Source organism: Eulemur rufifrons, chromosome 30 (genome assembly GCF_041146395.1).
Source record: "Eulemur rufifrons isolate Redbay chromosome 30, OSU_ERuf_1, whole genome shotgun sequence".
Lineage (NCBI taxonomy): Eukaryota > Metazoa > Chordata > Mammalia > Primates > Lemuridae > Eulemur > Eulemur rufifrons.
The window spans coordinates 15779942-15852030 of NC_091012.1; the positions used below are offsets into that span (position 1 = coordinate 15779942).

Genomic DNA, 72089 nt, shown 5'->3' on the forward strand with positions numbered 1-72089 from the left:
GCTAAGCCTACGACTAACTCTCTGCCAAAGATCTACCGTCAGTACTTATTTTCCAGTAATCAGGAATGAACTGAATCATTCATTCTACAAATAATTTGGAAATATAGTTTATCATGTATATTGATGAAATTATAAGACAGCTCACAAGCCAAGCACACTGTCATGAACAAATTGAGCAACGGTATCAAAACTCACCTGTTCATATGAAATATCCACACAGAGGAGTCAAAAATTGACTCTGACACTTAAGACTATGTCCTTTAACACAGTTAAGGTAACTGATATCAGACATGTTCATTTAAAACTTGCCATTGACTCTGATCATACATCACTCCATTGCTAGCCACGTTGTGTTTCGTTCTCCACTACTGGGGTTATTAAGGCGAATATAACGATAAGCAGGTATTTTCGGGGTCTCGTCCGGCACTCCTGCCACCCAAGGAAAAGAAATTGGGAAGTTATGGGAAATAACCGACATGGGAAAATGAAACATTGACGTTATAACTAGATCTATGACTCGCTACATGGCACAATGTGGAGAGATTATTTCATCAGTTTCTTCCAATATTCCACAGTGCATCAAATAAAAGCATCACCTCTCATTAGTAATGGTGCCATTGTCAGTGGCATTCTCTTCACATCAACAATTCAAAGGGGCAAGTAATCTATGGAGCTGAATCACACTCAAGACTTAGGTAACATCCTGTATCTGAGAACAAGGCAGTAAACAACAGGAGTGCCACTCACTGTCTGACAGTTCCTGCTGTAAAACTTATATGGTTTATGAAAAGTGTCTTCACCTACAAATATCTCCTAAAACATACCTTCAAATCTCTCCAGCATATTCTGGAACTCATTCCTGTGAAGACATTGCATTTACTTTTACATTGTGGGTCAGTGAAATACCATGTGTGCATTAGAAGAAATGCCTTCTGCCAAGCGCTTTACATACAACAAGTGCCACATGAGTGGAAGCTGATTTTCCTTAATTACTTTACTACCAGGCAAAAATGACTCTGAACACATTACCACATATCTTGCTCAAGAGTGACTGAAAAGGGGCTGTTTTCTCAACCGTCACCAATTGCTGGATAGTTTGCTGCATAGAAAGCAAAAAAGACAAAGATGTTTAAAGGAAGGACGTGGGAGGCATGTCGTATTGGTGGAATTCCTGGGCTCTTGGACACCAAGAGCTGCAAAGAAGACCTACAGGTGGAACCGTTTAGGTGCAGGTCGCGTGAAATGAGACCAGGGTCTGAGACCATTTCACCGAGGCACTTCTGCAAACCTTTGGGCATTACAGTCACGGCAAACCATGTACTGCCTATCAGACACGTTGGAAGCAAGGGCTGTACCCGTCCAGAAGAGCTGGGCTAAGAGCTTCTGTAACTCTGCTGGGGGAGGGAGCATGAACCTGCTTTAGAAAAAAACCTGGGGCTCTGGTGCGTTTGCATGGTGGAATCCAAAGCAATCACGGGGCCCTGGGCCGCCCACATGCTTGGCCTGCCAAGAGACGAGACAGACTGTGCCCTCGGAGGGGAACAGGCTTCGGGGAGCCCCTTGACCAGCCCGCTGCCCCTCTGTGCACTTTTACGATCCATGCTGAATGTCATAGGCTGCCATAAGCTGAGCCTCCACTGGGGCCTTGGCAGCGCTCCTCCTAACGCGCTTCCTTCCCGGAGGCGCCATGGCTGGCTGTCTTCAGAAGCTAGAGATGACTCCTGACCCTTGTGAGTGCAAAGACATACTACAGAAATGGGGACAGGTTCAGTGAGAGCCCGCGGGTGAGGGCGAGGGTCTCCAGGTTCAACAAGGGTGGGGCTGGCTCACCCTCCTGCCTCTTGTCACAGCAGGAGGGGACGAGGAAAATTATGCTAGCGCCCGGTCCCATCTTGTCCCGGGCTGTGGCTAAAGAGCACGCCCCTGTCCCTCACACTCCAACTTCAGTCCCCTCTGCCCGCCCCTCACGGTGCCCTTGGAACAAAGTGGGACCCTGGCCCTTGGGGTCACAGGGACGCAGTGTCTGCTGGTCGGTCAGGGGGCACTGACCATGCGGAGTGACTGCGTATCCTTCGTCCTCTGGATGGGAAATGAACTGATCTGCACTTGTTTGGGACACTCAGGGGCGGGCCCTGCCCACTAGCCATGGTGAATTCCAGAGGGACCCCAGGTGACCCGGGTGTCCGGTTCTGACCCTAGTCGGGCACGAAGGACAGCTCCAGGCTGGGCCCACCACGTACCTTACATCCACAACAGACACACGCAGAGCACTGCAATGAGCCTCAGAGGACCTGGGGACCCTCAGGCCCGCCCTCCGGACAGCTCTCAGGGACCTCGCGGAGACCCCGGCCTCAGGTGACGCTGGGGACATTTCCTTAGAGTCAGCCCAGGCCTTGCTGGGCTCCACACCCTCGTCCCCTGGGGCCACCGGGCCATGCCTCCCCTGCCTCCCCACCCAGTAACGCCTCACCTGACTGACCCGGAGGGCTGCCCCTCAGAGGACGAGGGCGACCGGGGCACCAGGAGGACGACGCTCCTCTGAGGGCCTGTGTCCACGTGATAGCAGCCGGCTTCGCTGATTGGCCGGCGTGGCTTGCGTTTGGGATGCGAAGCAGCGAGGAGCCACACCCCCTGCAGGGAGGCGGTCCACTGGTGGGACCGCTCAGGGTAGCTGGGCCCTGAACAGGGGCTCCCCAGGTCCTGGTCCTGGGCAGCAATGACAAGGGGCCGCTCCCCAGTGCCTCGCCTCTGGGCTCCTTCTAGCTGGCCCTTGCCCTGCGCGAGGAGCAGCCATCACCCTGAAGGTGGAGGCTCAGTCACCCCCACCCGTGGCCGTGTGCATTCTGCACACATGCCTGTACCGTTACCCGCCGTGGTTTGGTGTCCCACGGGTCGGACATTGCTGGAGATGGTCTCCTGTTCTAGGTATGATTCCGCCACTTGCTGGCTGACTCCACAGTGTGTCCCCCACAGAGCCTGCTTTCCTTCCCCTGCCCCAGCGTGGACCACCCTGGGGCTCCTCCAGCCGGCATGTGGCGGTTCCTGGCCCGCTGACCTCTGGGCAGGGCTCTTGCAGAGCAGGCGCCGCTCTCGTTGAGAGCAAATGTTAGTTTCCAAGCATGTTCACCAGAAGAAGGAGGAGGGCATTGTCGCTTTACATTGAATGAAATAGAACAGCCTTATGATTCAGCTTAGAGTTAATAACTAAATTGTTACACGAAGGTAGACATTGTAACATTTTACATGGCATTCTATAATGAATAATAGCATTCAACCCTTTTAAGTAATTACAATCTTTTCTAAGGTAAGATTTGTTAAATATTGACTCATATGTATCTCTTTCCGATTCATGTGAATACAAAATGTTTGTAGACTCTATGGTTTTATTTCCACATGTAAGGATTCTGGAACTTCCTACTGCATCCTAAGAACAAAATGAAAATGTGAACAGACAAAATCAAGGACATTTATTTGACCCATAAGAGATAGCATTACACAGGGCAAACCACTACCTCCACGATTGCATAGGCAGACACATACACCGAGTTATGTCTTACCTGAGCAGGGACTCATGAGTGGAAACTGCCAAAGGAACCAATGCCAGGATAGGAAATCCTGGCCTGTAATTGGCTAATTGCTGGAGGCTTTGTGTGGGCAACTCTAATTGTTCAAACCTCCAGGGAGCCCAGTCATGAAGAACCCCTCACAATAGTGCCAGATTTACCTCCATGAGCTCAGCCAGGTACCCACAGCAGGTATGCCAGGAAAATCCGCTCATACTTCCAGCCAGGGTCGGGTGGGGAAGGAACAGTTTTTAAATATGCTAAGGCACTTTGTTCTCCTTAACAAGGCCTACCCTCAGGAGGAAATAGTTAACAAGGATCCCACCTGTTGGGGTATTTTCAGAGCCAAACCAAAGAGGAGGAGGAAGATACCCAACTACAGTCAACACTAGCCTTCCAGGAGAAGGGAAATACAGAACTCCAGCTTGCTCTACCCATCCTGTTTCACCTATGAGGGAAGAAAACACCAGGAAACTTCTGTGAAGTTTCCAGTACAGGGGCACCGGCTCAGTAACCACTGACACGTAATCACAGCACGCTAGAACAATTCCCTTCCCCCACACTGTACCATCACATGACTAAAGGCCTATTTGAATTAGTCACTCTTATCTGGTACATCATGCCTGGCTATCTTACAAGGTGTACTAGAAGGCAGAACACATGGTTTGAAGAGACAGAGCAAGCATCCGATCAGACATGGCAGGGATGGTGTAACTATAAGGCTGGGAATTTAAAACAACTATGATTAAAATGCTGAGGGTGCTACTAGATAAAACATAAAGTGTCCAAAAGAAGATGGCCATTGTACACTGAGAGCTGGAAATCCTAAGAAAAAAACAAAAGGAAATGCTAGAGATCAAAGCCCTATAACACAAATGAAGAATGCCTTTGATGGCCTTGTTAGGAGATGCACATGGCTGAGGAAAGAAGCTCTGAGCTTGAAGTTAGATCAATGGAAACATCAAAACTGAAAAGCAAATAGAACAAAGACTCAAGAAAATAACAGAAGAGAATAACTATAGACTGTGGGGCATACAAAACATGTAACTGTGCATAATGGAAATATAAGGAGAAGAAAGGGGAAAATGATTAGGAAAAAATGAAAAAATAATGACTTAAAACTTTCCAGAATTAATATCAACCACCAAATTACACATCCAGTAAGCTCATAGAACACCAGGCAGGATAAATTCTAAGCAAACAAAAATATGCTACACCTAGGCATATCGTCAAACAGCAGAAAATCAAAGACAAAGAGAAAATCCCAAAAGAAGACAGACGGTGACAAACCATGTGATGTACAGAGGAACAAAGATAGGAATCACGGCAGAGGTCTCAGAAACCGTGCAAGCAAGAAGGGAATGGACTGAAATATTTACAGTGTTGAGAAGAAAAAGGACCCAACATACAATTCTTTGCCCTGTGAAATAAAGAATTCCTCAGATAAACAAAAATTAAGGGAATTTGATGGCTGTGGAAGACATGGGGGAAAATTTCTTTAGAGAGAAGAAATATGATATAGGTCACAAACTGAGGTCTGCATTAAGATACTAAGAGCATCAAAGGAGATATATGTTAAAGTAAAATAAAAACTTATGTTTTTCTTATTCTTAATTTAAATCACATCTAACAGCTTGCCCACAAGCGTACCAAATGTATTCCATTACATATGCTACTGTTTATATCATATTTCCTCATTTATAAGTGAAGTGGATTACAGCAATTCCATATGCAATGCTTCAGTGAAGGAATTACACTCGTGTATAAGTGAAATGAATGACAGCAATGATACAAGTGACAGGTAGGAGGAATTAGGATTCTTTTATTGCAGGGTACTCACACAACCCATGAGGTGGTGCAGACTTATTTGAAAGTAAACTTAGATTGTTTGTGAACATATATTGCAAATTCTAGGGCAACCACTGAAAAAGGTAACAAAAGAAGTATAACTGATATGCTAAGAAAGGAGAGAAAATGTAATCATACAAAATGCTCCACTTAAAACCACAAAAGACAGATGAAGAGTGGAAGACAAAAATAGGAACAAAGAACAAAGGCAAAAATGGAAAACTGTAACATATGTGGTAGCTGTTTATCCAAGTATATCAATAATCACTTGGAATATCAATGGACTGAATATATCAATTAAAAACAGACATTGTCCCAGGTGATAAAAAAACAGACCCCACTATATTTTGTCTACAGGAAATCCACTTTAAATATAAATACACCTATATGTTAGAAGTAAATAAAGTATACAATGTTAACACTAATAAATAAAAGCAGAAATAGCTGGGTTAATTTCAGATAGACCGGGCCTCAAAGCAAGGAAAGTTATCAGAGATAAAGAAGGCCAGTACGTAATGGCAAAGGGACCAATTCTCCAAGAAGATATAACAATCATTGAAGTGTAAGTGCCTAACAACTATATAGTGTATATACTTTGCCCTGGTGACTAGTTAACTAGAGAGATAACTAGTTGAAGCCAGGGACTAAAAAAACACATTCTTTGCAAATCAAAACCACAATGAGATATCACTTAACCCCAGTGAGAATGGCCTTTATCAAAAATCCCAAAACAACACATGTTGGCGTGGGTGTGGAGAGACAGGAACACTAATACACTGCTGGTGGGACTGCAAACTAGTGCAACCCCTGTGGAAAGCATTGTGGAGGTATCTTAAACAGATTCAAGTAGACCTGCCATTTGACCCAGCAATCCCATTACTGGGCATATACCCAAAGGAAAAAAGGTCATTCTGTAACAAAGGCACATGTACCCAAATGTTTATAGCAGCACAATTCACAATAGCAAAGATGTGGAAACAACCCAAATGCCCATCAATACATGATTGGATTAGTAAACTGTGGTATATGTATACCATGGAATATTACTCAGCTATAAGGAATGATGAAGATACGACATCTCTATGGTTCTCCTGGAGAGAGTTGGAACCCATTATATTAAGTGAATGGAAAAACAAGCATCACATGTACTCACCAGAAAATTGGTTTCCCTGATCATCACCTAAATACAAATCTGGGAACGACACCAATTGGACATCAGACTGAGGTGGGGGGTGGGGGAGGGGATGGGGGTATGCCTACACAATGAGTGCATTGCGCACCGTTTGGGGAGTGGTAACACTTGAAGGTGCTGACTCTGGAAGGGGGGGTGGGGAAAAAATATGAAACTATTGTTTTTAACTTGCAAAAAAAAAAAAAGAAAATATATGGTATATATAAAAAAAAACACATTCTTTTCAAAACTACTTTTTTAATTTCTTGTTCAGATAATGTGCTAACAGCCTAGATAGTCAAACTGCATGAGGCAAAGCCTGATAGAACTACAAGGAGAAATAGGTGGATCCACTATATCATGGTTGGAGACTTCAACGTCCTCTGTCAGAAATAGCCAGACCCAGCAGGTGGAAAGTCCAGAAGGACACAGTTGAACCCAACCACACCATCCATCAATTGGACCGAATTGACATCTACAGAGGACGTCATCCAACAGTAGCAGCATACACATTCTTCTCACGGTCACGTGGAATAGTAGAATCTGCTCAACTAGAGGTCCTTATTTCATTTTCAATAATGCGATAGGGGTATAAGTGTATATCTAGTAGTGCCTAGGCAATTACTAGAGATACTGAAAATAACTAGAAAAATGATTTAAAGAGAGGAATTTGAAATCAATTTCCTCTCAAACTTTTGTTTTTCTTGTTGAAATAAGGAACAATTCCTATAGATATGTACCATTGCCTAAGCAAACAGGCAAGTAGAGATAACTGGAACAATAGGTGAAAGGCAGGAAGAGGATAACTTGTTCCTGTCAAATATTAGTTCATTTCTGTCAACTTAAGTAATCTGTTCAGTATATTGGGTGTACCTAGTTATGTGGAAACACCTGAGGTATCTGCAGTAACCTGTTGAGCCTGGAAGCACAAATTCACATTCTTCTTGACTCCGAAAGAATGAGAGCACAGAACTCTAGATAGATGAGTGTTACCCAGGGGAACAATTGACAAGGAATAACTGGTGATAACACAAGGGTTATGTGATGGCGGGAAAAGGAAATCCCATCCTTTTCAGTCCATTTTTCTTCTTTTAGGAATAATGAATTATTACCACAGATATGTCATCATAAATATGGAAATAGCAACCTGGAAAACTAGAAATACAAGGATTATCTAGATAAATAGTTGATTCCAGGAAACTGAATAGTCATCTTTTTTTTTTGTATGTGGTTGACTAGTCTTTTTTCTTTTTCAGCTTTATTGAGATATAATTATAAGTAAAATATTATATTTATTTAAAGTGTACAATGTAATGTTTTGATGTACATATTCATTTTGAAATGATCACAGCAACCAAGCTGTTTAACATACTCATCCTCTCATGTATTTACCATTTTCTTTCCTTTCCCTTTTTTTGTAGTGAGAACACCTAAGGTCTACCGTCTTAGTGACATTTAAGTGCACAATATGGTGTTTTTAATTATAACCAAGGGGCAAAAGTTGCAGGTATTTACGTTTGGGGGATCTAATGTAAAGCATGGGGATTAGAGTTTATAATTACCATTTCTTCTTCACTCAAAATTCTTATATCCCGTTAGAAATGTTACTTCAAATATTATATAGTGTATATAATTTGCCTTGGTGAATAGTTAACTATAGAGATAACTATAATAGTTGAATCCAGGGACTAGAAAAACACATTCTTTTCAAAACTACTTTTTATGTCTTGTTCAAATAATGTGCTAACGCTCTAGATAGTTAGTGGTGCCTAAGTAACTATTTGAATACTACCTAAACATAAATGGAGATAAACAGAATGAATAGTATAAGTAAGGAAACTGAAAAACATTTTCTTCTAAAATCATACTTTTATTCTTTCTAACAAAAGTCAGTACTAGAGATACCAAGTGGTAGTAGCTAACATGATTACTAGAGCCAAGTAGAAATAATGAGGACAATAGGTTAAATAAGATTTTGAAAGTACTTTCCTTAATTCTTAATTTTTATATCATTGAAATACAGTGCTATTATTCTATATATTAATAATTAGGGGTACCTCAATCACTAGTTAGCTAAAGCTAACTAGTTCAAGGGAGGTAGTAGAAAGCACTTTAGTCTCAACTCTAGCTTCCCATATCAGCATGAAATAATATATTGGTGACAAACAGAATTAGCCATACTTAGTGAAACTAATTTATTGGATATAAGGCATTCATACCTTATATAAAAATTAACTCAAAATGGATTAACATTAAATGTAATACCAGAAACTGTATAACGTCTAGAATAAAGCATAGGGAACAATCTCTTTGACATTAGCCCTAGTAATGATTTTTTTTGTTATATCACACCAAAATAGTACAGGCAATAAAAGCAAAACCAAAACAAGTAAGACTACATCAGGCTAAGATGTTTCTGCACAGTAAAAGAGAAACAAAACAAAACAAAACAAACAAACATAAAAGAGCAACCCAAGGATTGGGAGAAAATATATTTGATGAATGTAATGTTTAAAATATATGAGGATCTCTACTCAGTAACACACCAAAAAAAGGGTAAATGTGACTTAAAATATGCAAAGACCTAAGTAGGTATTTCTCCACTGAGGACAGAAAAATGGCAAATAAGTTTATGAGAAGATGCTCAACATCATTATTCATCAGGTAAATGCAAGTGAAACCACAATGAGATATCACCTCACACCTGTTATGACTATTATCAAAAAGTCAAGAGATAATAAATGTTGCCAAAGGTGAGGACAAAAGGAAACTCTTGTACAATGCCAGAGGAAATGTAAATTGATCCAGCCATTATCAAAAGCAGTATGGAGGCTCCTCAAATATTAAAAACAGAAGTACCATACAATCCTTCCATCTCACTTCTGGGTGCATGTCCAAAAGAAATGAAATCAGTAATACAAAGACATATCTGTTCTCCTACATTTGCAGCAGATTATTCATGATATATAGTAGAATATTGTTTAGCCATAAGAAAAAAGGTAACCCTGACATTTATGACAACATGGATGGATGAACCAGATGGAAATTATGGTAAGTGAAATAAAATGGAGAAATACACTTACTATATGATATGAGCTATTTGTAGAATCTAAAAAAGTAGAGATCATAGAAGTAGAGAGTAGAATGGTGGGTGCCAACAGTGTCAGGGTGTGGTAAAAATTGGGAGATGTTTGTCAAAGAGTACAAACTTTCAGTTATAAGAGATGAATAAACTCTGGGGATATAATGTACAGCATTGTGAATATGGTTAATAGTGCTGTATTGTACACTTGAGATTAAGTAATACTCTCTTAAATAGGTTAAGAGAATAGACCTTAAGTGTTCTCACTCCCCAAAATTTGGCAACTATGTGATATTATCGATGTGCTAGGTTCATTGTGTTAATCATTACACAATATATACATATGTCAAGTCATCAAGATGTACATGTCCGAAACATAAAATTTATATTAGGATTTATTAAAAATTCCACATGTCAGGAAGAAAGAAATGAATGAATAAACAAAGGAACATAGAGGACACATTCTCGGTAAGTTGCATACTTAAATAAACAAAATTGTAATTTTATAATTATTAAGATATAAGGTAAGAGTCAAAATGTTACTATATACTGGAGAATATTCTAAGCTTCCCATAGACCATTTTTAGTTAAGAACTCTATATGGAAAGTAGCACATTAAACTATTTTATACATGTGGAAATTGTACACACACAGTTTAAATTTCCAATCTTAGTTCAAGCTAGGAAAAAGGAACTGTTAATGTAAAATGTATGATTAGATTTTTAAAATGAATATTTAAAAATCAAATATCTAATAATTTTATGTGCAATTTAATATTTAATTAAAGGATGATGCTTTGTACTCTGATGAAATTACAGAGTCTCCATTTCTGTAGAATCACCTTTGAAACCTCCATAGGATTGGAAATTAATAAAACAGAAAATATTTGATGTCTGTCTACAGTATTTTGGGGACTTCTGAACCAAATCTCACTATGTCCACCACTATGTGCACACACTTCTGACAAGAGGCAAAAACACAACTTAAAAAATGGTTTAACATAGAGGTAGTCAGAAAAATGCACAGATTTCCCCAGCTACCCCAAGGGAATGGATGAGTGGATCATGTAGGCCCTCACAGGCCAAGGGGAGGACTTTGGCTCTCACTGTGAATAGATGAAGGAAGGATCACTGAAGGGCAAAGGCAATCCTCAGATAATACTTTTCACAATCTTAAGGAGAACTAATACTCAGATAATTTAAGAGTATGGGGATGGGGGTATAACTACATGATGAGTGCAATGCACACTGTCTGGGGAATGGACATGCCCGAAGTTCTGACTTGCGGGGATGGGCAGGACATGGGCAATATATATAACCTGAACTTTTGTACCCCCATAATAAGCTGAAATTAAAAAAAAAAGTATGAGAAAGAAGATGTCCTTCTATAAGAACAAGAGAAATAAACCTAGGCTTCTCAAAAATGTGTTTCATTACACCAGAGCTTCTTAATCCACACTTTAAGGTCTGGCTTCCTCCTTGACATTTGGACCTATCACTTATGTCATCTACTTCCTTCATTCACTCCCACTTACTTGGGTGCTTGGATACTGTTTCCTCTCTCTTCACATTGCAGGGCTCTTTCATTTGTGTCAAAAAGGTGACTAGGTCCAGCTTAGAGACAGCAAGTTCTATTTTATTAAAAAAATGACACATGAATTTTGCTTGGGGTTCTTCAATTTTCAACTTAGTATTCTAATCATTAGAGAAGAGAGAATATTCTACAAAATTATTTTCCTAAATGCCATTTCCTGACAGCTCCTGTGAGATATCTAGGAAGGCCAATCTCACTGGAGTTAAGTGATATCTCATTGTGGTTTTGATTTGCATTTCCCTGATGATTAGAGATGTTGAACATTTTTTCATATGTTTGTTAGCTATTTTTATCTCTTCTTTTGAAAAATTTCTATTCATGTCCTTTGCCCACTTTTTGATAGGGTTGTTCGATTTTTTCTTGCTGATTTTCCTGAGTTCTAAATAGATTCTTGTTATCAGTCCTTTATCTGATGTGTAGTATGTGAAAATTTTTTCCCATTCTGTAGGTTGTCTGTTTACTTTCATGACTATTTCTTTGGCTGTGCAGAAGCTTTTTAATTTGATCAGGTCCCATTTATTTATTTTTGTTGTTGCTGTGATTGCCTTAGGGGTCTTCCTCATAAATTCTTTGCCTAGGCCAATGTCTCCAAGAGTCTTTCCTACATTTTCTTCTAGAATTCTAATAGTTTCCCACCTAAGGTTTAAGTCTATTATCCACCGTGACCTGATTTTTGTGAGAGGTGAAAGCTGTGTATCCTGTTTCAGTCTTCTACATATGGCTATCCAGTTTTCCCAGCACCATTTATTGAATAAGGAATCTTTTCCCCAGAGTATGTTTTTGTCTGCTTTGTCAAAGCTTAGATGGCTATATGAGGATGGTTTTATATTTGGATTTTCTGTCCTATTCCACTGGTCTGTGTCCCCGCACTTGTGCCAATACTAAGCAGTTTTAATAATCACAGCCTTGTAGTATAGCTTGAAGTCTGGCAAATTAATACCTCCCATTTTGTTTTTGTTGCTTAAAATTGCTTTTGCTAAACGGGGTCTTCTCTGGTTCCATACGAAGTGTAAAATTATTTTTTCTATATCTGTCAAAAATGATGTTGGTAATTTAATAGGGATTGCATTGAATCTGTAGATAACTTTGGGGACTGTAAACTAGTGCAACCCCCATGGAAAACAATATGGAGATACCTTAAACAGATTCAAATAGACCTACCATTCGATCCAGCAATCCCATTATTGGGCATCTACCCGGAAGAACAAAAGTCATTCTATAAAAAAAACACCTGCACCTGAATGTTTATAGCAGCACAATTTACAATTGCAAAGATGTGGAAACAACCCAAATGCCCATCAGTTCATGAATGGATTAGCAAAATGTGGTATATGTATACCATGGAATATTACTCAGCTATAAGAAATAACAGTGATATCGCATTCTTTGGTTCTCCTGGAGAGAGTTGGAACCCATTCTATTAAGTGAAGTATCCCAAGAATGGAAAAATAAGCACCACGTGTACTCACCAGCAAACTGGTTTCCCTGAGTGCACGTTTGGGAATAACACCACTTGGGTATCAGACAGGTGGGGGATGGGGGGAAGGGATGGGTGTATACCTACTTGATGAGTGCGATGCACACTGTCTGGGGAATGGACACACTTGAAGTTCTGACTAGGGGGATGGGGGTGGGGGAAGGGGATGGGTGTATACCTACGTGATGAGTGTGATGTGCACTGTCTAGGGAATGGACACGCTTGAAGCTCAGACTTGGGGGGATGGGGGGGCATGGGCAATATATATAACCTCAAATTTTGTACCCCCATAATGAGCTGAAATTAAAAAAAAAATAGATATCTAGGAAGCATTTTAAATTTGTGGATTCTGTGCTTTACTTTCAAGTATGACTGAATCAAAAATAAAGAGGAGGAACTGGATTTTAAGGTGTAGACTATATTTGATATCACTGGATTTCTAGAATCACCACTAGAGTTTTACAACTTGCAAATTATCTCAAAAAAGAAGGTAAATACTGAGGTCCAACAAAGTCTTTTTTTGTATATTAAAAAAAAACCCATATTTTTTTTTCTGAAAGGAATTATCTGAAACTCATTCATACAAAGCACAAGCTCCCAAGACACATTCTGCAAAGGAAAGAAAGGAAACCCTTGAGGTATGTGAGATATTCTGGATGTATGATATTCTCACCCCCAGAGACCAGGTTTCTGTAGTTCTCTAACATCACATCCCTATACAGATTCTGCTGAGCAGTGTCCAGGCATTTCCACTCCTTGGAGAAAATTCTATGACCACATCCCTGAATGTCAATACTTTCTGAAATAAAAATAAATAAATAACACATTGACCGTGTGGCCATGGGCAGAGTTTTTGGAGTCCAGGTATTTCCACACCTCCAGAGAGAATTCTATGGCCACATAAATAAATGTCAACAGTCTCTGAAAAAAAAATCAAAAATAAGTAAATAAATGACCATGTGTCCATCGGCAGAGTTCTTAATTTGACCCAACATAAAATGAAGGAGTTAAGAATACTGGCTCTGACATATATTAGTGACCCGAATTACACAAGAAGATATGTTTTAACACACTAATATTCCTTAAGGCATTCTCTACCTCTGTGGAAACAGAATGACATAAGATCCACAAAATTAGTGTAAACGCTATGCTTATATAGAATACAACATATAAAACTAAAGCATCAACACAGGAATATACATTTTTGAGTGCTATATTTTCGTCATACAGAAACAGTTATGTCTATTCCTCACACGGAAAAGTCATGTTGAATTACAAGCACATTTTTCAAATTTTATTGGGTTCAACAATGAACTGGAGATCTTGTTATAAGGCAGATTCTGCTTCAGGAGATCTGGGTGACGCCTGACACTTGGCATTTCTAACAAGCTCACTGGAGATGCCAAGGCCTCAGGTCTAAAAGCCACAGTTTTGATCAGCAGAGGTAGAACACTGAGGGAAGAATTCATGGATGGCATGGAATTGAGAGTCTTCTGAAATATACAGATAACATTATAGCAAGAATAGCAGCAATACTTATGAACGTTTACTATATACTAGATGTCATTCTAACAGTTTTTCACATGTTAATGCTTAAATCCACAAAATAATCTATGAGAAAAATAACAGTATTTTTCTTTTATGAGAATATTTTGCCCATTATTCAGTAAAGAATAGATCTTGGGTTTTACCCTAGTTTGTTTGACTTAGAATTTATCTCAAATGGACATAGAGTCCAACATACAGAGACAACCACAACAGAATGTTCAGAGCACATTTGATAGGTAAGAAGAGTAATGAAAACAAGGCAGCAGCACAAAATTGATCAAATAATGGTTACATTTAAGTCCACAAATACTTACAAATATTAAGTATATAAATATCAAAAGTGATAGAGTAGAACATTTTTGTACAAAAAATAAACATATTTAATTGTAAAAAAAATTATAAGTCTCTGTCAATGATTTTTTAAACATACCATGGAGACCACCACAAACAATGATATAAATTAAAATAAGAGATATTGTTCCTGGGCCTTGTATTTTTTTCCATGTTTTGTTTCATTTATTCTATGTGTCCTGTTGTATTTTAAAGTTTTAAGATGCTTGAATATATTACTTATATGTTCATTCTTGTTCCTTTTCTGTGAAAATACAGAGAAGTAATAACAAAACACGCTTGTGACAGAGGGGAGAATGAGAGAAATTCCTACAGGACTAAAGCATGACTGTTTTAAGTCTACCAATTTCGAAAGCAGTATTTCCAGTCAACAAATGAGATACTTTATTCTCCAAAGGAAGCTATGAAGAAATGGAAACTAAAAAGTAAGGGGGGGGTTTTACATTAAATGTGATGGTTTATACACACCACTCAGTAAATTCCCCCAAGATAGCATTAATGACAAAGAGAAAAATAATAAACTTTATAGTGAACTTTATAGTGAAGGAATCTTGCAGAGAGCTCCTTAACCAAGTGAATGAAGTTACTATCACCTGTAATGGGACAAATTGGTATCAGGTGTCAATGAACACAGATGGAGCATAATCACCACTGTGCTATGAATAGAAAGCATTAAATCATAATCTGAATCTAATCATAGAAAACAGAATCTGTGAGGGAGGACAGTCGTGATGGCACATCTTCAAATTGGCCGTGTGATCCTAACTGGAAGCCGGGGCTGAGAACCACTTAGCTGAGTCCTGTCTCTCAAGCTTCTATGTGCACATGAATCGTTTGGGATTCCATGCCTCACTCTAAGTAATATGGTTCTGCAGGTTTGCAAGGGGACTATGAATTGGCTTCTATAACAAATCCCTGTAATGCAGATGATGCTCTCCCTAGACCCATTACCAGTAGCATGCAGCTGGAGACAGCAGAAACAGCACACAGTCCCTTACACCCAACACTCTTATCACAATACAAATACTGTCCTGAAAGATCACATTCTTTGTTGGCCATTTAAAGTTTACAGAAGGCTGGAGAAGGCAGCAATGTCTGAGTGAGTCTACATTTGTAAAAGAACATGCACACATGTGTTAATGAAGTGTTTCCCAAGCAGGTGCCACGTGCTCACAAGCATGTTACAGAGCTCTGTGCTGGGGACATCACAGTGTGTGAGTTAATCTTCATAATAGCCAGGGAGTCAGGTACTAAGTATCCCCAAATTCCAGGCAGCATTCAGATGAAATACCCAGTCTTCGTACTTATCTTCTGTTTCCCTAACACTTATTTTAAGAAGGAAATATATAAAATAAAAGCTAAATATAGACAGATAGAAGCAATACAGAAAAGAAGAGTGGAGTGTAGTTCAGACAGATGTTTTATTGTTGAGTACATATTTACCTTATTATAACTTGTGAAGCAACTACCGGATCTGCAGGAATGAAGAACAGGTTGCTAGGTGGGATGTCTCTAGAAACACAGGTTTTAATGAGAAAAGAAATAAGGCCCCAAAATATAGTCCTTTGTTCCTATTTACCTGCTTTTGTGTTTTAAAAACTTGTGAGCACTAGCTTTGGAGACAGCAAGAGCAGCACCCAAAATATAATCTCTTCGAGTCAGTTCTGTGAGGGGAGATTCCAGTGTGGGGCCAACCTGGACGAGGCTCAGAAGAGGGTGGATCTGGGCAGGGTTGGGGCAGGGAGCAGGTCCAAGGCTTCTGATCTCTATACTGCTGGTTTGTTTCCAGTTCTGTCCTTCCTAATCCTGACCCAGAGAAATTTTACTCACAGAGTTTGTTTGATTTTCACTTTTTAAATTTTAGCCGTAACTATTTTATAAAATACAATAGCAAACTATTTAAACCAAACACCAAATTTTTCTAGGAAAATTACATAGAAGCTAAATATTTATCCTTAATGCAAAAGCTATAGAAATAATAATCATAATGATAAAGACAACACTTCTCTTCATGAATTGTCCTTCAGTGTTGACATCAGCACTCACAACAACATAAGGGAAGTGGTGCAAATGAAGCCCGAGTCCCCTGTACACCTCCCTTCTTGGCACTGAACACAAGATGCTAAGTGCAACCACTTACACATGTTTTCTAGACTGAAAGTTTCAGGACATTAAAGACCACGACTGCTTCATCTGGTTTTCTCATGGCCAGATAAAATGAAGGCAAGTGATTTATCTATCAGTTTGCATCTCCAGACCTCCTCCTTGTTCCTCACCCAAGGACCAAGACACTGGAGCAACTCCCATCTGGGCACCAACCAAGAAGATTCCTTCTGTGAGGGGAGAAAAAAACCCTAGTTTACTCCTTTCTCTCCCTCTGAGATGGAAAGAATTAAACCCTGTCATCAGCCTGAGCCCAGCCTGCATATGACGTCCCCAATATGTTAGTCTCTCAGGTCCTGGTATGAGAATCTCTAGTGACATGAGCCTGATGCCCCCATGGTGATCCAAGCAGGGGACACTCAGCTGACTCTGTGGGTCAGAAGAGAGAATAAACCTGCCCTGGTTAAGCAGCTGTCCCTGCATCATCTGTGTGCTACTACCTATCCATGACCAGCTAAGTCTGGGGCAGAAGGAAGAACAAGAATACCCTAATACCCAGTAACACAGTGGTTATGGCAGTGGATGTTTTATGGCCCTCCTCTCTGGCTGCTGAGGTGCTTGTTTACACATACAGATTCTGCCACCAGATTCTGTTTACACCAGGAAGCCTTCACAGTACTACAGCAGCTCACTGGACAAGATCTGGAAAACTCAGAGGGTGCACTCCAAAATGGGGCTTTAAGATACCTATGTTGCTCTCTCTCAGTGCAGAAAATGTCTCCCCTAGGTTTTCTGAGTATCCTCAACTCAAAGTCTGGCCCTGTCTTATGAATCCCAGGTTGGGGCTAGATCTTTTAGGCAGTTTTAAATGGGGTCAACCGGGCTTTGTATTCTTGGGTGTGTCAGTGAGGGGAGGGAAGCTGGAGGAGAGATTCCTCATGGAAAGGCTCTAACATATCCTGAAGAATCCCAGGACGTGGATTTAAATTTTAGAGCTATAGATTTGGGTCTTGGAGAGGTTGGGAATTTGCAGGTGCCTTCTGTATATTCATGAACATTTGTGCAAGAGAAGGGGAAAGTTGAGAGTCTAAGCCTACTGAAAGCACATGTGCAAGCCTGGTTGAGTTTTGGGGCCCCATGGACTCTGACTCAGTTTCAAGTTCTGAGAATGCCAAGTGCATTTAAAGAAAGATTGGGATGACTGACTGCTGCCCTGTGAAGTTATTTTTTGTAGAAATCTGCCCTAACTGCTCTAGAAGAGACTGTAGATCCCAAATAGGCAGAGAAATGAATCTTCCTACAGATTTGGGGCAGTGTACAATTAGCTGCACAATTGTGGGGTTGTGACTGGAAGCCCCAGAGGAAAAGACCCCTCCACAGTGAAATGTTATGGGCACCTGATTATATTTGTATCATCTCTGAAAACTCTGGACAGCATTTCAGTAATATAATTAAGAATACCATCTCAAGCCCCAGAAAAATGATTCACAATGGTAGAACAGAAAGAAAACTATTTTATTACATAATTAAACCAGAATGTGATATGTATGACAGGCAGTCTGCTAAGAGATTGCAAAAATAAAGAAAAATTGCCAGCATTACTCTTCAAGTAGAAGACTTAACAGCACCATTTGTCATATATAGTACATCCTAAATTCACCTGGAAATTGGAGAAATATCTCTGTTTTGGTTATATTCAAAGGAAATTTGAATTGGTTATGTTCAAAGGAAAAATATACTTCTGTTGTTTTCATGACAAGATACAGATTTGCAACTTGAAGCCAGGTGCCTCCTGAAGATAGGCTCCTAATTTTCTACAAAAAGTGTTGCATAGGGCTCTATCTTCCAGGCTATTTAAATTTCAAAGCAATTGTTCCCAGGTCCTAGAGAAAGATATTCTTGAGTCAAAAAGAATGGCAAAGGCCCTAGTTAGCTGTTAAATAATTTACATATATTTCAAAGAGGCATAAAAAAGTTGCACTATAAAAGTTTTCTAAATTAAACACTTCAAGAAAAATGAGGGGACCAAAATCTCTTCCCTCATTTTCAATTTTGAGAATTAAGTCTTGGATTCCTAATCTGCATTTGCTCTTGCCCTAGCTACATCTAGGGCTACAGTCTTCCACTTATGGACATCTGAATTCCAGGAGGTGCTATATCTAGGCACCAGAGGGGTGGCCTTGGGCATATGGAGTGGACAAAAAAGAGGATTTGTAGGAAAAAATAGGCAGAACAGAGAAAGTCCTATCAAGGACCTATGGCTGTGGAACACTGCAGTGTTTTTGTTTGTTTGTTTGTTTGTTTGTTGTTTGTTTTTTGTTTTGTTTGCTATAGATAAAATCACAGGTAGGGCTATGTCTTATTCCTGTGTCCATGTAGATAAGATTGTGATTGGGTGGTCCAGAGCCTAGCCTGGTGTAGGGAACAGGTTCCTGCTACAGATGCAGTATTGGGGCAATGAATAATCCAGGAGTCATCTAGGTATTTGTGTGGGTTTTTGGTGGGAAAATCTAGGTGCAAATGTGCTGTGGGTGCAATTCATGAGCTTGGATCCTTGTTCTGAAAGGGGCATGGCCATGTCATTACCAAGTGCACATGTGTGTGATTGGACAGTTATCACATGTGGCAGCAACGTGTGAGGAGAGGTCTGCCCTCAGAACACATTTCCTCAGTGTCCTGAGAAAAGAAAAATACCTCAGAGCTTTCTGAGCTATATGAGGTATGCAGAATTGATCAGGTCCAGAGACACATGAGTTATGTGACATATGTCAACCCCCTAAACCATGCCTGGGCAATTGTTTCAAGACATTTTGTTCTGGGCTAGCTGCCACACCCATATCTTCCAGTTTATGAAATTTGTGGTACAAAAAAACAAAGTATAACCAATCAATACCTTTTGTAATTTTAACGGAAATTCTTGATCAACAACTTAGAAACTGCCTCTCCTCTTTTTCCCTTAAAAACCAACTTGTAACTGCTACTAATAAGAGGATACAGTCAGGGAAACTTAAATCTATGCTCCTGGGTGGCCATCCTGAACCTTTGCACATGAATACTCTCTTTAAATTAGATGACCTTTTTGATTATTTTAGGTTGACCGTCATCATTTCCAGCTGGAAAAAGACACAGAATCACATGACAATTTGTGGCATAATAGCCAATGTGCAGGAGGACAGAGCCTCCCTTCCCTGAAACACCCAGTGTCTTCTTCTAGCCCAGGCCCAGCCTGACTGACATGGGTTGAGATTCACAGGCATCCATATGTCTTAGGTCCCTCAAATGTTCTTCACTGGAGATACTTGACTTAATTGTGGGAAAACTGAGCACAAAAAACCCAGTCCCTTTGTTTTGGGCATATCTCAGGGCATACCATCAGGAATTATTACAGCATGAGCATGAAGGTGTTTTCATACCAGCTTTGTTTGAAAAAAAAAACGTGCAATGATGAAGCCTGGTTCAATAATGTGTGGTAAAAATGGATGGAAGTCCTTAACACTGATGCCATGATGCACATGTGATGATATGCAAAGGATGTCATGATCCATGTAATGTAATAAAACAGATTAGAGCAGCATTAAAAAATCTGATTCTGTTGTTTATCTTAGTTTGTGTGTTTCTTGTGAATTGTGGTAAAATATACTCTCTTTTAATTATTTATATTTTCTTAATTTAAAAGTGTATTGCTTAAGGTAAATTGAAAAAAATCCATTTTTCAAATATACTTGAGTACGGAATCTTTTAAAATGGTATCTAAAGTGTTTCTTGTCAACACAAACTAATTTAATATTTATGTAATAAACATTTTTCACTTGTTGACTATGTTTCAAAATTTTTTATCTAAGATATATTTCAGAAATGATTAGTCCAATAGTATATGCACAATATAGTAAACATATGGGACTTTCCAAATAAGGAAATAACAAAATTTGTAGATTTCAGGTTATATATTAGCTGAGAAAGAAGGTATATGTATGGTGACAAATACATGTTGTGTATATACATAAATGCTTCCTGTGATGTAGATACTCATCTAGGAAGGATTAGAAAAGAAGCCACTTGGTTAGAAAAAGTCTCTAAAGAACATGGAACCATCCTCATATAGCCATCTAATCTTTGACAAAGCAGACAAAAACACACTGGGGAAAAGAATCCTTATTCAATAAATGGTGCTGGGAAAACTGGATTGCCACATGTTGAAGACTGAAACAGGATCCACACCTTTCACCTCTCACTAAAATCAACTCACAGTGGATAACAGACTTAAACCTAAGGTGTGAAACTATAAGAATTCTAGAAGAAAATTTTGGAAAAACCCTTATAGACATTGGCCTAGGCAAAGAATTTATGAAGAAGACCCCAAAGGCAATCACAGCAATACAAAAATAAATATATGGGACCTGATCAAATTAAAAAGCTTCTACACAGCCCAGAAAACTATCATGAGAGCAAATAGACAACCTACAGAATGGGAGAAAATATTCGCTTCTTACAGATCTGATAAAGGGCTGATAACTAGAATCTATATAGAATTCAGAAAAATCTGCAAGAAAAAATCAAACAACCCTATCAAAAAATGGGCAAAGGACATGAACAGAAACTTTTCAAAAGAAATAAACTAATGGCTAACAAACATATGAAAAAATGCTCAACATCTCTAATCATCAGAGAAATGCAAATCAAAACCACAATGAGATATCAGTTATCTCCGGTGAGAATGATCTGCATCAAAAAGTTCCAAAACAATAAATGCTGGTGTGGATGTGGAGAAATAGGAACAATCATACACTGCTGGTGAGACTGCAAACTAGTACAACCTCTGTGGAAAGCAATATGGAGATACCTTAAACAGACACAAGCAGAAGTACCATTTGATCCAGCAATCCCATTACTAGGCATCTACCCAAAAGAACAAAAAACATTCTATAAAAAAGAAATCTGCACTCAAATGTTTATAGCAGCACAATTCACAATTGCAAAGATGTGAAAACAACCCAAATGCCCATCAATCCATGAATGGATTAATAAAATGTGGTATATGTATACCATGGAGTACTACTCAGCTATAAGAAACAATGGTGATATAGCACTTCTTGTATTTTCCTGGAAAGTGTTGGAACCCATTGTACTAAGTGAAGTATCCCAAGAAAGGAAAAATAAGCACCACATGTACTCACCAGCAAATTGGTTTCACTGATCATCACCTAAAAGCACATGCAGGAATAAAATCAATCGGGTGTCGGGCAGATGTGAGTGGGGGAGGGGATGGGTGTATACATACATAATGAGTGCGATGCGCACTGTCTAGGGGATGGACACCTTTGAAGCTCTGACTCGTGGGGCTGGGGGGGCCAAGGGCAATATACGTAACCTAAACTTTTGTACCCTCACAGTATGCTGAAATAAGAATTAAAAAAAAAAAATTAAAAAAAAATATGCTGAGACAGTAAGTGTTCTTCACCACAAAGGTGATAACTATGAGAAGTAAAGCATTTGTTAATTAGCCAGAATAAGCATTAGACAATGGGTGTGTATGTGTGTGTGTATATATATATATATATATATCAAATCATCACATTTTACATGATAAATACACATAATATTATCAGTCAATTATAAAAATCAATAAATATATTTGAAGTATAGCATTGTTCTGAATGCTGACCCTGGATCTTAGTCATGAGCTTAGCTGAACAGTATCAAAAATATATAGTTTTAGTGCTGTTTTTGTCATTCTATTTGTCAGTCATAAGCAAGGGAACTCTGATATTTACCAGCAGATTCAGAATCCAGGACAGAACATGAAAGGGGCTTTAATGCTTTTATTTGAAGCTTAGGAGACCTGGACTTCTTGGTGCTGATGATTATGGTATGGAAGACACTAAAGAGGTATGTGGTGCTCACTGTCCCACCTCTGGCCACTGTCAGCACAGAAAAGAAGATTGCATGTCAAATCACTGATGAAATTTTCAATCAAAAAGCTGCCATGATCCGAGATTCCTCTAGAGAGAATGACCAAATTGTTGGCCACAGTTAGATGACTAAAAATGGAAACTGTGTACTGTGCACTGTACGAACTGAAATAAAGTCATGTAAAATAAATTCCCTAAGATTGAAATATCAGGTAAAGAAAGATTATTCCAAATTTTAAATCCACAGAAATCATTCTATTACATTCTAACACAGAAAATACATAGTCATAAGTAGATTCTAGATGGATGTGTATGTTGTACTATAAGTAATTCATAGAAAATTAAATTCAAACTTCTTCCTTTACCTAAACTCTCTATTAAGAGATGGCCAAATGCTGATGTTTCTTTATATAGTGCTTACCATACACATCACACAATTATTAATGCTTTACTTATTTTAATTATTTTCATATTTATGACATTATATGTTAGGATCTAATAACATCTTGCTTTTACAAAGCAAACAATATTGAGTTCTTGATTTAATCCTCTGGCGTTCAGAATTGTTTATCTTTCTTTGTGCTTTAAGGCTCTTACTTTTAGCTTAGGACACTGAATCTCTCTAATCTTAAGTAATCAGAATGCTCCATGTATAACCTATAAATGGCCTCAAACTCTCTAGATAAATTTTTCTTTCACCAAATTAAAGAATACTGAACTTCTCATCAGAACTTTTAAAGTACTGTGTGAACTGGCAGGGGGTGAGTACCACAGTGAGAAAGTTGTAGCCCAAGTACAGGCAAAAAGAAGAATGGCTTAGATACATTTGTAGAAGGGAATGAAGATAAAAAGCATAAAACGCTGGAGACAATTAGGAAATCAAAGAAGCAGAGTTTCCACTTATAAATTCCAAGTGTTGGTTGTTCTGTAGGTCTCCTCTCTCCATATGCAAAATCAGTGCCATTTTTTCACCCTGGACATTTTCAATCTCTTACCCAGAGCCACAAACTCACTCCCACAGAAGTATTTACAGCTGGCCGGGCACGGTGGCTCACGCCTGTAATCCTAGCACTCTGGGAGGCCGAGGCGGGTGGATCGCTCGAGGTCAGGAGTTCGAGACCAGCCTGAGCAAGAGCGAGACCCCGTCTCTACTAAAAATAGAAAGAAATTATATGGACAACTAAAATATATATATACAAAAAAAAAAAAAATTAGCCGGGCATGGTGGCGCATGCCTGTAGTCCCAGCTACTCGGGAGGCTGAGGCAGGAGGATCGCTTAAGCCCAGGAGTTTGAGGTTGCTGTGAGCTAGACTGATGCCATGGCACTCACTCTAGCCCGGGCAACAGAGCGAGACTCTGTCTCAAAAAAAAAAAAAGAAATATTTACAACTAATTATAAAGCATTTACTACATACATAACACTGTCCTGTACTTGTTCCTTCTATTTAAATATCAAAACAACCTCATAATTTATAAATCCTTCTTAGTGTTTACCTGAACAAATTAGCCTGACACAGTCAATAAATCAATTAGGTCAATGACCAAAATTAAAAGAAACAGTAACCAAAATTGCTTTCAATACGCTCCCCAAAGTAGAAGGAAAATATAGAATGTACTAAGTAAATAAAATGAAATTAATACACTGTGGAATTACTCATACCTTCAGATTATTTCATGAGCACCATTAAATTTTATAAAAATCATTCTTATAATTGAAGAGCATGTCATATAAAGAATACTTAATGAACTTTGAAATAATAAAATTATACATTAGGCCTAGCATGAGTAATAAGCATGTAAGAACAGAGGATTCATGTGGGCAGGTTCTGAACCAGAAGCTTTAGGGTTTTAAACAAATTAATTCAACATAAAGCAAAAAAAAAATTGCTTTCAGAATCTTTGAAGTTTCTAGTTTCCTAGTAAATTCTCAACACTTTTGAAATTACCTATTTTTTTCCAATATTTCTTCTTTTCATTTCAAAATAGGTATACAACCACATTCACACAAACATTATTACTTACTCTGTAAATCTATTACAACTAAAGTTCATCTTAACCATGATGTATTTGTATGTTGGATTCCATGTAAATAAAAAATGTGTTTATTTGTGCTTCACTGGCTAGAGCAGTTGCATGCTGAAAGAAAAATGTAGGATAAAATGGAAGTAGTTGTCATTCAGTGTTGAGAAATGGATGCCTTTTCATTAAGTGGACAATCTTTATTATAAGCATTACAGTAACAATGTAATCGCAAAAATAATAAAAAATAAAACTTTTGGGAACATTATTCATCAAAGTATTAGAAATTTAAAGTCACTGATAAAAAGGATCACAAATGATGCCATTTTAGTGTGTAACCCAATTATACATTTTTACAATCCATTATCTCAAAATTTGAGTAACATTGGATAGGTTAATGTTAGTGGCAAAATAACACTTCATTCAATCTACAACATGTTTGACACATTAAAAACCTTTTTTAGTTTAATAAAACAAATTAAGTTTACATGTAATCTAAAAATATTTCAAAATTCACTCTATTTCATCATCCTAATTTGCTATTAGTAAAACAATTTATTTCTAATATTGTAATTGTTTCATTCTGATTATAATGAGAAGAATATTAGTCTGTATACCTACATTACACATCACTTTAAATACTGTTTGTTAAAAGTCAACCACAAAGCACCTCTCCGTTTCATACATGTTACATTTCAGTGTTTTTAATTTTCCATGGAAAAGCACATGAATGATGCCTACTTAATACAGAAAGACTTCTAATAACTGTGATGTAGCTACCATTAACCACACACATTCACATACACACTAGGAATGAAAGCATAGCACCTACTGCTTTGAGAGTTGAATCACATCAATATTTGCTTATCAAAAAATGCAAAAAATTATACTTTGTTACATTTTCACCCCACCCTGACCAGAAAGTATATTTTACACATAATTATAACTCTCAAAAAATCGCTCTCTTTTTAAAACTGACATACAAATAAATTATCTAACTATTTTAACTGGATTATTCTGTATAGCAAGCAACCTGGTTTAAAGAAATGGTTGAATGTGTTAGTGCCTTAGTGCATTGTACTGTGAATCCTCTGATATCTATTTAGACTTGATTTTTGATTAAATCTGTTCTGAAATTTATTATATCTGCAAAGTAGTTTTAAGTATCAATTCTCTGTTGTTCTCTAAGGCATACCTTTTGCATAAATCTTTTTTCACATTCATTAAATTTGTAAGGTTTCTATTAAAAATTTTCTGATGTTGGGCAGTGCTTGAGAAAACATTGGAGGGTTTCTTTCATTGTAAGTTCTCTCATGTCCAATAAGATCTGTGATAGAAGTAAAGGTATGTTCAGTGCTCTACATGATTATTGTTTACTTTCAGCATAAGTACTGTTGTGCATTTTAAGGCTAATGCATTGGGAAAGCACTTCCATAGTCATTACATTTATCTCACTTTTATCTAGTATGATGTCTTTGATGTTGAGTAAGATGTGAGCAGTTATTAAAGACTTTGCCACATTTTTCACATTTGTAGAATTTTTCTCTGGTATGAATTCCTTTATGTAGATTAAGGTGTGAGCACTGGGTAAAGACTTTGCCACATTCTTCACATTTGTAGGGTTTCTCCCCAGTATGAATTATTTTATGCAGAGTAAGGTATGTGTCCCTGGTAAAGGTTTTGTCACATTCTTCATATCTGTAGGATTTCTCTCCATCATCACTTTTTTTTATGTACCTTAAGATGTGAGCACTGGGTAAAGGCTTTGCCATGTTCTTCACATTTGTATGGTTTCTCTCCACTATGAATTCTTTTATGTTGAGTGAGGTCTGTGCACCATCTAAAGGCTTTGTCACATTCTTCACATTTGTACGATTTCTCTCTGGTATGAATTTTTTTATGTACCTTAAGGTTTGAGCACCAGGTAAAGGCTTTGCCACATTCTTCACACTTGTAGGGTTTCTCTCCTGTATGAATTCTTTTATGTAGAGTGAGGTCTGCGCACCGGCTAAAGGCTTTACCACATTCTTCACATTTGTATGGTTTCTCTCCTGTATGAATTCTTTTATGTTCAGTAAGACTTAAGCACCAGCTAAAGGCTTTGCCACATTCTTCACATTTGTATGATTTCTCTCCAGTATGGATTTTTTTATGTGCCTTAAGGTTTGAGCACCAGGTAAAGGCTTTGCCACATTCTTCACATTTGTACGGTTTCTCTCCACTATGAATTCTTTTATGTAGAATAAGGATTGAGGACTGGGTGAAGGCTTTGCCACATTCTTCACACTTGTAGATATTCTCTCCTGTATGAATTCTTTTATGTAGAGTGAGGTCTGTGCATCGTCTAAAGGCTTTACCACATTCTTCACATTTGTATGGTTTCTCCCCTGTATGAATTCTTTTATGTTCAATAAGACGTGAGTACCGGCTAAAGGCTTTGCCACATTCTTCACATTTGTACGATTTCTCTCCGGTATGAACATTTTTATGTACCTTAAGGTTTGAGCACTGGGTAAATGCTTTGCCATATTCTTCACATTTGTATGGTTTTTCTCCACTATGAATTCTCTTATGTGTAGTAAGTTTTGAGTGCCAGTTAAAGAGTTTTCCACATTCTTCACACTTGTAGGGTTTCTCTCCTGTATGAATTTTCCTATGTCCAGAAAGTTTTGAGCTGTGGTTAAAAGTTTTTCCACATTTATTATTCTTAAATCTTCCCTCTCCTGTATGTCTTTTCTTATGTGTATTTAGGTTTGAAGATTTGGTAAAGACTTTTATACATTTATTACATTTGCAGATTTTCCTATGGGTAGTTGACAAACATTGAGTAAGATCATCATGATATACTTTCTGCCTCTTACTCTCACCTACACATTCCCATTCTTCTCTTAAGTGTACATTTTCAAGGCCACAGCTTCCATATTGTCTCATTATTGATTTCTGGAATGAGTCTTTTATGCCCTGCTCTGGCAATAGGTCTTGGGTGCAATGGGAAGACAGTTCTGAAAGAAATGAAAATAACAAAGTATCTCACTAACTGGACTCAGGTGAATATACTTCACAATTTGAATATATAAAACTATACCAAGCACATTAGCAAGAAAGCACAATAGAATACCATGGTCTTACTTCCATCACAGATGTATGACCTTAAAAGTATACTTACAAACATGACTTTTTTGAGAATTCATAACTGCTAATAGTTTATAGCACCCCAGATGAGAATGATACCAAGAACCAAATGGAACTGGAAGGAAAGTTGGTTATATTTACCTACCAAAGACTTTCCTCTGTGCTGATATAAAGGAATCACATTAGTAGTAAAATCCCATCTCCTGGACTCCCTTTCAAAAGAGAATGAAACTATTGGCATATATGTCCATATATTTGTTTTTTTTATGGCCTTTCCATAAGCTGGTTTCTGTCTTCTATGACAACTATATAACTCTCTGGGAAACGTATGCACATACCAAAAATAAAATTCTGCAGTACTATAATGACGGTACAAAAACATTTAATTATGCTATAAAATTTAAAAGACAAAATAAAAAAAAAGAATTGCCATATGTTTATTGATATACATTGTAAAAAGACAGAATTGTTGACATCAATATCACAAGGTTGGGGGCAGGTGTAAAGATTAAGAATTTTTGTATGCAACTGAAGTTAAGTACTTCTCAGTTCAACGTATGTTGCAACTTCAAAGGATTTTAGGTAATTCTCACAGTGAACATCAGGAAAGTGTTTATAGAGATACACAAAGGAAGGTGGACAAAGAAACAAAATATGTCCCTAAATATCAGTGGCACACAATGCAGGAGAAAAGGAGAGGAAAGAAAGAAAAAATAGTGACACAAGTTATATAAAACAATTAATATTAGGGAAATTATAAGTCCTTCCCTTTGAGAAAATTATGTAAATATTTATGTACTACTATTTCCAGGCAGAAGACACAGTTAAAAAAATGGATTAAAAACTCCAACTATATTCTCTCTAAAGAGACTGTACTTCATAGCTTGTAAAAACAATAGACTAAAACTGGCAGGATATAACAAGATATACCATGAAAACCTTAAGGATATAAGAGCAGTGGAGTTCAAAGTTATATTAGGCACATTACATTTGAAGTGAAAAATGTTATAGTTTATAAAATACACTTTAAGCAAAAACTGTCACAAGAGACAAACAAGGACATTTAATATAAAAAGAGGTCATTCACTGAGAACCCATGAAAGTAATACATATATACGATATCTATCTTTATCTCACATCAAGGTTCGCAAATATATAAAGAAAACATTGACAGAATTGAAGCAAGAAAGGGACAGCAAAATAATAGGATACTTTGATATTCCACTTACCATAATGATAAAGCCAGTCAAATTAATAATAAGAAAACAGAAGATTTGGAAACACCATAGAGCAATTAGACCTAACAAATATATAGAAAACACTCTACAGAATAATAATAGAACATACAATCTTCTTGATAGCTCATAAAACATTCTTCCTAAAAAACTACCTGTTTGGCCACAAAACAAGTCTTAACCAATTTTAGAAAACTGAAATTTTACACACTTTAATTTCTGACCAGAATGGAATGAAACCATCAATAAATAACAGAAGAAACACAGAAAAATTCACAAATATATGAAAATAACACACTTTTGAACACGTTCTTGTTCAAGGAAAGAAGACTTAATGCTGTGAAGATGTCGATAGTGGTCTACAGATTCAATGCAATTCCTTTCAAATTCTCAATATTTTTTTTCAAAAACAGAAACAACAGACCCAAAAATAATATGGAATCTCAAGAGACCACAAAGATCTGAACAATCATCAAAAAGAGAAACAATGCTATTGGTACCATACTTCCCCATTTTAAAACATCGAAAAACCTACAATAGTCAATGAAGTTTTCTACTGGCAGAAAGACAGAAAACTGGACCAATGAATCAGAAAGAAACACAAATATAAACTCCTGTATACATTGTAAAATAAAAAGGTATCTTCACACTCATATTTATTTAATCATTATTCACAAAGGCCAGTAGATGAAAGAAACCCAAACTGCCCTTACAAAATGAAAGGATAAATATAATTTGAAATTTAGAAATAATGGATTATTTCTCAGCTTTAAAAAAACTAATAATCTAATAACATCCACAGTAGAGATAAAGCTTGATGACATTATGCTTAAGGAAATGTCAAGCAGAATAAGACAGATATTTTATGATTATACTTGTACAATATTTCTAAACCAGTTACACTCCTAGAAACAGAAAACATGATGGTGTTTGTCAGCAGTTAGGCGATGGGGAAAATGGGTAGTTTTCTCATGTGTACTGAATTTTAGTTTTATGAAATACATACATTCTAGACATATATTGCATAATGATGTTAACATGACTGATGTGAATAATTAAAAGTAATTAAGATAGTAATTTTTGTGATTTTACAATAATTAAAATAAAAATAATATCTTAAAGAGATACATAGTTATGAGGCTTTTCAAAACTATCCTACATATTATAAAACTGTTTCTTTTTTTTAATTTCAAAGTATTATGGCAGTAAATCATTCAGATTATATATATTGCTTTTGCACCAAGTGATCAAACCTACAAGTGTGCGCATCCACACATTGTGTGCACCACACTAATTAGGTGTGAATTTTCCCAACCCCTACACACCCTTCCAGTGGTCCAATACCTGCTGATTTTTACTTACATTTGGTCACATATGTGTGGATAAATTGACAACAATTTGATAGTGAGCATGTGTGGTGCACGTTTTTGCATTCGTGTGATACTTTACTTCAAAGAATGGGCTCCAATACAATCCAGGATAATACAAGGTATGTTATTTAACCACTGAATTTTGAGGCTTAGTACTAATCTATATGGTATACAAATATCACATATTTATATGTATTTATACATATATTTATATGCATGTATTTATAATTACCAAGGTTGTTTCAACATCTTTGCAATTGTAAATTGTGATGTTATAAACATTCAAGTGCAGATGTCTTTATTAGAGCATGACATTTTTTCATTGGGTAGATACCAAGTAGTGGGATTGCCAGATCAAATGGTAGTTCTACTTTTAGTACTTTGATGTGTTTTCATATAACTTTCCATAGAGATTATACCAGTTTGTAGTCCCACCAGAAGTATATATAAGTGTTCCTATCTCTCTACATCCACACCTACACTTGTTTTGAACTTATTGATAAAAGCCATTCTCACTGGAGTAAAGTGATATCTCACTGTGGTTTTCATTTGCACTTCTCCAATGATTAGAGATGTGCACATTTTTTCATATGTTTGTTGCCCATTAATACATCTACTTTAAAAAACTTTCTGTTCATGTCCTTTTCACACCTTTAATGGGGTTGCTTTATTGTTTTTCTTACTGATTTTCCTGTGTTATATATAAATTCTAGTTATTAGCAATTTATTGGATATATAGCATGCAAATATTTTCTCCTATTCTCTAGCTTCTCTATTTGCTCTAGGTATACTTTCATTGGCTATGCAGAAGCTTTCTAGTCTGATCAGGTCCCATTTACTTATTTTTGTTGTTTCTGTGATAGTTTTGGGGGTCTTCCTCATAAATTCTTTGCCTAGGCTGAAGTCTGTAAGAGTATTTTCAACATTTTCTTCTAGGATTCTTATGGTTTCACGACATAGGTTTAAGTCTTTTATCCACTGTGAGTTGTTTTTTTTGTGACAGATGAGAGGTTCGGATCCTGTTTTACTCTTCTACATGTGGCTACCTAATTTTCACTGGATCATTTATTGAATAGGGATTCCTTTCCCCAGTGTACGTTCTTGTCTGCTATCACATGGCTATATGAGGATGGTTTTATGTCTGGGTTCTCAGATCTCTTCCATTGGTCTATGTCCTGTTCTTGTGACAGTACCATGCTGTTTTCATTACTATACCCTTGCACTATAGCTTAAAGTCTGGTAAATGGATGCCTCCCAATTTGTTCATTTTCCTTAAGGTTGGTTTTGTTATACAGGGTCTTCTCTTGTTCCATATGAAGCGTAGAATTACTTTTTCTCAATCGGTAAAAAATCATGTTAATATTTTAACAGGGATTGTATTGAATCTATAGATTATTTTCAGTAGTATAGACATTTTAATCATGTTGATTCTGCCTGTCTATGAGCATGGTATGCTTTTCCATATGTTTGTATACTCTTCTATTTCCTTCCTCAGTGTTTTGTAATTCTCCCTGTAGAAGTCCTTCACCTCCTTAGTTAGATATATTCATAAGTATTTCATTTACTTTGTTGCTACTATGAAAGGTATGAGTCTTTGATTTGGTTCTCAGTTTCACAGTTGTTGGCTCGTGTGAAGGCTACTGATTTGTGTACACTTATTTTGTAACCTGAGACTTTGCTGAACTGATTTATCAACTCCAGTAGTTTCTTGTCAAAATCTTTTATTTCCCTTTCATGTATGTAATTAGATTAATAGATTTGCCTATGTTCAACCATGCCTGCATCTCTAGAAAGAAGCCCGCTTGATCATAATGGATTATTTCTTTGAAGACCAGCTGAATTCCATTTTCTAGGAATTTATTGAGAATTTGTTATCCATATTCATAAGGAATATTTCTCTGTATTTTTCTTCTTTTTGTTCTGTCCTTTTCTGGCTTTGGTATCAAGGCAATGTTGGCTTTGTAAAATATGTTGGGGAGGATTTCTTCCTTTTCAATGTTGTACAATAATTTCTTCAGGATAGGCTCCAGTACTTATTTTTATGTATGGTAGAATTCAGGAGTGAAACAATGTGGTTCACAACTTTATTCTTAAGGAAGGTTATTTATTACTACTTCAATACCAGTCCTGATATTGGTCTGTTCAAGAATTGCATATCATCATGAATGAGCCTAGGGAGGCTGGTTTTTCTAAGAATTTGCCCATTTTCTCCACGTTTTCATGTTTATGTGCATAGAGATTTTTAGACTATTCAAAGATGATATTTTGTATTTCTGTGGAATCAGTTGTAATTTCTCCTTTTTCATTCCAAATTGAGCTTATTCGAGTCCTATCTTTTCTGCTTCTGGTTAACCTCATAAAAGGCAGGTCGATTTTGTTTATCTATTCCAAAACCAACTTTCTGCTTCATTAATCTTCTGTTTAGTTCCTTGGTTATCAATTTCATTTAGTTCTGTTGTGATCTTGGCTATATTCTCTCTTCTGCTGAGTTTGGGATTGGTTTGCTCATCCTTTTTCAGTTCTTTCAGTTGATTTATTGCACTGTTGATTTGTTACCTTTCTGTCTTTTGGATGTAGGGATTTATGACTATGAATTTTCCTCTCAGGGTGCTTTAGCTGTTTTCAAAGATTTGGATAACTTGTGTCCCATTATCATTTAGTTGAGAGAATATTTTCATTTGCATCTTAATTTCCTCCTTGATCTGCCAATCATTCAGCAGTAGGTTGTTTAGTCTTCATGACTTTGTGTAGAGATGAGTGCTTCTTTTGTTGATTTCTAATTTTATTCTATTGTGGTCTGAGAAAATGCATGGTATAATTTCTATTTTTTTTTAATTTTGGGGGACATTTTTTATGGCTTAGGACATGATCAATCTTAGAGAATGTCCTCTGAGCTGATGAGCCAAAAGTATTTTTTGGTGTTTTGGGATAGAATGTTCTGTAACTGTCTAGTAGGCCCATATGTTCTGGAGTTCTATTTAAGTCCCTTGTCTTTTTGTTTATTTTCTGCTTGGAGGAGCTGTATAGTTCTGTCAGCAGGGTGTTGAAGTCCCTGGCATTATGGTTGTATTATCTATGATTTTGTTTAGGTCAAGTAGTTTTAGCAGTATGAATCTGTGTGCTCCTGTATTTGGTGCATAATAAATATTTTAGATTGTTATACCTTCTTGGAGAATTGTTCCATTTATCATTATATAATGGCCATCTTTCTCTTTCATTACTTTTGTTGATTTGAAGTCGAAGTTATCTGATATGAGAACTGTTACTCCAGCTTTCTTTGGGTTTCAGTTAGCATACAATGTTGTCGTTTGACCTTCAGTCTGGATGAGTCCTTGTGGGTTAAATGTGTTTCCTGAAGATAGCAGATACTTGCCTGTATATATTTATGTATTCAGCCAGCGTATGTCTCTTCACTAGGTAGTTAAAACCATTCACATTTATTGAAATATTTGATTAATGTGGTGGATTTCTGTTCATCCTGTTGAGTTGAATGCTGTTGGTTTGTTTTATCTCTTAAGCCACTGGACTTCTACCTTAGCTCTTGGGTCATTTAATGTTGTTAAGTGTTTATCATGTTGATCTATGAATAAAGAAGTTCTGAGTACTCCCTGCAGGGAAGATCTTGTCTTGATGAATTCTCTCAGTGTTCGCATGTCTGAGAAAAACTTTATTTTCACCTCAAGTGAAACTCAATTTTGGAAAACACAAACATCTAGTCTGGGCATTATTCTGTTTGAGAAGACCCAATAGGGCCCCAATCCCTTTTGACTTATAGGTCCCAGTTGAGAGGTCTGCAGTTAGTCTAACAGGGTTTCCTTTGTACGTTACCTGCTCTTTTCACGTTATGGCTCTTAGGAGTACCTCTTTCATGTTTATTTTGGCCAGTCTGATGACAATGTGTTGTGATATTTTTGTCTCTTGATGAATCTCCCAAGGGTCCTGTGAGCTTCTTGAACCTGGATATGTAGAGTTGTAGCAGGGACATGAAAATTTTCCTTAATTTTACCCCCAAAATTATCCAACCCTTGTTTATTTTCTCCTTCACCCTCAGGAGTCCCTAAGAGTCTTATCTTAGGCCTCTTTACATGATCCAATGTATCTTGTAGGCTTTGCTCATTCCTCTTATTTCTCTGCTCTATCTCTGTGATTGACTTGTTTAATTGAAAGGTGTTGTTTTCAAACTCTGAGTTTCTTTCTTCTGCCTGATGTAACCTGTTCTTAAGGCATTCCACTGTGATTTGTAGTTCATTGAATGAATTTTTCCTTTCCAGAAGCTGTTTGATTTTTCTTTAATTCAATATCTTTTGTAAATTTTTCATTCTGTTTTTGCATAGTTTTTGTGGTTTCGTTGTGTTGAGTTTCCATTTTATCTTGAATTTCATGGAGTTTCCTTTCTATCGATGTTTGAAATACTTCATAGGTCCTTTCAGTATTCTGTTTTTGGTTGGTATCCATTGCTAGGGAGCTGGTGTTCCCATTTGGGGGTGATGCTTCACTCTGATTCTTCATACATCCAGAGTCCATTTGCTGGTTCCTTCTCATCTGGAGCAGACTTTGCTTCTTTATTTTGGATTTTCTTTTGTTTAGATAATGATATGCACAGTTTATTTTCTGAGTTAGTTGGTGCTTGTGCGTGAGAATCAACTACACCCTCTATGATTGAGTAAATGTGTAACAGGTGTATGAGTTAATCTCCCTGTCAGTAGATGGTGTTTGCAGGAAGGAAGAAGGTAAACTATTGTTTTGGGATCCTGTGACCAGCTCTAGTTCCTCAGGAGAAGCCCTCCAATGCCCCAGGCTGTGGGTGGGGGCCCTGAAACCTCCATGTAAATCATTTATTTACTACCACAGAAGAGGCAGGTGGGGAATTAGGCTGGGTGATGTTAGGTTGGATTATGCTGTCCTCCAGTTCCACAAATGCAGTTCACAGATATGTATAGGTTAAAGGTTCATTCCATGTCTCTGGGTCCAGAAGGGGCTGAAGTGACCCCATTCAACTATATTGTCTTCTCTCTACCCTCAGGAAACTCTGCCAGGGGGACACTTCCCCTTGGGGAACACTGGCAGCTCAAGGAACTTTTGGATCAAGCTGAACTCTCTATTAAAGTGAGTGGTGTTGCGGGCAGCTTCTATAAGTCAGATGGAGGCACCAGATGTATTTAGTTACCATGGGAATCAGTATTTATGCAAATTGATTCTCCCTGGTTCAGCAAAATCCAATATGGCAGTTCTTGAGGGTAGGTTTGGAGGGGGAACATTGATAGACCAGTGTTTTCCTTTTCTCCTCCACACCCTCCCAATAGACACAGCCTTTCATTCACTGCCTAATTTTGAAACTGGAACCCTTCCCCAATGCTTCTCATCCTGTTGACTGTGCTATTAGCAGGCAGATGCACCAAGTACCTGTCAATGGGAAGATCACAAGCTGAGGCCACAATACTGGAGCTAGGTGAAAATGCACCTGTGGCACTGAGAGCTGGGCATCTCAGCACAGAGAATTCCAGCATCAGCTATGGTGGCGAGAACGGGCCATGGTCTTCCTGTAACACTCTCAGGAAGCTTGAGTGCCAGGCTAACCTCCTCCTCTCTCACCAGCTACACTTTCCAAGGCAGGCTTGGCTGGTAGTTTGCACCCCATTGCCAAAGGCATGCTCAATCACTCAGTGCAGCTTTTGCTGGAAGTGTGCTACCTGTTACCCAAAGCAGGCTTAGTCATTCAGTGCAAGCTGCTTTGGCAGTTGCTATAGGGTGATTGTGGTCACACAGCTATGAGAACCTTAAGCCAAAATTACTTCCTGGGATGCCAGGAGTGTATCAGGTGCAGAAGATGGGGTGTCCAGGTGTAGTGATGCTGCCTCTCTTGTTGCTCATAGCACATTCGCATGGCATGAGAGACATGCATCGTATTGCAGGCCTGAGGCACCTGGGTGGGGGAGGTCAAAATCCCTTACTTTTTCCCTGGGCTCCAGAAGTTCTGTGATTTTGTTTGTGCCAGTTCCTACCTTCTATCCTCCTCTCTTCTCAGCTGCTCATTACCTGCTCTTAGTGTCCTGGAATTCACTTATTTCACACCCTATGGTCCACTGCTGATCAGGAATCATCCTCCACTCCCATCTGTTGAATTCTCAACTGTTCTACCTGAAAGGTCCAACCAAGCCTTGATTCTCGTCAGCCATCTTGAAGTCTCCTTACATGATTATTTCTCTCACACAAATATAATACACATTCACCAATAAAGAGCTGCTGAAATTACAATTTTTATGACTACTCATCTAGTCAAGATAAAACAATTATAGACCACAAACCAAGAAAACAAGTAAGTTTGAAACACACTAGACATAATTTTTACTCATACCGGCAAGCAAACACATACAGAATTATTTTAGCAATGGCTAAATTGCTAATTCCAATTTAAATAGTAACTCATACTGTGTTAAAGTGAGCAGAGTTGAATATTGTCACACAAAATTACAATACATAGGTAAAAACAAAGATAAAATTAACTGAACTTATCACAAGATTTCAGGGAATGCAGAGGATTCACAAAACCTGTTCCACAGCAACAAAAAACATAAGTCTCCAGGAATCAATGCTTAAGAAATGGAGATATTTGCAGTATCTGAAAAACATTAAAAATAATCATCTGAAACATCCCCTACAAACAAAAAGAAAACACAGACAACAAAATCTGCAAAATGATGCCTGAAGAAACTGAGATATTAACTGACATAAAAACTATAACAAGAACCCACACAAATTGTGGATCTGAAAAATACAATAACTGAGTTGAAAAATTCTCTAGAGAAGCACAGAAGCACACTTAATGAAGCAGAAGAATCAGAAAGTTGAAGACATTTCATTTATAAATATTGAGTCACGGAAGCAAAATTTTAAAAGGGAGACAACTGAAGGTGGAGTATGGGACCCTTGGACACAATCAGGTAGACCAATGTATCTAAGAAAGATTCCTAGAAGAAGAATATAGTGGGAAAATGGCAGAAAGATTATTTGGAGAATAAGGCAGCTGAGAATTTTCTAAATTCCAGAGTGATAAAAAAAAAAATACTACCAACTAAGAAGGCTTCCTCTGGGAAATATTTTTTTCAAAAACAAGAGAAAAATTAAAGATTTTCCAAGTTAAGGAAAAGTCAATGGTGTTCATCACCAAGGGAATAGGTCAGAAGAAAGGTAAAGGGAGTCCACTGTGATGAAAAATAAAATGATGTTGGGTAGCATTATAAACACTTAAAAACATAAAGCTCTGTGTTAAAGATAAATCTATAAACAGATATAGAATTCTATATGATCATGATGATTCATAAACCCTCATAATAATTCTATAGAATTAAAAAATACTGAAGGCATAAATGTGCAAATATCTGTTCTCATATATACGATATAAAAGGTATAATTTGTGATGTTAATAAGAACATGTGGCACTTTAAGACGTATAGGTTTTTTATTCACTTGAAGTGAAGCTGTTGTGAGATTAAGATATATTGTTGTAACATAGAGATTATTTAGGTAGTCTCCATTTCCTAATGTGGTCACAAACAGAATGCCTGTAGAAGGTATGCAAAAGCAAATGGGAAACAATCAAAGCATGTTACTTCCAAATCAAGGAAACAAAAATAAAGAGAATAAGACAGGCAGTGAGGAACCATGTATCTACAGGGCACATGGGGAAGAATTAACAAATTTCTATGGTAACTTCATATCCTTTAGAAGTTACTTTAAATATAAGTGGCTTAAATTCTCTAATGAAAAATAAGATGACTTTATCAATTAAAAACAAACAGTGCCCTACAATATGCCACCTACGAAAGCCTTCCTTTAGCTCTGAAAAGTCAAATTGGTTGAAAGTAATTGTAAAAATAAATGTATGTAAATAATTAGAGGAGGATATTTTGGCCATAATTAAAGGAAATACTCCTTAAGTCAAAAACCATCAGAAGAGACAAAGACTGCTTATAATATAATGATAAAATGGGTCATTTAGCAGAAATCTATAGCACAGAATACACATAGAAGATATATATGCAATGCACATATTTTATCATAGATATTTTTAAATATATATTATATACATCATGGCTTTTAAATTTATTAAGCAAATATGAACAAAAGTGTGGACAGAAGTGTTGCAAGAAACACCTAGCAACACACTAATTATAGGAGACTTGGAGACCTCACTTTCAATGATGAATACAAAAATTTGATAGAAGATCAATAAGAAACAGATAATGGGAAAAACATTATAGACCAGTTAGATGTGAAAGATGTTTACAGAGCTCTTCAGTCAAAGATAGCAGAATACACAATAGTTTCAATCAGACATGGCAAATGCTGTTAGGACACTTAAGTCTTATCATCTTGAAGGGGGCTAAAAACATACAATATATATTTTTTGGCAAAAATGAAGTGAACCTAGAAATCAAAAGCAAAAGATAAACTGGCTAATACAAAAATATGTCAAAATTAAACACACTCTTAAATGTATTCATGCTCAATGGTCAGACAATTTAAAATTGTTCAGATGTCAATAGTATCCACAGTAATATACAAATTTAATGCAATGTCAATAAGTTCCAATCATACTTGATCTGGAGATATATAAAGGAGTTGGAACTCATTCTACTAAGTGAAGTATCCCAAGAATGGAAAAATAAGCACCACATGTACTCACCAGCAAATTGGTTTCCCTGATCATCACCTAAGTGCACATTTGGAAATAACACCAATTGGGTGTCGGGCAGATGAGGGAGTGACAGGAGGAGATGGGTGTATACCTAAATAATGAGTGTGATGCACACTGTCTGGGTAATGGACATGCTTGAAGCTCTTACGGGGGGGTAGGGAGGGATGGGCAATATACATAACCTAAATTGTGTACCCCCAAAATAAGCTGAAATAAAAAAAATAAATAAAATAAATTCTAAAATGTATTGGAACAATAAATAGTCAGACTGTTTTAGAAAATAAAAACAAAGAGACATTGCACTTCTTGATTTGAAAACAAATCTTCAGGAATAAAAACAACATGCTATATCACCATTGTTTCCTATAGCTGAGTAGTACTCCATGGTATACATATACCACATTTTATTAATCCACTCATGTATTGATGGGCAATTGAGTTGGAACCCATTCTCCTAAGTGAAGTATCCCAAGAATGGAAAAATAACCACCACATGTACTCACTGTCAAATTGGTTTCACTGATCATCACCTAGGAGCACATTCAGGAATAACATTGATCGGGTGACGGGCAGATGTGGGTGGGGGAGGGGATGGGTGTATACATACATAATGAGTGCAATGCGCACTGTCTGGGGAATGGGCACGCTTGAAGCTCTGACTCAGGGGGTGTCGGGGGGTATGTTCAATATACATAACCTAAACTTTTGTACCCCCATAATAAGCTGAAATAAAAAAAAGAGAAATACATGTATAAAACTCTTAGAAGAAAATAAAGGGGAAAGATCATGATATTGGTCCTGGCACTGTTTTAGTAGATGTCATATCAAATGCATAAGCAATAAAAATGAAGAAAAGAAAAATGGGATTGCATCAAACTTCGAAATTTCTGCACAAAGAAAAGACTAAGTGGAGTAAAAATGCCTCCTACAAAATGGGTAAAAATAGATACAAATCACATATTTGATAGGGGTTAACATCATGAAGATATAAACAATGACTAAAATTCAACAACAAAAAGTGTATAGCTTGATTGAAAAATGGACAATGGATTGATCTGGCATTTCTGCAAGGAAGAAATACAAATGGACAAACAAAATTTGAAAGGATTCTGAAAATTTTTAATCTTTACAGAAATGCAAAGCAAAATCACAATGAGATATCACCTCACATTCATTACATTGAGAGCTTTTAAACAAATAAATATATATACAAATACATACATACATACATATGGTGAGAATGTAGAGAAATTGAAATGCTGTCATGTTATTCTGAACCTTTGATTCTAAAATTATAAAAAATTGAAACAGAACAGATCAGAAATTAAAAATATATAAGGAGACTAAACTCAGCAATATGGTGGGAGGTGAAGGATCTGCTTGTATTTTTCCAAACAACAACAAAACCTTGGTGGCCATCCATGGAAAATTACACTTATTTGAATTTGGGACCTAAATAGAAGGTCATTAAACCCTAGTGGAACCATAGATCCTGGAGGGTCATTTTGAATATTCAGGCTCTCATACAGGTGCCAAAATTAAGGACCCATTGTCATGACTACAGACTACATCATGGATCAACCAATCTGGATACACGGAGTCTCTAACTGTTCCCTGCGACAAAGTTGCAGTGGTGCTGCTCATCCAGAGACTTTGGGAGAAACACACCTATCTGCAGTCATGGAGGCAGACCTGAATAATTTGGTCTTACTGTCATCTGAAAAGCAGACCTGTGACTCTGCTACAGCTGTCTCAACTACAGTCCATGGCCAGTTCTTTCAGTGCATAGATCCACACAGAGACCTGAAGGGAAACTTCCAAGGTACTCATTGGGAGCCACACCCACGCACACAGCTGGTATCAGCCCCACCATATGCAGACTCAACTGCACAAACATACCCTAGTATGTATCATAGAGATCAAAATCCTGAAGGTAACCAGCTTACCCAGAAACAAGAGAGGATTGAAAACCACCCAGGCTCTTCAGAACTGGCCCATCAAATGCAGACTCCACTGCAGAGCAAGGGGAAGCCTTGTGACCTAGATACAGCAACTCTTCATTGAAAACCCAGTGGACATATCTTTAGCCCAAGTACCCAAAAAGAAACATCTTTACCTTCCAAAACAAGCTTAAAACTAGAAAAGGTATTTAATTCTTCACATACACAGATACCAATATAAGGATAATGTGCAACCACTCTTAATGCTTCTATTTTATGGTATTACTACAAGACCTAAGTAGAAAAACTAGGCAAGAACATGAGAAGAATCCACTCATATTAGACAGGAGAAAGTAAAAATAACAGTGTTTGCAGATGGCATTATCTTTTATATCAAAAACCATAAAGAAGACAGGAAAAAAAAACCCTTATAAAGTAATAAAACCACTCAGTTAAGTCACAGGATATAAAATTTACATTCAAACATCAGTTGTTTTTCTACACACTAATAAACTATCCAATAAAAAAGGAAAACACTCTCAGTTACAATAACATCAAGAGAATAGATTGCTAAGAAATAAATTTAACCAAAGTAGTAAAAGAAAAACAACTTTACATTGAGTACTATAAGATATTAATAAAAGAAGTTGAAGATGACATGAGTAAATACAAAGATATTATCCAAAACAATGTATAGATTCAATGCACTCCCTATCAAAATTCCAGGGCATTACTCACAGTATTAACAAACATATCCTAACATTTGGATGATATCTCATGTAAGTTTGATGAGCCAGAACAATATTGAGAAAGAAGAAAAAAGGTTCTGGCATCACACTTTCTGGTTTCAAACTATATTTCAAGGTGATAGTAATAAAAACAAAATATGCACATAAAACCAACACAAAAAACAATGGAACAGAATGGAGAGCTCAGAAATAAACTGAAGTATATAAAGTCAACCAACCTTTACCTAAGGCACTAGCAATGCACAATGCATAAATTATGGTCTCTTCAATGCTTGTTGCTGGAAAACTGGATACCCACAAACAAATGAATAAAAATAGGCTATTTTTCTTACATGATATTCAAAAAATAACTCCAGATGTAATAAAGATTTAAATGGGAGGCATAAAATTCTTTTATGAAGGTAACATGAAGAGTAACTCAGCATCACCAAAATATCATTCAAACACAAATCAAAATTATCATAAGGTATCACCTCACAACTGTTAAAACGGTTAATGTCCAAAAAAAGAGACATAACAAGTGTGGGTAAAGTGTGCAGAAATGCAATCCCTGTACAGTTATTGATTGTAAACCGGTAATATCATCAGAGATTTGTTTAAAAATGCAAATAATAGAACTGCCTTATCATTCATCAATTCTAATTATGAGTATAACCAAGGGTGTAAAATGAGTATCTCAAGAAAATTCTTCACTCCCATGTATACTGCAGCAATACTTACAATGTATACAATAAATATATACAGTTATGCAATTCTTATTTGCGGAAAAATTTACCAGTTAAACACACACACACACACACACACACAAATATATATACACACATACACACATATATATGAATGACAATTTCCTGATAGTACTAAATAGTGGAAAATTATGGAATATAAGTATCAAAATATAATGTATCAATTGTTGAATATATTCAGCAATTTGAAGCACTCAAGGAGACAGTATATTTAAGAATTCTATGAAGTGAGTAGGGAAAATAAACTATATTACAGTTTGGGAATCTGGTTACTATAAAGTTGAAATTTTACTCTTATTTTATACTAGAAAAAAGAATATACATAAAAAAAGAAAAAAGGATATTTCGAAGTGAAATACCATTAGATGTTCTTAGGTTTAGGAAGAGGCCATGCATTTGTATAAAATTAATGAGTCTGAATTTCTATAGGATTGCCTCTGAAATCTTAGAATTGTGAATCATGATGCAGAAAATATGAAACATCTGTCCCTAGTGTTTCTAGCATTACTGAAGCAAATCACAATTTCTCCACTATTCCCTTTTACACATTTCAAAAATGAGGCAACAGGCTGGAAGCCTGAGCAGCTGGAGGTGGTGCTCGCTGCCGCGCGGTCGAGTGTGCTTTATGGACCATGTGCTGCTATGTATGCCTGAAGTACTTGAAATGCAAATTTGGGGAGACTTTGCCATCTAAATGCTTGGCTGGATTAAGCGCCTAATTAGGACGGTTTTTCAACAAGTTGGAGTAAGCATGCAATCGGTACTTTGGTCTGGGAAGCCATATGGTTCATCTCGAAGTATCCTAAGGAAAATTGGAACTAATTTATCTCTTATTCAGTGTCCAAGAGTTCAGTTTCAGCTTACCAGCCATGCAACAGAATGGAGTCCCAACCACCCAGGAGAGGATGCAGTGGCGTCTTTTGCTGACATCGGATGGGTAGCCAAAGAAGAAGGAGAGTGTTCAACAAGACTGAGGACAGAGGTCAGGTCAAGGACACCCCTTCAGGATGACTTTCCTTTGAGAAGCCCCCAGGCAGGCAGATTTCGTTACCAGACTTGTCTCAAGAAGAGCCTCCCCTGAAGACTCCAGCACTGGCCAATGAGGAAGCATTGCAGAAGATCTGTGCTCTTGAAAACGAACTTGCTGCTCTTAGAGCTCAGATTGCCAAAATTGTGACCCTGCAAGAACAGCAAAATCTCATTGCAGGTGACTTAGATTCTACCACATCTGCTATCACACCGCCACCCGCTCCGCCACCACCCCCACCTCCTCCGCCTCCCCTTCCACCAGAGCTGCACCAAAGTGTATCGGCTGTTGATCTGATTAAGGAGCGAAGACAGAAAAGAGCCAGTGCTGGAGAGACTTTGGTGAAGAGCAATCCAAAGAAACCTGACATGCCAAATATGCTAGAGATCCTTAAAGATATGAACAGTGTAAAACTTCGGTCAGTAAAGAGGTCAGAGCAAGATGTAAAGCCCAAGCCAGTGGATGCTGCTGACCCTGCTGCCCTCATAGCAGAGGCTCTGAAAAAGAAATTTGCTTATCGGTATTGAAATGATAACCAAGATGAAACTGACAAAGGAGTTTCAAAGTCTGAATCAGAGGCCACCTCAGAGACACTGTTGTTTGGGCCACACATGCTGAAGTCTACAGGAAAAACGAAGACTTTAATTGAAAATGTATCAAACTCCTAATAGACAATGAGCTGAGAAAGACTATCCTGGTTCTGCTGTTGGTTTGTAGAAGGCTGTTTGGCTAGTAGAAATCAACACTATTTAGTAAATACTTGACTTTAGTATTCAGTGGTCTCCTTTTTTAAGCCTCATTATAGGATTAAGCAATAATGAAAGCACTATAAGTGTGATTTTGCTTGTATGAGATGGTCAGTTCCACAACATGGGTATTCTGATGTGTTTTTAATGTGTAGCCAGGGTGTTCAGGTTTCCAGTCTTAAACAATTGTATCGATTTCAGAACATAGAAAGGATAGTTATGGATGGTACTACATATTTTTAATTCTGAACACTAATTTATCTGTACAAATGTTTTATATGCATATATTTGGATATAAAACAGTTCATGTAAAAATTAGTAGAGAATGACGGCGATGAGGGTACCGTTATCTTCGTTCGTTTTCAATGACCATTTAGTATTCAATGATGGAACAGCTGGTACAACATAAGTTGTTGGAGTGAAATATTTGAGATTGGAATCTTCATGCCTTGAACAGAACTTACATCTTAGATTCTGTCCCACATTTTCTTGGAGCTGGGGTTTGACTAGGAGCCAGATAATTAATGTTCACTGCTGAAATTCTGTAATGCTTTCCATTAAAGGCAAGTTGAGGACCAGGAAAGCTGCTTTCGCCTCATTGCCATCCATTGCTGAGGAAGAAAGTATAGTTTTCAAGTAGTGACGAACTAATTATTCAATTAAATCCCTTTTTAAGTAAAACCCAGAATGTACCATCTTCTTTCCTTTCAGTTTAATAAATGGCATCATAAAGATAAAAAAAAAAAAAAGAGGCAACAAAAGGAACTTAAAAAATGGAGCTGGGCATGGTGGATCACAACTATAATCCCAGCCCTTTGGGAAGCCAAGAAAGGAGGATCAGTTGAGGTCAGGATCTTGAAACCAGCCCCAGCCACATAATGAGACTCCATTTTAACAAAAATAATAATAATAGGAATAAATAAGCTGGCCATGGTGGCTCATGCCCATAGTCCTAGGTACTCATAAGATTGAGGTAGTAGGATCCCTAGAGCCCAGAAGTTTCAGTTTGCAGAGAGATATGATCAACCACTGTACTCCAGATGGGGCAGCAAAGCAAAACGCTGTCAAAAGATGCTTTAATGTAGAGGTCTTCAGAATATGTACAGATATTCCCATATCTCCCCAAACAATAGAAGTGTTTACAGATAACATAGTCCCTTATAAGCCATGACAAGAACTTTAGCTCTCATTGAATTCTAAGGAAGATCACTGTAGGGGTACAGTTCTTAGAGAGTTTAAGAGCATGGGACAGAAGATGTCCTTCTGTAAGAGAAAGAGAAACATACACAGGCTTCTCAAAAAACATTTCCAATAGAGTGGAGCGTTCCAAACCACGTTTTTATATCTGCCTTTCTCCTTGAGCTTTGGCTCTGTAACACTTGTTATCTGCTTTACTGAATCTCACCTACCTGGATATTTAGCTGTTCCCTCTTTCTTCATAATCCAGGGCTCTATCCTTTGCTCCAGACATGTGATCAGCTCTGGCTTTGAGACAGTAAGACCTGTTTTATTAGAAAGAATTCACAAGACTCTTGCTGAAGACTCTCTAGTTACTCATCTTACAAGTACTATACTTATGGACAGAATATTATGGAAGATTCTAGAAAACTGTTTTCCAAAATATTGTTTTCTTACAGACAATGTAGAATGATAAGACATTATTCCAAATTTATGGCTCCAGAGCACCAATTCCCACTAGCACCAAATAAAAAATAAGTGGTGGAAATTATATTCTAAGGTGCAGGCAACAATTATATACCCTGATTTCTAGAGGAACCATTAATCTAGAGTTAAGTATACAGATCAGCTCAAGAAAGGAAAAGGTTCATAAGATGAGACATCTAGTGATTTTATTTTCTACACCAAAATCCTTCAAATTTTCTTTAAAAGCAGGGATATAAAATTCATTCATGTAAAGTAGAAACTTCCAAGAAATAATCTACAAAAGTAAAATAATGCCCTTAGTGTGGAATAGGAATTGTGTATTGAAGTGATCCTCACCAAGGGAGACTAGGTTTCCGTAGTTCTCTAACATCACATCCCTATATAAATTTCGCTGTGCGTTGTCAAGGCACGCCCACTCCTCTGTAGAGAATTCTATAGCCACATCCCAGAATGTCACCAGTTCCTGAAAAAAGACACATATTTCCCAAGTTTCCAAGGAGAGAGTTCTTAATTTGACTACAAGGAAAATGAAAGTTATGAGAACTGTTTCTGACATATGGGTGACTGGAATTATCCAAAAAGCTATTTTTTAGCACAGTGATATTCTTGAACATATTCTCTAATTCTCAGAAATGAAGATCATATAACATGTATGAAACTAGTGTGCATATGATACTGTAATGCATGATAAAGTATTTAATATAAAATTAAGGGCCTCGGCTGGGCGCGGTGGCTCACGCCTCTAATTCTAGCACTCTGAGAGGCCGAGGCGGGCAGATTTTTTGAGCTCAGGAGTTTGAGACCAGCCTGACAAGACCGATACCCTGTCTCTACTAAAAATAGAAAGAAATTATATGGACAGCTAAAAATATATATAGAAAAATTATCTGGGCATCGTGGCATATGCCTGTATTCCCAGCTACTCAGGAAGCTGAGGCAGAAGTATCACTTGAGCCCAGGAGTTTGAGGTTGCTGTGAGCTAGGCTGACGCCATGACACCCTACCCTGGGCAACAGAGCGAGACTCTGTCTCCAAAAAAATAAAAAATACATAAATGAATAAAATAAAATAAGATAAAGGGCCTCAACACAGCAATATAAATTTATGTGTGCTATATTTACATCATATGAAATAAGTTGTGCATATTTCTCACACAGAGAAACAGTGAGTTAGAAGGTATCACCCAATTTTCACGTGTACAGTAATGAACTGGAGATCTTGTTAAAATACAGATTCTCATTCAGGAGATCTGGGGTGGGGTCTGAGTCTCTGCATTTCACAGAATATAACCAGTGAAGCCAGTGCTTCTAACCTAAGGACAGTATTTTGTCAACATCCAGTAACTGGCAGACTTTCAATTTATCTCACTTCATTTGACCAGAAGACAAAGATAAGAGCCTTCATTTTCCAAGCAAGGTATAAAAAGAAAGGGGAGCTTCCAGTGTAAATGTGATGGTTCATGCACATCCGTCAGTAAATCTCCAAAAAACACTTAATAATAAAGAGAAAAACAATTAAATTTACATTGGATGAATCTGTCAGAGAGCACCTTAACCAAGTGAATGAAATTAACATCAACTGTAGTGGGACAAATTGGTATTAGACACCTTTGCACAGAGGATAAAAAAAATCAGTGCTGGGATGGTAGTGCCCAACAATATGTAACCATGAAGAATCATCAGTTTTATGCAAAGTTCAAGTTATAGATATTTCCCATGTTTTGTCATCTTTAATACTGTACGTAAATACTTTTTCATTATACAGAGCAAGTCTTCTATTTTTTATTTTTCCATAATTTTCTTGTTATCCTAGGCAATCAATGCTATCCTCTTTCTGCATTTTCCAAATACTATTTCACATAGAGCTGATGAAAACATCCAGATGAAACCTTGAAAGTACATGTTGCCCTTCTTCACTCAAATACAAAGACCCTATCTCATCTCCAGTAGGAATATCAATATCCACACTATTATAAGTTGACCTGTCCCAATGGGAACATTTTCAATATTACATATCACACATTTATTATGAAACTTGATTATTTTATTAAGAAGTGTGGATGAAGAGAATGTAGAGCAAGTTTTATTATATAAGGAGGAAGGATTTTCCAGGGCTCCTTGACCATCCTAAGAAGAAATGGAAAAAAAAATGTAATGGGAAAAAACTCATTAGGCATAAACATCAGAAGTAAAGAAGTAAAGGCTTACAAGTTCTAAAAATTGAAGTTCTGCATGACATTCCAGGAGGAACAGTGGACACAGCCCCTAACCTGGGACACACTTACCTGAAAAACAGCCATTTCTCCTTCTCCTTCTCCAACTCTGAAATTTCTTTTCAGGTGAGACTGTGTAGAACAATTAGAATTACATCTTGAGACTATGCCCTGAAAGGAGTCAGCACAATTTCTTCACCTGTTTACACAGCATCCACAAGCAGGAGGACCACAAAATGCAGAAAGGTCTACACTCACTTGTTCTTAGTCACAGGAAACAGTCAGGTATGATGTCTCCTCATGGAGACTAAAATGTGAGGTTCTCCTGTCTTTCCCTTGGTGACCTCCCCCTGCCACACGTGCCAGGACTTTCTGCTACAGCAGTGGGAATCTGGACCACACTGATCTGCCCCTACCAAACCCAAAGCAGCAGGCCCTGTGACTTCTCTCTGGAACAGTGTAAACTCAGTCTCATGAATGTATTTGGGAGTTCTAATGCTTAACCCTGGTATCAAATGAGAATTATTTTGGGCACAATTAAAACCACATGGATGTTCCCACCCAGCCCAAGAGACAGGTGATGGTGTTTCTTTCAAGCTAGCCAGATAATCCTAATTGAAAGCCTGAGCTGAGAGGCAATTACTTAAAAATTGTCTCTGAACCATCAATGTGAATAGAAATCATGTGGTATTGTGGGCCTCACTCTAAGAAATGTGATCTGCTGGTGTGGAAGGGGGACATTAATTGGCTTCTTTGTCAAGTCTGGTTTTAGTGCTGATGTTGCTCAACCTAGATACATTATTAGTAGCACTCAGCTAGAGACAGCAAGCACAGCATATAGAGTGTCTTATGCCCAACAGTCATCACAACACAGATACTTATTTTCCAAAGTGAAGACCAGCATAATGCAATGTCTACTGAGCATGTACTGTGTGCTCATAAGTATGGTATGCTGCACTGGGAAGAAGCCTTTACATTGTGTGACTTAATCCTTATAATACCAGAAAAGGTGAGTACTAAAAAGGTGAGTAAAGAAAAATTTAGATGTGGTGCCAGCCTTTCTATTCTTCTTCTCACACAACTATAATAGGATTCAAGAATGGAAGCTATATAGTATAAAATACAGAAAGAATTATATCCCGAATTGTTTCAGAAGTTACCGAGGCCTGCAGGTACATACACATGAGAGTACTGAGGAAGACAGACACTGTGAGTATATAAGAGGCATGGGTGAGAAAAGGCCTTTCTTCACTGTCTGGTTGGAAATTTGAGCACATTAGAAAATGTGCAAATATATAACATGGGCATTAAGATAGAGCAGCCACCACAAACTCCTATGGCAGAGGCAAGAAGTAAGAGCACATTGCTGAAGGGGTCACAGCAAGAGAGCCTCAACAGAGGGGGCACATCACAGGAGAATTGATGAACCACAGAAGGGCCACTGGAAGGTGTTGGCAGTGTGCATGCCTGCATAGAAAAGACCACTGAGTATGGAAGCCAGTGTTATTCAGACACAAAAGTGGTGGTATATGAGGACTGGGGAATGGACGGCCTGCCGGATGGCCACACAGTGGTTGTGGGCCATGATGGTGAGGAAAAGAAACTACATACACACAACAAATGTCCAAGAAGATCTGAGTTGTACACCCATCAACTGAGAGGGCCCTGTTTTCAGTGACAGAGTTAACACAGGCATTGGAGGCAGTGATAGAAATATAGCACATATTCATAATGCACAAATTCCTCAGGAATACAAGGGCCTGTGAACGTTCTGGTTGACACGGGTGACAAAGATGATGAAAAGATTCCCAAACAGGCTGCCAAGTACGTCATAGGAATAGCATGGAGTGCAAGAACCTTAGTTTCCAGCCTTTAGCAAAGCCCATGAAGAGGAACTGAGAAATCATGGTGGAATTGACCATTTGCTAGAAATTCTGGTTGACTGGGAAGGCAGAAAGACAAAAAGTAGGAAACATAATATGATAAAATCCACTTCATATATTTTTCTTGAAAGTTTTTATTTCTGTCTTACAAAGTTGGTTTCTGTGTATAGGTCTACCATTGGTCTTTTGATTTGCATAACCACACCTGAGTTGATAATATACCAAACTGCTAAGGATAAAGTATTTCAATTAGTTATCTGAGCAAGACCTACAGAAGTGAAATTCACTGACTTCTATCATATTCAGCCTATGATATTTATTGTTTTAATGAAGATTGAATTACTTGATATGTGTAAAATGCCTGTAAAGGAGTAAATTTCAGTAACAGTGAAATTTTATTAGGAGTTGGACAACACATTCAGCCTGGATATTGATATGTAGCAGAGATCTAACAGTTGCCTTCATTCGGTGCTCTGTTGTTATCAGCAACAGTCATGTCTTAACATTTATCTTCTTCAGATAAGTGCAGATATTGAGATAAATAGTTTCCACACCTTTATAACACTTGACAATGTCATACCATCCAAGCATGAGATCGGTAAAGCATATTGTCTTGAGTAGCACAGGTTCAGACAGAACCAGCTCCATGTATGGTGTTTTTCCGCAAGTCCAGACTTTTATTGATGGTATTTTAATCATAAAAGCTGTGAGCTTCATGGAGTTTCCAAAAAGAAAATTCTCTTTAGTACAACTGGCTCTCTCAGTAGTCAGAGCCATTGGTACACAGGTGCAAGCAAATCCATAAGTCTGTCAATATTGCAAACCATACATAGTAGTATACTTAATCAATATATACATGTTATAGATTAAAATTTTCATATCCAACAAAGTAACATTTAACATCAAAAGAAAGAGGACATGAAAAGGAGTTAATGAACCAGTCCAAGGAGAGCAACATGGACAAGAAGAGTATCTTGGGCTGATCTGCATGATCATCAACATCTTTCAAAAGAAAATGCCAGGTGCTGACCACAAGTGACAGCAAGATGGTGTCTATAGAGATTACCTCACCTAGCTGGTGAAGCCCTGCTCTTTTTATCACCCTTCAGTCCTCTGGTGAGGACTGGTAGTAAAGGGTTACATTCTTATCTGGTTGGGTGTAGTCTCTGAACATATGGTCCCTGCTGACATCATGCCCTTTGATATACTAGATGGAGTCTTTTTCTTAGATTTGGTGCAAAAATAATTGTGGGTTTGGACTATGAATTTTAAATCATTATAACACATTTATTGATCAAAATAGTAACCATTACAATCAACGTGTTTTTGTCAGTGAGGAATAAGTTTGTTTTTTCCTGTAGTGTAAAAAGCCATGCTTTGGGATTCCACAAACTCTTGGAAAGTATTTTCTGCATCCCGCTGGTTGTGGAAGCATTTTCCCTGCAAACAGTTGTTGAGAGGCTTGAAGAGGTGGTAGTCGATTGGCAAGAAGTTAGGTGAATATGGCAGATGAGACAAAACTTCATAGCCCACTTAATTCAAACTTTTTGAAGTGTTGGTTGTGCGATGTGTGGTCAGGTGTTGTCATGGAGAAGAATTGGGCCCTTTCTGTTGGCCAGTGCTGGCTGCAGGCATTGCAGTTTTTTGTGCCTCAACTTGAATCTGACTTATTTATAGCTTAAAACATTTTCCATAATTCCATATTTGCCTCCCATGATTCCACTGGAATCCTTCTCAATACTAATATTTCATGACCCTTGCCCTGTCCATCACTGCCCAGGTCATCTCCACTTACTTTTTTTTTAAATTTTTTTTAAATTTTTTTGAGACAGAGTCTTGCTTTATTGCCTGGGCTAGAATCAGTGCTGTGGTGTCAGCCTAGCTCACAGCAACCTCAAATTCCTGGGCTCAAGCAATCTTCCTGCCTCAGCCTCCCCAGGAGCAGGGACTATAGGCAAAAGCCACCACACCCGGCTAATTTTTTGTTTCTATTTTTAGTTGCCTGGCTAATTTTTTCTACTTTTAGTAGAGACAGGGTCTTGCTCTTGCTCAGGCTGGCCTTGAACTCCTGATCTCAAGGAATCCTCCCACCTTGGCCTCCCAGAGTGCTAGGATTACAGCTGTGAGCCACGTGCCCAGACTCCATTTACTTATTTATTTGCCATTTCCAGCAGATTATTACAAAAACCTTAAAAGCCTCCAGCATGGATTGATTCTGATTCTATTTTTTTGTTCTGTTTTGTTTTCCTAAAGCTCTGCTTGTCATAATGTTTCTTACTTCATGCTTTTACCTGCATAAAGTTTAAGATTCCTCTGTCTGTAAAATGGTTTTTCTTAGTCATGACTATTCTTTTCATTACATTTTCTTTTTCCTAAAGGTATCATCTATATATCATGATAATATTAACATAATAGATTTTTTGGCACTACTGATCATACCACTTTTGAAAGAGCTCTTACCAGTTAAATCCCGTGAGTGACATAAATGGTTATATCCCCCACCTTATCCAACCTTTTTCCTCTTCAGCATCTTCTCACATTAACCACCATCTCCCTCAGGAAAGTCACTTTTCTTATTGGCTTTCTAGATCATCTCTGAAAGTGCCTGTGTTCCACAAGGCTGTATGTGTGAGTAGACAGCCCAAGTTGTTTATAAGTTACATTTCTCGAGACTGGAATATTTTTTGTCTTGCAAAATCTACATGCAACATATTTTTCTGTTCCTAATTCTCATTCTTCTCTATACAAACCTGAAGTCCTCACCTGAGTACACTCCTCATTCTCAAAATAAACCTAAACTGGTCTCTGACTGTGCCACTTTCCTTCTTTGCCTGTAATATCATGCTCTTCCCTTACCATCTATCTAGTCGTTAAATCCAACTCAAATACCGCTTTTGCTTTGAACCTTCCTAATAATTTCAGATTTATTCTTCTACCTACATTTTGTTTAAAATTTAAATTTTATATTGAATTATAGGAATGTTGCATGTGTTTGTCACCCACACATTTGTGTAAATTCTTTGAATTTTTGACTGAATTTTTTTTAACTTTTAGTACCAAGTACATGTCTACACATGTGACAGTTAATAAAGAAATGCATTTTAATTTATCTGACTGGCCACTAAAATTCTTCCTTATCCTAATTATTTACAAATGACTAGGTCCAAAATAAGGTATGTTCTTTCCCAATCTCCATAAATCAATATATTGAATGTAGGTTTGAAATAATAAAACTCATATCCCTTGTGAGAAGTACAGGCTAAAGTCTTAGTTTTTCAAAAGATATTTACTAATTACACACAACCATCTAAAAGCTGTTCTGACAGTGAGGTTTTAGTGGAAGAAGGAAATTATTACTATTTTTAATTGCTTGTTTTCTGTGAGGGGGAAAATACTACAATATATAAGAACACAAATAAATGTGAAAATTTTGGTTAGTAATGGGTGACAAGAAAAGCAAATATGTTTAAGAACCTGCAAGACTTTTCACTCTATCAAAAATATTACATGGAAAGGTCAGATATGTCTTTAAAACCTGGATGGTAGCATAAAGCTGTGGAGACATTTCCTTTTTTTACACTGAACTACCTACCACTTTTTTGTTTCACTAATAGAACTTAGTAAATTGTCCACTAGCTAGTTTGAATTAATTAAACATACTTGAGGTATTTTTTTGTTTATATGAGCAAGTTACAACTTGGAATTGCTTTTTTTATGTATTTGACTTTGTTTTCCATGTATCATTCTTACAGGGAAACTCTAGCTTACAACGCAACAGACTGAAGTCATATGTAAAAACCAATTTGCAAATTACCATCCAATTCTTACATAGGACCTCCAATAATTTTGACAAATAAAAATATAACTACTTCATGAACATGTATATTTTTTCATAAAAATATACTGACTTTTGAAAATTCTTAAAATTTTGACCATGATAAGTTTAGAGAGCCTTATGGAACTTAAACCATCTTAGGTGTAAGGCATGACAGATATTTATTGAAAATTTCCTAGTACAAGCAGAAAGGAGGAGTTACAAATAAAACAAAGATTAAATAGAAATGAAACAAAGATAGCAATAAGGAGAGGATAGCATATTCCTGAATGCCACAAATATTCGAAGGGATTTTTAAAAATGTTTTCCTCTGTAATTGGTAAGAGTGGAAGGTTTACACTTTTCCTGTTGTTGTTATTGGTATTTGTAAATAAGAAAATATTCAATATTTTTTAGAAAAATTAAAAAGGATTATTTTAGTTGTGAGATTAAAGATTGTAACAATTTTCTAAATTAGATTTGCCACATTAAAAATATTAACCATTGTTATCCATAAACCTTTGAGAAATATTTAGGTACACTTCATTACATACTCACATTCAAAATGTGAGTCAAAAAGTTGTACACCATTATTCTCAAATATTTATAAATTGTACACACTTTCATGTCCACATAATACACTTTTAGTATAAAAATATTAAAATGATTTGAAAAGACAAAAAGATAGTGATCAAAACTAAAAAGTGAAATTGTTTCATTACATTTCAATAAATTTTTATAAAATATGAAAATATTTTTATTTATTATTCTGTATCTACCTACAAACTGTCTTTCAATTTTTTTTGCTTTAATATTGGTGTTCTTGTCTTTCTGGAATGTCTACATACATAGTTCTGTGTGTTTTTCAAGTTGATGTAAAGTTTTCTTTAAAAAATAAGAATTGTTGATCAGTAGAGGCAGCATAAAACAATCAGCCATGATTTATTTTTATATAAAAATCAAAATATGATAAGAATTCTAGGCCGGGCGTGGTGGCTCACGCCTGTAATCCTAGCACTCTGGGAGGCCGAGGCGGGTGGATCGCTCGAGGTCAGGAGTTCGAGACCAGCCTGAGCAAGAGCGAGACCCCGTCTCTACTAAAAATAGAAAGAAATTATATGGACAACTAAAATATATATATACAAAAAATTAGCCGGGCATGGTGGCGCATGCCTGTAGTCCCAGCTACTCGGAAGGCTGAGGCAGGAGGATCGCTTAAGCCCAGGAGTTTGAGGTTGCTGTGAGCTAGGCTGACGCCATGGCACTCACTCTAGCCCGGGCAACAGAGTGAGACTCTGTCTCAAAAAAAAAAAAAAAAAAGAATTCTGCCTACTTGCTATTTGCTTGAAAGAAGTATTTTCTTACTAGTTTGACCTAATCCCTTAAGGAAATTTTTTAATTGTTTCACAGAATAAAATAAGTCTGTGACATTGCATTGAGACTCTAACCACAAAGTAATTACTGGTGAGTAATGTATGTTCTTAATCTGGGGAAGAGAACAAAGTTTCTCTTCGCAGCTTCTCCAAGTCAGGGTCTGATTAATGCTTGAAACAAATTTTCTATGTAGCCATTTTTAAGAATGTCTTCAGATGAAAAACGTACCATTCTTATGTTGTCTTAAAAGCTCAATTATATTGTGCTTTATATAAAACGTGGCATGTCCATGCCATCACCTGCAAAGCCTCTGGGAACAAAGCCTTGAACATCCAGTGACAGGAATATGCCCAAGGATCACTTCAGACAGAAAAATGTTTGTCAGAGTACAGGTGATAGGGGACCCAATTAAAACACAAGTGGGGTTGAACACACAGAAATACATTTACCTTTGCATGAGCGTAAATGATTCATTTTGAGTCAATTTTGTACAGGTTTGTGCTAGGAGTCCAGCTTCATTCTTTCTGCATGGTTGATATCCAGTTTTTCTAGCACTATTTGTTGACAACTCTTCCCCTCTCCCACTGAAATGCATCTACACCCTTGTTCACAATCAATTGTTAGCTCAGACTCCCTAGCAGACCCCCTGTGACCCTTGCTCTGGTGGCAGGATGTTGCTGCTGCCTCTTTGCGCCGCAGTGGGACTCACATAGCTAGTGTCCAGACGGAATATAGTGAAAAATACAAAAGGACAAAATTATAAAACCTGCCAAATACCTCTCTGAATTGGAAAAGAGCCTCTTGCTTGCTTTAGTAGAAAATTCTGAATATGTGCTGGAACGTAAGAAAAGTGATGCGATATAGGAAATACTGCCCTCAAGCGACGCACCTGGCCAGCGCTTGCCAAGCATGCAACTCTTAGCTGAATGCAAGGAGCGTACCACAGCGGTTTTCCACACAGCTGAAGTGCTGGAGAACTTCAAGCCTGGCACCAAAACAATTACAGGCTGTGAAAGGAAACAGAAAGTGAAGTGCAGTGTCAGCCCACTTCTGAGTACCCACATCCTGGGGAAGGAGAAGATTGCCAACAGGATGCCCTTGAGCAGCTCTACTTCCTGCAGAGTCAGGGATGGGGGGAGGAAGAGGCCGAATACCGCCCCATGGTGCAGCCCAGAATCATTTGCTGCTGCTTTTTTTTTTTTTTTTTAATTTCATCTTGTTATGGGGGACACAATTGCAGGTTACATACGTTGCTCCTGTACCGCCTTTCCCCCCAAGTCAGAGCTCCAGGCGTGTCTGTTCCCCAGGTCGTGCGCATTGCACCCATCATGTAGGTATATATCCCTCCCTTCCCCACTCCCCCCTTCCCGAGTCAGCACCTTCAAGTGTTACCACTCCCCAAACGGTGCGCAATGCACTCATTGTGTAGGCATACACCCATCCCCTCCCCCACCCCCCACCTTAGTCTGATATCGACTGCAAACTAGTGCAACCCCTGTGGAAAGCATTATGGAGGTATCTTAAAAAGATTCAAGTAGACCTGCCATTTGACCCAGCAATCCCATTACTGGGCATATACCCAAAGGAAAAAAGGTCATTCTTTAACAAAGACACATGTACCCGAATGTTTATAGCAGCACAATTCACAATAGCAAAGATGTGGAAACAACCCATTTGCTGCTTCTTATAGAGAACTGTGCAACGACGAGAAAGAGTTCCTTGCTTCCCAGTATGTGAGGGGACTGCTCCACCTGTTATTCAGCTGTCAGAATAACTTCCAATAAAAACTACAGGAGCAAAATCTCCCAGGAAGGTGCTTTTAAAAAGATGCATGAGGAAGAACCCCATCAACCAATTTCCATCTTAAAACTGATACAAATGAATGAGGTGCAGGTGGCCAAAATACAGCAGGTAGACCCAGAGTGTGAGATGGCAGAGGAGGCACACAGGATAAAAAATAGAAGTTCTTAATAAAAAGATACATTGGGAAAGGAAACGATGAACTTTTACAGGGGAATGATAGCCTGTTTCCTCATTTAACCAGCTCTTTCCCAATTCACTCTAAGACTTTGGAGGTGCCTCTTTTGTAAGTAACCTGTTGGCAAAGAAACTCTGGAACATGAACTAGCAGTCAGTAACCTGGAACAGAGCTACAGCTAGGAAAATTAGAGTGGTGTAGTCTCTTATTTAAGAATACATTCACGGAAACACCTGCACCCTATGTACCCCTTAAATGGTAAAGAAGCTCTTAGTCTTCTGAAAATTATCAACGAGCATTATTATTCTGAAAGTAATGTTTCTTAGTTAGAATTCATACAGGAACCACGTGTGAGTATTTTTGTATTTTTTTAATCAAATGCAAGTGTGACTATAAAAAAAAATCAATTGACAATAATTATGTGGGTTTATTTGTGGACTCTCAGTTGTATTCCGTATATTTACTTTTCTACTCATTTGCCATTACCACAGTTTTGATTCTGCAGTTTTGTAATATATTTTAAAACTGGAAAGAGTGAGTTCTCATACATTTTTCTATTTTTCATATTTTTTTTTTTTTTTTGGCTATTAGGTGGACAATTCCATATGTATTTGAGAATATACTTTCCCGCTTCTGAAAAGACAGGCACTTTTTAAAATAGGGAATACATTGACTATATAGATCACTTTGTAGAGTATTGCCATCTTAATAATATGAATTTTTTAATCCATGAACACTGGGCGCAATTTCATTTATTAGGCTGTTCTTTAAGTTTTAGAAACATTTGTAATTTTCAGCATTCAATTATTTCACCTCCTTGATTAAAATTATTCCATAGTTCAAGAGTATTTTCCATTCTGTGGAATTCATTTTTTAATTTTTACTTCAGGTTGATTATTGCTGGTATATAGAAACATCATGGATCTTTGTATGTTAATTTTGTGTCCTCCAATTCTACTGAATTGTTCATTAGCTCTGATAAATTTTTATGGATTATTTGAGTTTTTCTAAAGCCAGTATCATGCCATATGTAAATAGCAAGAATTTTACCTTTTCTTTCTCAATTTGAATGGGTTTTATTATTTTTCCTGCCTAATTTCTCTGATTATGTCTTCTAGTGCAATGTTGAATAAAGTGGAGAAAAGTGAGCATCCTTCTCTTGTTCCTAATCTTAGGTGGTGTGGAGAAAGTTTAGCCTTTACCCATTGACTTGTTAATTTTTTTTTAATAAATGCTCTTTTTCCAATTTCTAGTTTGTTGACTGCTTTGATCAAAAATGTTTCTTTTGTATACCATGGAGTACTACTCAGAGATAAAAAACAATGGTGATATAGCACTTCTTGTATTTTCCTGGATAGAGTTGGAACCCATTCTACTAAGTGAAGTATTCCAAGAATGGAAAAATAAGCACCACATGTACTCACCATCAAATTGGTTTCACTGATCATCATCTAAGCGCACATCCAGGAATAACATCGATCCGGTGTCGGGCAGATGTGGGTGGGGGAGGGGATGGATGTATACAAACATAATAAGTGCGATGCGCACTGTCTAGGGGATGGACACCTTTGAAGCTCTGACTTGGGGGGCGGGCAAGGGCAATATACATAACCTAAACTTTTCTACCCCCACAATATGCTGAAATAATAATAATAATAAAAGTGTATACATACACACACATATACGTACACCTCTTCATATAACAGAATGGATTCAAAGTAGATTTGCCAGCTGTCAATAAAAAAAAAAGAAAAAGGTGGGGTTTTTTTTGTTTTCTTTTTTTTTTTTTAATTTTTAGAGAGTTCTCACTATGTTGCCCTGGCTGGAGTGCAGTGGCTTCACAGGCACAAGGTAGAGAGGACTTCAGCCTTCAACTCCTCTAGACCCAAGTAATCCTCCTGCCTCAGCCACCTGAGTAGCAGGGACTACAGGTATGTGCAACCATACTGGATAAGAGATTTTGTTGTTATTTAAACGTTTTTTCTGCATTTGCTGATTTGCTGCGTGTGTTTTCCTCCTCAATTCTATTATTGTGTTATTAAATTAATTGATTTTCTTATATTGAATTAATCTTGCATACCTGAAATAATTCCACTTGCTTTTTGTGTATTATCCTTTAAATATACTGTTTGATTCAATTAGCTAGTATTTTGTTCAGGCTCTTTTGCATCTATGACCATAGGGAATATTGATCTCTAATTTTCTTTTGGTGTCTTTATCTGTATTTCAGATCAGGGCAATTCTGGATCCACATAATATATTTGGAAGTGACCTTACCTCTTCTATTTTTTATAACAGTCTGAGGAGGATTTTTAAAAATTCTGAAATATTTGGTAGACTTAACCAGGAAAGCCATCTGGTACTGTTTTTCTTTGTTGGGAGTTGCTTTAATATATTTGATTGATTTCTTTTTCGGATTCAGCCTCTTTATATTTTATAGGTTTGTTCTTATTTTCTGTTTCTTCATCAGTCACTTTCAGTAATGTATGTGTTTATAGAAGTTTGTTCATTTCATTCAGGTTATCTCTTTGTGCAACTGCTGATAACATTCTTCTATAATCCATTTTATTTCTGTAAGGTATTTATTAGTGTCTCCACTTTCATTTACGATTGTAAATATTCATATCCTCTCTTCTATATTCTTGGTCAGTGTACCTACATATTTATCAATTTTCTTAATCCTATGGGAGAACTAACTTTTAGTTTTGTTTATTTTCTCTAATGTTTTTCTCCTCTCAATTTTATTTGTCTTCACTGTAATATTTATTAGTCCTTTGTTCTATTAGGCTTGGGTGTCATTTGCCTTTATTTTTCTAAGTCCTTCTATTGTAATATAGGGTTATTCAAGACATTTCTTCTTGTTTCATATAGGCATTCACTGCTTTAACCATCCCTCTAAGCACTGCATTCACTGAATCTATGTTCTGTTATATTGTGTTTTCATTTTTATGTCCCTCTCAGTATTTTCCCATTTCTTCTGTATTATCTTCTTTGTTTCATTGATTGCTTATCACTGTGATGTTTAATTTCCTATTTACGAAGTTTGCATTTTTCCTTCTGTTTTTGATGTCTGGCTTCATTCTATTGTGATCAGAGAAGATACTTGTTATAACTTCCATCTTTTTACATTTCTTGTCACTTATTTTCTGCTCTAATAAGTGGTCTAACCTGGAGAATTTCCATCTGGGCTTGATAGAAATGTGCATTATGCTCTGTGGAGGAATTTCTTTATGTCTGCTCTATTTGGCTGGTTTATAGCACTTTTCAAATCTTCCTTTCCTTACTGATCTTCTGTCCAGATCATCTGTCCATTAAAGAAAATGTCGTATTAAAGTTTCCAACCTGTATTGTAGAATGATTTCTCCTCTCCATTTTGTCAGTACTTGTCTCATATATTTTGGTGTTCTGTTGCTTGGTGCATAAATGTTTGTAATTGTATCTTTTTGATGAATCAATTGTTTTTTAATAAATAATGGCCTGTATCTTTTATAAAAGGTTTTGGCTTAGAGTTTGTTTTGTCTGATAATAACATAACACCTAATGTTGCATGGAATATGTTTTTCTATCCTTTCACTTTCAACATGTATACATATATATATCTTTGAATAAAAATATAGCTTTTGTAGATAAAACATACTTGGATCATTTTGTTGTTTGTTGTTTAAAATACATTCCTCCAGTTTCTTCCTTTTCATTGTAGCGTTTCATATGTTTACACTTAATTAATTACTGATGAGGAGGAACTTATCTATGCTATTTTACTATTTGTTTCCCGTGTACCTCTTACCTTTTTTTTCTTTATTCCCTCCATCAATTCCTTCTTTGCATTCCATAAAGTTTTGTAGGATACTATTTTGATTTCCTTCTTGTTGGCTTTTATTTGTATTCTGTTGAAATTTCTTAGTGGTTTATATGTGCTTGAATTTAACATTATAAATTTATTAAATCGAGATTGAGGCCACTAGCCACTCCTAATTGGCTGGCTCCCTGGCAAACCGGAGGCCTCTGCTCTGGCTCCTAGCTCCCAGTGAGTGGCGGTGGACTCTCACTCAGGCCGATGGCAGTGGCTTCAGCAGCGCCCCGTCATTGGCGGCAGGGCCAGGGGTGGTGGTCCTGGCCAGGCTGCAGGGAAGTGGCACAGCTGGAGGGCTGCAAGTTCGAGTACCTAATTACCAAGCACTCGGCGACCATCAAGTGCATCTGGTCGCAGGGCTCAGTGGATGTGAGCATGGGCCACTCGAGCTTCATCTCCCAGTGCCACCTCGAGATCTTGACGACCCTGAGCAGCAGCGCTGGCCATGACTGGACAGCCCTGGACCCACTGCCTGCACAGCCCAGGCCTAAAGTGGCGATTTCGAGTTGCATTGCCTTGGCCAGAACAGCATGTTTGTGGACAGGTGTTCCAGAGGCACCAGGTGCCGCTGTTGCAGCTTCCAAGCTTCATGCACCAGGTTTCCAAGCACAAACTTCAAACTAACTTTCACTTCCCTATCCGGCCAGAAGAGGAAGAAGCAAGAGGCGCCTGAGTCCCCAGCGAAGGCTGTGCAGCCGCACCTCTCTCCTCTGACCATCAACATTCCAAACACCATGGCCCACCTCATCATTCCCCTTCCCTCCCCAGCGGGAACTATCAGTGCTGCCAACTCCTGCCCATCCAGCCCCCCGGGAAGTGGAGTCTTCAGGTTTCAAAATGGGCCCATTGATGCCCTCTGACCTCAATTTAGTGGCTGAAAACTTGCACCCAGAAAATGAAAAGGAAGCTTCCGGTGGAGGAAGCCCAAAGGATGATTCAAAGCCACCTTATTCCTATGCACAATAGTACAAGCAATTACAATGGCTCCTGGTAAACAACTCATCCTACATGGAATTTATATGCACATCACTAAAAATTATCCATACTACAAGACTGACAAGGAGTGGCAGAATTCAGTTCCCGACAATCTCTGTCTGAATTGTTATTTCATCCAAGTACCACATTCCCAGGAAGAACCAGGCAAAGGCTCATTCTGGAAGGTAGAGATCCTGCCTCTGAAAGCAAATTAACAGAGCAGGCTTTTAGGAAAAGGCAGCCTAGGAGTGTACCTTGCTTTAGAACCTCTCTGTGACCACTCTCTTCTAGGAGCCTCTCCCAGTCACGCTGGAGTAGTGTCTGCTCACTGCAGTGGCCCCAGAGCCCTGAGAGCCTGTGGAGGGAAGTCTTGCCGGCCCATCGGGAGCCTGAGCCTGGCAACTCACACCCCAGACTTGCCATCATCCAAGAAGCCTGGTTTGCCCAAAGCTCACCAGAGTCACCTCTGTCCAGCCAGCGGGTCTTAATCACCATTCAGTGGCAGCTACTACAGGTGGCTAAGCCTGCTGCCTACACTGCTGCCACCCTAGTGACCACTGCAAGGTGGTGACCTAGTGACCTTCCAGCCACCCTTCGTGCAGACATCCTCCACCAAATACCAGCAGTGTCAGTCACCAGCGTGGCTGGACTGGCCCTAGCAAACACCTACACTGTCTCAGGACAAGCTGTAGTCACTCAGGCAGCTGTGTTGGCCTCTGCTAGGGCCCAGCTGCAAGAGAATAGAAATCACAGGGAAGTAAAAGTAGAACCTGTTGCTGCAATTAGCCATGGCACATTAGGTGCTGCCAGCCAGATCATTCAGATGTCACAGACCACCTCTGTCCAGATGGTCACTGTAGGAGCATTATAGCAAGTGTTACAGTGTGTGGTTCCAAGGACAAAACAAGCAGCACACAGGGAGTCAGAGAATCAAGGTTTATTTGCTGGCGGGCTCAGAGCGGACTTACCACCAAGTTCTGAGCCTGTCTACTGGGTTTTTTCCACTCTTATTAGGTTGGTGTGGTCCGAGGGGTGGGGTCTCAGGGGACTGATGCAATAGGTAAGCGTGATTAGAGAAGCCAGGTAATAGGTTAGTGCTAGATTGATGAGGATCTTCGTTATCAGTACAACAGATACCTCTAGGTCAACACCAGCTACCAGTAAAAAGTGTAACGCAAAACAGGACTCTTGTGGTACCAATCCCCACTGCAGTCCACTGCCAGGTGAACAATGCCGCGAGGAGTCCTTTACACGTGCTGGAGATCCCCGCATCAGCATCTGCCAGGACAGCAACCAGCCTGGGCAGCCAGGGCTGAAGTGAATCAAAACAGAAGACGGACAGAGCGTCGTCATCATCCCGAGTGTAGACCCGTCGCAGGCAGCTGTGAGGAAAACGGTGTCTAAAACTAGCGACTGGGAAAGTTTTTCTTACCTTAAAATATCAGTGTTGTGTTGCCAAAAGGGGACATTGCCTCTCACCAATACTAGGAGTGCGCTCTCTCTCAGTGGGTAAAGGGCCCTGCGTTTGGACTTCACCTCTCAGTACTGAAAATACAATACCCAGGTGGCCTGAAAACTCCTTAATTTACAGACAGAAGTCACACTTGAACAAAAACCACACACAACAAAACCTGGTACCTGAGACAGTGTCTCTCCTGCTGAGCGCTCCCTGGGCTGCTGCCTTTGAGTGAAGCTTTTAACTACCAGTGAAAAACCACGGCCCTTCCTGGAGGACCAGGCATCTCCGTGTGAGGATGGTGCAGCGTGGTCAGCCGTCAGGGGCAGGTGCCAGCGGACCTCCAGGGACTCGGCCTCCTGCAGAGACCAGGCAGGACCACCCTCCCATCCGCCCCCCACCACGGCCCACACAGTACTCACCGCTGGTACTGGCAGGCAAGACGGTATTTTGTTGTTCACATGTGCAATTAGAATATTTCGAAGTGCATTTTCTGTACACAATAATGAGGTCTGTGACACTTCACATCACTGCATTTCTACTCTGGAAATTTTGTAAATCATACAGGACCTTTCATGTGGATTTCATTTGCGGAAAAGAAACAAAGTAGTTTTGTGTTTTTGTTGTTTTCAGCCTATGGAGTTATTTATTTACCTTGTTCAGGTGGAGCTACTTTATGACACTTGCAGATTTTCCATGTTAGAGCAGTTGCTTGGTGAATTTAATCCACCTCCATTTCAGTGCGTAGGACAGAAGACTAATGCTGAGGCTGCATGTGACCGTGAGAATTCAGGGACAAGCTGGTGATGGCAAACTGCCCAGTCTCATCCGAGCTGCACTTAACTGTTCTCTTTCTTGTTGTTTTTTGTTGTTTGTTTCTTTGTGTTAACTTTGTCCCTGGCAAAATTTTGCATTCTAAGTAAAACCAGTCTCCTAAGTATTGTGTATTTAAAACAACAGAGCCATTACCACTACATTTGGGGGAAAAGACTCAGTCTCTTATCACAAGCATTTTCAAACAAAGATCACAGATTTCTCCATAGTGTTTTATTGCAGGTTTAGTCGCCAGCTCAAGGCGTCATCTGACCAGCTGTCTTCTCAGTTATACTGCGCTTGTCCCCACTCCAGGCGGGAGCAGCCATGCCAATGGAGCGGGAGCTGAATGTTAATTCTAGGGTCTAAGCAAGCACCCTGTGATTAAGCACTGGAAACATTTAGGTTGTTTTCTGATTTGCAGTAAGAGACTTCCCTGATCTTTCAGAACTGAATTCAAAACTAAGGCTGACTTATCTCCTACCAAAATTGAAAAGGAGAGGAAAGGAAACAAGTGAGAGAATGAGAAGTTCCAACCTCCTCCCACCCCTAGCCTCAGCCCAGACTCCAGAGGAACAAAACGTTCTCCTTTCCAGACCATTCCAGAGTGTTCTAGGGATTAGTACAGAGCATCAGTGCAAATAGAAAGGGGATGTTAGCGTTATTTTGAATTTTTGGTGTCATTATCATAATGTTATTTATTTAAATGTAGTAATTTTGGTATTTAACTTTTTTAAAGAGAGGGAAAAAAATACTTGTATCTTCCTGGTGGAATGAAATGGCTCAGAATGGTAAATTTAGGCAATTTTAGGAATGTTTATTAGTTACATAAAGACAAAATGTGATTTAAAAAATCTAGGTTGATTAGATACCAACTTGGCATTGGTAGCATGCAAAAGCTCTGCTTCTTACAGATCCACCTTAGGTTATTGTTGCACAAGTGACATTGTCATTCACAGTGTGCCTATTAACATGAATTTATAAATATTCATGTTTGTCTTTTAAATAATATAGGAAATGAAAAAAAAGACTAGTTATAAGCCAAAATTCAATAGTATAAGCTATTATATTTACCTTGCAGTTTATTTCTCTGTTCGTCATATTACTTTGAGTTTCTGCCTAGTGTCCTTTCATTTCTGGCCAGAGGACTCCCTTCAGCATTCCTTGTAGGGCAGGTCTACTAGCAAACAACCTCCTAAGTTTTATCCATCTTTGAATATCTCAATAGCTTTTTATCATTTATGAAAAAGGAAAGCTTTATTGGATATAAAATTATATATTGATATATATTTTTTCTTTCAGCACTTTACAAATGATATTCACTCCCTTCAGACCTTGTTTCTGATGAAAAATATGCTGTTAATCTCATTGAGAATAATTTGTATAGGATGATTCTCTTCTGTCTAGCTGCTTTCAAAATTCTGACTTTCAACAATTTGATGATCATGTGCGTTGGTATGAATATGTGTTTATCCTCTTGGAGTTTCTTGAACTACTTGATGTACATATTTTCTTATTTAAAATATGATATTGTCTGTAATATATTAACAGCCTTAAAACAATTAGCTTAAGTTCAAAGAAATTTGGCATTTCTAGTATTTTTGTTACTGATTTTCTAGGTAAATTATATTTAGGTAAAGAAAGTACACTCTAATCAATTTAAATCATTTGGAATTTTTTAAGGCTTACTCTGCCATTCATCATATGCTCAATTTTGGTGAAATTTCCATGTACATTCAAAAAGATTGGATTGTTCAAGGGTGCAATAAAAATATATATAATATATATTTATGTTTTATATTGATTAAATGTATTTAATATATTAAAGTATACATGTATTTATGATAATATATTAAATATATTTTAATGTCTATTTAACAAGTATTTAATATACTTGTAGAAGTAGTAATAAAAAATCTTCCATCACAGAAAAGCCCAGAACCTGATGGCTTCACTGCTGAATTATAAAAAAGATTTTTAAAAATTAATACAATCCTACTGTAACTATTTCAAAAAATCAAGGAAGAAGAATACATTCAAACTCATCCTATGAGGCCAGTATTACCTGATACCAAAATTAGACAAAGACACCACAACAACAACGACAGGCCAATGTCTCTGATAAACATAGGTGCATTATTCTCAACAAAATATTAGCAAACTGAATTCAACACACGGAAAAGGTCATTCATCATGATGATGTTGAAAACAGCCCAGAGATGTATTTTTTTTTCACTGAAGCTAACTCTCCTATCAATGCAGTCAATCCCATCCCACTTCTGCAGATCACTGTTCCAACAATTACCTCTCTTTGAAGACTTTCCCCCTCTCTGCCAGAGATTTTCCCCAAGATGAATGTGTCCCCTTTGTTCCCATCCCATTCCCCACAACTCTCGAGATGTTCCACTCATTTGCTCACAGAATCATGCTCTGGTGCCAGCTTCTCATCTCCTGTCTCTTCTTAACCCACTTCATCTGCCCCCTGTCACTGTCACTCTCCTGAGACTCCTCTTGCCAAGGTCCCTCGTGTCTTCACACTTCTAAAGAAGAGCTCTTTTTCCAAACACACAACTCCCCACGTCTGCCCTAATAATGGAAAGCGCATTGCCATTGACTAGTTGCTGGGGCAAATACCTACATGAGTTACCTTGCTCCAACCTGTGAGCAATTCCTCCATCAGGAGTCTCTCCGCTTTTCATTCTGAGCCACCATTTATCACTGCTCAGTTTTATCACCAGACTTTCTTCCTAACCCTCTTCTCTGCCTACATTCTGACTCCCAACTATGGTCTACTCTCCCCTGAGCAGTCAGCATAACCTCTTAAATTAAGGCACTGCACTCCCCTGCTCAAGATCTACCAAAAGTTACCATCAAACTGGATTAAAAACCAAACTTATTCCCATGCCCTGAAAACCACAAGGCCCTGTGAGCTACGGCAGGGCTTCCCAACCTATGGTGAATTGTATAATTATTTCATTATATATTACAATGTAATAATAACAGAAATAAAGTACACAATAAATGTAATGCATTTGAATCATCCCAATACCATCATGCTCCCACCCCCACAGTCCATGCAAAAATAGTCTTCCATGAAAATGGTCCCTGGTGCCAAAAAGTCTGGGGACCACTGAGCTACAGCCTTGCCCATGTAACCTCCTCTCCTCCTTCTTTCCCTGATTCCTCACTCTGACCCCACTGGCCACCTTGCGGTTTGTTCCTTGAACACACATGAAACACATTCCTGTCTCAGAGTCTTGGCACTCTTTCCACCGGGTGTAATGCCGGAGCTCCTTACCTTCCTCACTTTGGTCAGGTCACTGTTCAAATGTGGCCTCTTGGGAGAGGCTCTTTCTGATGATTCTACCTAAAATACTGAGCACCTCCAATCACTGTATCTTGTTCCCTGCTTTGTCTTGGTATTTCCCACCACCTGGGATATTTGTATACCTGAAAAAATACTTAATGTCTTCCTCACTAGATCGTCAGCTCATAAAGGCAAGAACTTTGTTCCACGTGTGCTCTCCTCTACCCCATCACTTAGCAACTTCTTGGCAGCATTAGCATTATGACCATAGCCTCTCTTATCTTGTCTCCTTTTATCTTTTGTCTCCTAGTTTTCCTCCTCCCATTCTACCAGCCCCACTGGGGACTTGTCCCTTAAATTATGATAGTCCTTACAGATCTATGCTCTGTCCTTTTATTCTATAGACTTTCTCTACATGTGAACAGCTACTCTTACTCTTCATTCCTTACCACTAGCTCAGATTCCTTCTCCAGTCCCATATATCTAAATGGTGACTACACAGGACCCCTCTGCTATTTCATAGGCACATCAAGCTTCCCTTGTTTGCAATGAACTTCCCCGTCTCCCAACCCATCTCTCCCTCCTGCATCGCTTATCTCTCCGCATGTGGAAGCACCACCCATGCTTCTCTCCAGCAGGTGCTAAGTGTCCCCAAATGGCTTGCAGCTTCATGAAAAGGCCTGTGTCTGATCCAGTGCCCACTGAGGGGTTTCTATTCAAGTGCACAGCAGAAGCCTCCTCTCCTAAACCCTTGCTGGATGCTACAGGAGTAGGCACTGACCTAAGTATTCTGTCCCTCTGGGTTATGCAGTTTGACTTCTCTTTACAGGTTTGCTGTGGGGAGGAGAAAAACAATCCCAAGTACTTGAATAGGATTTGTCATTCCAAATGATGAAGACTTAACACAGGAATTCTGCATAAATGATGCAACTGTCAGGACACAGCTATAGTTTACCAAGCTAACTAGCAAAGTGTTTGTCCAAGTTCTACTTGTACCATATTCCTGGGCAACTTCCTGAGAAGGCAAAAGAAGTCATCAGGAAAAGATTAACAACCATGATCCAAGGAACAAACACTTTAAGGAAGGAGTTCTCAGTCACAACACACATCGGAATGCCTGGGGAATATAGTCTGTGACTCAGTTTATACCTACACTCTACTCAGTCTCTGCCTATGGAGCAGATGGTTTTATTACTGCTCCCCATCCCCGCAGCATGCTGTGTGTGCGTGTGTGTCTGTGCGCACTGCAGGTGCATTTGGGCAATGGGATGTTGGGGGAGAATCCAGAAATCTCTCTTGCTGTAATTTTTATTTTTTTTATTTCAGCTTATTATGGGGGTACAAAAGCTCAGGTTATATATATTGCCCTTGCTCCCCCCCATCCCCCTGAGTCAGAGCTTCAAGTGTGTCCATTCCCCAGACAGTGCACATCGCACTTATCATGTAGGCATACACCCATCCCCTCTCCCCACCCCCCACCTCTGTCCGATACCCAATTGGTGTTATTCCCAAATGTGCACTTAGGTGATGATCAGGGAAACCAATTTACTGGTGAGTACATGTGGTGATTATTTTTCCATTCTTGGGATACTTCACTTAATAGAATGGGTTCCAACTCTCTCTAGGAAAACAAAAGGGATTCTATATCACCGTTATTTCTTATAGCTGAGTAATACTCCGTGGCATTTATCTTGCTGTACTTAATAGCAATTGTTTTGTGATGAGAAAAACAATGGCAATATCTTAAACCATAATGATTATTAAACTCGTACGCATGTATTTACTTTCCTTTGATAGATTTTTTTCTTAAAATTCAGATGTTAATTTCAGGAATCTACTTTTATTTCTAAAGATGCTTTATAAATAAGAAATATCTTACAAAACCTATCAATGCACCTGGAGCTGTTAGCTTTGTGTCACTGAAAAAAATATGAACATATGTGTAAGTAAGTTTGGTTCAGGATCATCTCTGAAGTATTCCTCCAGAATATTTCCTCACAGAAAGAAGAAAAGATGCAATATAAGAATCTATTGAAGAAAAAAATTTAAGTACTCTTAACACATCAGTTTTCACATTTCTGCCCTTGTATCTCTTAGAATGATTTCGGTTGGGTGACATGTCTTTTAGGCTTTTAAATATAAACACTGAGAACTTAAATACTATAATGGTTCATTGCTCATCACCATTCATTGGAAACTGGCATTAGACACGCCCAAGAAATTGGCATTGAGCATGCTCAGAAAATTTTTATGTTCCTTTCTACTTCCTCCTGACAGAACCTATGGAAATTTAAGGTATTTTTAGGCTCAAAGTCTTATATGATCATATGTCATGCTTATCTGCAATAAACTTTGAAAAAAACATTTTTAGTTTCCTGTAAACACCAGGCTCTAAGCCTGCGCTGTCCAGTACAATTGTCACTAGGCACATGTGTCTACTGAGCACACAAAAGTGGCTACTCTGTGCTGAGGAAATGAATTTTTAGTGTTCTTCATTTTAATAGATAAATTATTTTCTAATTCTTTTTATAGACGTAATTCATGTCAGGACTAGTGATAAATATTTATATTGTTTGATGCTGTTGAAACTTATCTTTCAAAAAGATACATTTTCTTGAATTTAGATGGTACATTTACTCACTTAGCTCAATAATTAAAGGAACCTACAAGTCAGTTCTTACTCTAGCATATCCTTTTTACAGCACTCCTTTTATAAGATGATTATGTACCGCATGAGTTGGGGAAGAAGACTTAAAGAATGATGATTTTGATTTCAGTATGGTATAAACACAACTCTAGGAGAGAAACATATAGCCTCAAAAAAGTAATACTGTGAGTGGCTGTGACTTCTCATGGAAAAGTATCTATCTGCATCTCTATAAATAACAATGTTCACTTACAAATTAATCTAGGAATTGTTAATATCTTAGTAAAATATCTGCTGGGAGTGAGGGGGAGTGGAGGGAGATGCCTAACCTTCAACAAAGCAAACAGCTTTACAACTTCTCCTCCTGGCTTCTGGCCTCCAGAGGGTTCCTGACCTCTTTTTACTCAGCACATCAAGTCCTGTTCTCTGGAGTCTTCTACAGTGACCTGCCAGAGTTGCCCTTAAGTATTGACCCTCCCTGACAGGTAATGGTAATAAACCAAATATAGTTTCACATCTCTAACCTTGCACTGGAACACCAAGAGCATTTTACAAAGCAGTAGTGTTGGGCAATAAAGTCTTTAGAACTTTATTGAATCTGAATATGAGATTCAGATATCCCAGGTTTTTCCTCACTTTAGTTCTATTATCATTTTATCATGGATTTCTTGTTTCTTTTAAGTAGTCTGAGTTAAAAACTTAAATGCTTTTTTTTTATTTTAAGAGAACCGTCTTTGATGAACTTTAAAAGTTCATAAAACTAATATATGAGCATTATTTTAAAGCACTCACTTAAACCAGTGATTCTCCGATTGTGGTGTGTCAACCTCTGGAGATCCCCTAAACCCTTTTCCAGGAGGCCCATAAGGTCAAAACTGTTCTTATAAGAATGACAAGACATTGCCTGCTTATTCACTGACATTTGCAATGACTGTATAAAAGTATACATGGGTAAAACTGTTGGTTTCTCAGCATGAATCAAGGCAGTGGTACCAAGTTACACTAGTCATTCTATTCTTCACTCCCCCTTGCAGGGGAAAAAAAAAAGCCTGCTTTATTTAAGAATGTCCTTTATGAATTAGTAAAAGTTAATGGTGTTATTAAATCTTGACCTTTTTAATATTCGGAATAAGTGAAATGTTCACTTAAAGCACTCCTGCATGCTGCAGCATGGCTGTGTTAAGCAAAAGTGCTTGTGATTAAATTCTGAGCGGAACAAGCCACTTTTTTCAGAGAACACCATTTTTGTTTGAAAGTACAACCGACTTTTATTCTCAGAAATGAACAAGGTGAGACTTTCACTTCAAGGAAAATAACAAGCATTTGTTGCCAATAATAAAACTCAAACTTTTAAGCAAAAAATAGTACTAAGATTACAGTAGAAGGAAAACTTATACCATCTACTGTGAACCTGACTGCTTTTCAATATGTAATGTTTTTATAAGATTGGTGCCAATAATAACAAAAGCAAATCTTTCCTCCAACTGAGAGGAAAATATTCATTTATTGTGCAATATAGATTAATGAGTATTAATGTCACAAATGCATTCATATGCAAAACTCCATTGCAACTAAGGAACTAGGACTTGTGGAGTTTTGTTGTAGTATTAAAAAAAACCCACAATCATCTGAAAGCTTTAAAAATACACCTTTATCCCAACTATATATTTGCATGAGGCTAGGTCATCATCTTATTGTCTCTTCAAAACAAATTGCAAAGACAGATATGAGAATCCAGCTGTCTTCTAGTTAGCCAGACACTAGAGATTTGCAAAAAATGTAAATAAAACACACTTTTTACCAA

The 72089-nt window shown here is 37.9% G+C and overlaps 1 protein-coding gene and 3 pseudogenes across 1 annotated transcript; 3 read left to right on the plus strand and 1 right to left on the minus strand.

The window, feature by feature from the left end:
- Positions 1–2921: 2921 nt before the first annotated feature.
- Positions 2922–48272, minus strand: LOC138378783 (zinc finger protein 679-like). Its single transcript, XM_069464142.1, has 5 exons — positions 48258–48272; positions 46310–46436; positions 45718–45810; positions 26706–27667; positions 2922–3152 (listed from the first exon to the last, which is right to left on the minus strand). The coding sequence occupies exons 1-5, from the start codon at positions 48270–48272 to the stop codon at positions 2922–2924; spliced, it is 1428 nt and encodes a 475-aa protein (XP_069320243.1).
- LOC138378116 (mitochondrial fission regulator 1-like) lies at positions 43111–44431 on the plus strand (annotated as a pseudogene).
- A 1456-nt stretch (positions 48273–49728) lies between the features above and the next one.
- On the plus strand, positions 49729–57321 carry LOC138378784 (myb/SANT-like DNA-binding domain-containing protein 3; annotated as a pseudogene).
- A 3970-nt stretch (positions 57322–61291) lies between these two features.
- LOC138378785 (forkhead box protein K2 pseudogene) lies at positions 61292–63575 on the plus strand (annotated as a pseudogene).
- The last annotated feature ends 8514 nt before the right edge of the window (positions 63576–72089 follow it).

Coding starts and splice junctions, on each gene's coding strand:
- LOC138378783 (XM_069464142.1), bottom strand. Junction 27,668..45,717: donor GGGAACAGCTAAATATCCAG/GTAGGTGAGATT, acceptor CATTTCTTTCAG/AACTGTCTTCCCATTGCACC. Junction 3,153..26,705: donor TTCATACAGGAGAGAAACCA/TACAAATGTGAA, acceptor TTCAATGTAAAG/CGACAATGCCCTCCTCCTTC.